Source organism: Lepisma saccharinum, chromosome 4 (assembly GCF_977018435.1).
Source record: "Lepisma saccharinum chromosome 4, izLepSacc3.1, whole genome shotgun sequence".
Taxonomy (NCBI): domain Eukaryota; kingdom Metazoa; phylum Arthropoda; class Insecta; order Zygentoma; family Lepismatidae; genus Lepisma; species Lepisma saccharinum.
In genome coordinates, this window is record NC_139232.1 from 105,671,668 (window position 1) to 105,741,930 (window position 70,263).

Here is a 70,263-nt window from a genome sequence, read left to right on the forward strand (position 1 = left end):
GGAGCTCGCGCTCTTTTGGATTCTGACACTCATCGACGCTACATGGATAATTAGTCCGATACTTTACAACACATTACACTGCTGAACTACGACGATGGAACACGGAGTTACCGCTGCCTAGCATGCTACAAGGCGCAAGGGATCGCTTGGCTTGGTGAACTGAGGGTCGCTGGATAGAACCTTGGAACTGTCACGATTCGGTCTGCGAGAAGCATTAGGACAAGACATCACACACATCTACCAGGTATGAACAAGCGTGAATAACCTTACACCAACTTTCCATATCTCTACCCTCCTAACGGAGCAGGTTCAGCCATCAGATATTATTAAGCTCTACCTAAATGTTTAAATGAAACTTCCCTGTGACCTCAGAGCCCAGGTAAAACGGGCATACAACATGGTGGAGGTGCTTCAGGCCCTTTTTTTGCAATTAAGTACCCTCCTGTACGAATTGCTTTACATTAAATTATTCTCTCCCACCCCTCCCTCCCACTTTGGGAGCATTTTTAAAGTAAATTTTTAGTAATTCCAACCCATACTCCCACAGTACGCTTAAGATGCGTCAGACCCAGTGACAATTTTGTGTATTACCCTATGGAAAACAACCCCTCTTTTTCTTTTATGCCGAGTCCCCCCTTTCAACAAAAATCTAGTCTTTCTGCATAATTTTCATTTAGTACGTATTCAAGCATCATTCACACAGGAATGAGAACACTTGCTTATACTTATTTGACCAGTGATATATTAATGACGTAAATAACTGTATACCCATACTTTCATTTGTTCTTTGGTCAGCACGACGAACCTTCGTTTATGAATATGTCACAAATAGCGTTGCACGAACACCTAGATTCCTCCCTCGACCAAATCATAGAGTTAGCAACTGCAATCACTGCAAATCCAATAAATTCACGACCTTTATCCCCAATTCCCTCCCCTCCACTAACACGGTTAAGGTCTGCTAATAGAAATTACCCTCAATTTGTCCTTGGACTAGCAACACCCGACAGAAACCGACCCCAACCCTTGGCAAGTACCCCGGCCCCTGTTTCAACTCCCTCTAACACTGTTAATAGTTCTGGTAACGTAGCTGTACAAATTTCCACCACTAACATGGCCACCCCAATCCCAACTGCGTTGTACCCGGCACCATTTAGCGGAAATGACCCTAAGCACATTGACTCATTTTTCCTCAAGTTTCAAAATCTAGCACACGCCGCAGGATGGTCGGAAGCTAAGCGTAAAGAGATGTTACCTTTATTTTTGACGGACACCGCTTTAACTTATTTTCATGACATACAGAAACGACCCAATTTTGTAGACTTGACATACACCCATATCAAAGACGAGCTAAGTACGTTATTCAAGGGATCATACCTGTCAACAGATCCTGTACAGATAATACTCCAAAGAAAACAAACGATAACCGAACCCATCCATACCTATGTTATTGCTAAGAAGGCATTGGTCCAGCAATACTTCCCGAACGCCACTGAAGAACAAACTCTCTCTTACATCATCACGGGACTGCGAGCCAAATACATTGGCTGTTTAACCAACAAGCATTTTGCCAGAACAGAAGAATTAATTGCCCACCTACAGAATTTCGAACGCCAGCAGTCATTAATTAATTCACGTATGTTGGAGGAGAAATTGGAAATAGATCAGGCAATCGCTCAGGCGAGCTTGCCCCAGACATTCACCCCGTCACCACTTCACAGCTGTTCGCATGCACAGGTCTACTCCCCCCTCCCAAGTAATCCATTGAACCCGACCCAACAGTTTGTACCATACAACCAGTGTCCATCTCCTTTTCTCCCACCATCGACACATCAAGTCCAAAGTCTACAGTCCAATCCCGCTCCCGTAAATAATTCCCACACAGTGTATCAAGGAATGTTTGCTGTACCGAGTTCTGATAGTGCCCGCTCCGCGCCGACACCAACCGTAGCCACAGAGAAACACGCTCCAAATGCCGCCTCTGGTGACGAAATAAACAAACTTTCGTCACAAATCTCGACCTTGGCTTTGCATTCAACCGAAGAGATGAACGCGAGTTCTCTTTTCAATCTTTGCTCAAATGTACTGGAATTTGCGAAAACGGCTAATCAAAACGCACATAACAGAGGTTTCAACAAGGGGAATACTAACTCTTCCTACAGAAATAATAATAATCATAGAGCTAATCACAGAGGTAACTTTCGATCGAACTCTCGAGGCCAGTTCAGAGGTCATGGTAACAAGAGGTTTCAACGTCGAGATCAGGGTAATCGCGACGATGCAAATACCTCAGCCTGTAAGTTCTGTGGTCGTTATAATCACGAGAGCGACAACTGCTTTTACAAACCACAACGAGAGAGTAGTTTAAACTAAAATCGTCTTCGACTTGCAGGAACGAAATCGAAGATAATACCAGATTAGATAAAGTTCCTATCATTGAAAGAAATGGCCTATACTTTATTAATAGTAGCATACAAGGAAAACAGGTAGATTTACTTATTGACGTGGGTTCCCAAATCTCAATTTATCCTTCCCACCTTCTCCCTACTGAAAGAAAAACATACAAGGTACAATCCACAATCCAAGGTGTGTCCGGATCGAAACTGAGTGTGTCTGAAATTGTAGTTCTTCCTATCATAATTGGAAAGCGTAAATATTCGCACCCATTTAGAATAGTAGATTCAACTAACGTCCCTCCCCTTTTAGGAAATGACTTTTTACGAACGCAGAGGTGCGAAATGTCATTAAAAGACAATACAATAACTCTTTATCATTTAGGACGTACTCCTAATTATAGTATTTTAAGATCAAAGTACAAGACTCACCAGCTGTCCCATGACATATTCACTCAAATTGAGAATGTAAATGTGTATGAGGGAAAAGCTACCCTTTCAAACACAGTTCAGTTAAGTCCACGAACAGAAACTTATATCAATTTGAACATTACCACTACGACACCTAACACCCCTAAGCCTGTACTTTTTACCCCATCTGCTTCCCTTATGGCCCAGCATCCAGTAGTCCTTCCCAATGATACAGTAAACACTCAGTCACCTGTAATTCCCAAAGACAAACCTATAGAAAAGACTAATCATGACAAGAAAGATGATGATGATGATGACGACTTATTCTTTCATCAAGTATTTCATGCACAAGCAGCAGATTTTGATATTAGTTCAGAACAACGTAAAGACCCCTATTTCAGAGATATTATTGACTTATTAGAAAACAAAGACAAACCTAGTAATCCTAAACTAGAAAAGCTTTCGTATTCTTATGTACTCAAAAATGGAGTCTTATACAGACTAATAAAATCAAAACTGGTAATAGGGATAGACTTTGTATTCCTCATGCATTAAGAAATCAAGTTTTCGATCTTATTCATGCACACAAAATGAACGGAAGTCACCATGGTGCTCAAAAGACATATAATTTAATGCTTATGCGCTACCTTTTCCCTAATATGAAGAAATTTGTGTACGATAAGGTTAGACATTGCATCCCTTGTCAGATTTCAAAGAAACCACAAGGTTCTAAACCGCATACGCTGCAAACATTTCAACCAGCCCAAATTCCTTTCCAACGAATTCATATTGACGTATGTGGTCCTTTAGTCTCTTCAAAAACGCACAAATACAAATATTTCCTATCGGTAGTTGATAGTTGTACAAGGTACGTAATTACAGCTCCTTTGGCTAATCACGATGCACAAAACATAGCAACAGCTTTAGTTGAGAAAGTCTTTTTAGTTCATGGCATCCCGGAAACGATCTATTTAGATCGTTCAACACCCAATTCAAGTTTACTCTTACGAGAGTTAGCTAATATTACAGGCGTACAACTAAAATATGTAGATACTTGTGCCCATTTCACGAATGGATTAGTTGAAAGTTCATTTAGTTACTTGAAGAAAGTTATGAGAGTTTTTGTGTTAGAAAAGAAGGATTCATGGTGTGACTATTTAGCTAGCGCAGCGTTCAGCCACAACGTTACAATCCATTCTGGATCCCTCCAAAGCCCGTATTTTACTTTGTTTGGCTACAACCCAAGGATCTTAGCTGACGCAGTCCTTCCTTCGAACCCCGACAATGTTTCCTAGACGAACGCACAGAGACTTGAACTACTGACATCCATACGAAAGACCGCACATGACAACCTGCATAAGCGTTACGAACAGCAGAAAAAGTACGCAGACAGCACTTCTAGGCAAATACAGTACTCACCAGGACAACATGTATGGATTCTAGATGCCACTCCAACTCCAGGCGTGTCAAAAGCCTTTGCGTCCTCTTATAAGTATAAAGGAACTATTCTTCGCAAAGTTAATGAGAATTCATACGAAGTTTCTTACATCGACGGCAGAAACAAGGAGAAATCTGACACTATTACTATTTCTAGACTCAAAGCCCGCTACGACTAGTGCCATGATAACCCCACTAACATTCATTAACACGCCACTCCGTTGTCACTCGCTTTAGCCTCTTTAGCCCTCTCGTTGCGTACATTGCACATGCTAGCATCCTATGATCCAGCATTTTCTCACGCTCATCGACTCCCCACCCCCCTCTTTCCACTTCCCGTGCACGCACTGCATTTTTGCGTTAGAACGAACTCATTTTATTTTTAATACAACATGGTTATTTTTATTTTTAACAAGATCAGGATTATAGAATGCTATCTTAATCGTCGGAACATTTATAATACATTTCTTGCCTAATAATTAATTTTTACAGATATTTTAATGTTATTTTATAATTTGCGATTCAACGCATAGTAATAGTCAGAACATATCACTTAGCTGATTTGACTACTAAGTACTTAGTGTGTTTATGATTCTAATTAGCAAATATTTTTTTTCCCCATTTGCTGGTACATATACGCTCAAATGAAGAAAAAAAGTACAAAGAAATAAAGAACGAATGAACTAAGATAGAACAAGATCAACGATTTAAAGAACAAATGAACTGCGTAGAACTTGCTTGAACTTTTGGCTTTTTGGCCATAGCAATTTTTTTTTATTTACGCTCAGGTGTAACGCGAACTGCTTCTTTGAAAGCTGCAATGCACTAAATATGTTAATAAAGCATATAATAAATATAGGCAAATGTTCCCACTCTCTCCTTTAATTTTATAGTTCAAATATTGATAGCATACAACATGGTATAGCTCATATCCCATGCAATTAAAACCTACTCTATTTTTCAATGAACTATTACACAAATCTATTACTTACTCTTTTTCACTTCTTTTTCAATTTTTTTTATTAGCAGCGAATCGAAGGCGCTTAAACCTTTGTCCACAATACACGTAAAATTCTTGCAATTGATTTTATATACGACATTTACACGTATTACAGAAGGAAATGTCTCGTAATCACTGAGTTCGTTCTATTATCGCTGAATTCTCCTTTCTTTTCTCATTTCATTCCGGCTAGGCCGATTATTCCACCTATTCCCCCCCATTCCCCCCCGGCGAACTTTCCTTACAACATGGAATTATTCCACCTACTCCCCCCCCCCCCCGTTGCCCCGGCGAACTTTTCTTCAGGTAAACCTGTTAATCATAAACAGGCCCCCTTCAAAACACTACATCATATAAGTAATAACGCACCTTCGCCGTCATTCAAATTAGATATTACCTCCCCTCCCCCCCAAAATAATTCACCAGTTTTAACTGAAAGTCCCTTTTCAATCGATTTTATAACCCGTCATCACTTATTGTAACTCTGCTCCACTACCTTTTGCTTTTTCCTAATTTTTCCCTTTTTTTTGCGCTTGTTTCATTCTCATCGCCACGGATGTTACCGGACCCATGACGACCACCGGCTTGTACCATCGAGCGACAGACCTAGGCTCATCGCAGAGACCGACGACGATCTTGTGGAGTTCCAGCACCAACAAGGACCCGTTCCCGTCTGGACCCCATGGCTGATTTTTCCATCTTCCACGCCGCGACCCAGATGTGGAGCGCTATACCCAGGACGTTTGTTGATCCAAAGCGCCATCACAAACTTGCCTTCCAGACTGCCCATGTTTACTGACGACACATGATATTTATTGTTATTTTTCATCGGCTCAAAGTGTTCCGGTGCTCAGCTACTTCAACTACCGTAAGGCACACGCAATTAGTACACATGCATGTCTTTTACAGTGCAAAAGTTTGTGCCCATGGGTGCTACCCATATTGGATTAGAGATACGTCTCTTTCTTTTGTGTTTTTTTTTCGTCAGCTGCACAGAACGTCCAGCCTATGGCGACATGCAGTTTACAGCGTTGCCATAATAATATACCTCAAGGCTCCGACCAGCATCGTGTATGTTCTGCCGAGTGTACTTTGAACTCAGCAAACAGTAAATACAACCGCGTGCGGTTCCAGCGTTTCTTCACACTGTGCTGACATGTGTTGTTTTTTTTTTTATTATCGTGTTGTCATAATTCATGCAAAACTAGTTCAGTGTCACACTTATGTAATTATTTGTATCCATGCCTCAAGACTTAGTTATTGTGCTCGTACTTTTTGAGTTTATATGAGGCTATGACCTACAATTTTCATTTTTTTTTCTCTACGTGTTTTTATATTTTTCTCAACGGTGTTTGATGCCACGTTATTTTTGATAATATGACTATTCTGGTGATTTCAATTATTTTTTTACGGTGATGTGATTCTTCTAGTGATTGGTTTACTGTATTGGTTTTCTACGAGTTTGATATGTTAATAAATCATAATTTTTAAATATAACCTACTCCGCACGAGGTAGTCGACCATCACAGAGTGGTTCGATTATTTCAACAAGGGGAATGTAGAGATATGGAGACTATTAAACCGAGAAAACCTCGTCATGTTAATATTCACACTTGTTTATTTCCTGAACTTGTCCGACCAGCGAGTGATCCCAAGAATGCGCTAACTTGTAACTTCCGTAAAACCAGGAACTGGAAAGGCAAACGCGTGGATCTAAACAGGATCTACCGCGTTCGAAAGGTTTAACAAACCTTTCGACGCCTGAGATGATAAAAGCAAGCTCCTACCCGGAGCTCGCGCTCTTTTGGATTCTGACACTCATCGACGCTACATGGATAATTAGTCCGATACTTTACAACACATTACACTGCTGAACTACGACGATGGAACACGGAGTTACCGCTGCCTAGCATGCTACAAGGCGCAAGGGATCGCTTGGCTTGGTGAACTGAGGGTCGCTGGATAGAACCTTGGAACTGTCACGATTCGGTCTGCGAGAAGCATTAGGACAAGACATCACACACATCTACCAGGTATGAACAAGCGTGAATAACCTTACACCAACTTTCCATATCTCTACCCTCCTAACGGAGCAGGTTCAGCCATCAGATATTATTAAGCTCTACCTAAATGTTTAAATGAAACTTCCCTGTGACCTCAGAGCCCACGTAAAACGGGCTTACAACAATATATATATATATATATATATATATATATATATATATATATATATATATTATACACACACACACACCCACACGCAGTGTTCCAAGGTAACGTGCAGCAACGATAAGATCCTCTCAAAAACCTTTTCTTACTTCTCCCCCTTTCCTCTCGAGGTAGGGGTTCCTGAGTTGGTAACATTCTACTTCAAACATTCCACATGAAAATATAAGTTCCTGAATTGTGAATTTGGTCACAGTTCCTGAGTTGGGACATCACCTCACCCCCCCCCCCCCCTGGCGTGCATATTCGTTGGTCTCTGTCGGACAGTAACAGTACTTGTGGTAAATCTAAGGATCATTTGGTGATAGAAAAAATTGTACTGAAGTGCAAATTGTTTATTCAACATATAAAACTAAACTTTATTTATACAAAAGTACTACACAAATACTGCTTACGTGGCACATAACCTATAATTATATCATGTACCAATTGAGAGCATGTACTCCTAGAATTATAACAGTAGTTAGTATTGTACTTTCTCATTGAAAAATTAAACAAGAAACGATGAAAAAGTTCATCGGTGGATAAGAACTTTGAATACAAATGGCGCACGTTGGTTGTAACATCACAATTGTTACAACTAAAGAATACTAAGAAAAACCTGAAAGCAAAAACTTTTATAAGTCCTCGTCTTCGAATTTCTGGTTAATTTCATCCAAAACTTCTTTAATTTCAGAGGCGATGACTTGTGTCCTCGGAACATGTACCTTTAGTCTCTCAAGTTGGGTCTCAACTAAGTCTTCAGCCACACCAAAATTTCCTTTATGGTCCTCGTATAGTTTGTTCGCCTGCAAGCAAATCAACGGCTGGTTAGTGATTGTGTGCACTATCCTCAGGGTAGACCCTGACATTTTGTAAGGAGGTCCTCAGTGACATAATTTTCACTCGTTTTACAGGTGGAGTAACATCACATAAAGGGCTTTGATTTTCTGGATATTACTAGCATTGCAAGTAAGTTAACAAATATCCTTGATTTTATGTTCAGTTGTCATAGGAAATATTTAGCTGAAGAAGAAAATGCATTGAAACATTAAGCTAATCGGGATACTGAGGATGAATTATTTCCATGCTCTTCTTGAAATTGCAATTATTTTTATTTTTATTCCATGCTCATTTACGGATATGCTGTACGTATGGGCTTATGTGAAATTCTTTGTTTTTACTTTACTTCTGTATTCATTCTCTCTTGTTTATTGTATTTCTATGTATGTTATTAACTATGTACGCAATGACAAGGCTAGATGGTGTAATATCCTATGACTGAACTTTGTCAGCTAAACGAAGGGGAAGGTGCATGCAAGGACTCGAACTTGAGAGCTACGGCTCACCATGCAACACTGACATCTCTCTGCCCTTTGGAATGAAAATGTATTCTTCCATTCTCTCTTCTCTTTACATCTTTATTAGGTCCACCTTTTCCTGTATATTTCTACCTTTATTTCCTTAGATCCTACTTATCTACTCTACTTTTGCTAATTTCTTTTGACTTGATTTCTCTAACGTTGTCTGTCCATTTTTCTTTGCTCTCTCTCTCTCTCCCTCTCTCTCTCTCTCTCTCTCTCTCTCTCTCTCTCTGTGTGTGTGTGTGTGTGTGTCTCTTTCTCTATCTTGTGCATTTACTTTCTTCCTTCCTTTCTCTCTCTCTCTCTCTGTGTCTCTTCTCTATCTTTCTCGTCACTGCTCCTTTCTATATGTCTCTCTCTCTCTCTCTGGTCGTAGATTTCCCTTCTTTTGTCTTTCTCTATGTTCTTCATTCTCATTTCTCTCTATCCCTTCTATTTCTCGCTTTTTCTTCCCCTTCATTTATTCCTATTCCCTACCCCCATTTTCTAACGCTCTTTATATGTCTTCTTTTCTTCACCTTAAAATACTACTGTCTTCAATATAGCTACCACATAACCTTCGCCCAGAAGCCTTCGCGCATCTTCCCCTCCATTCGTACAGCTCGGGCCATAAGGAAAGCTGTTCCACTCGACCTATTTCCTCCACTTACTACTACGATGCACCTGCTGTTCTGCACAGGTTCAATCGTCAACTTGGGTTCTCAATATAATAACAAGTGAACATGACGCCATTATAACCAGCTAAAGACCGCAACCTTCCAAATTTCTAGCCACAACACACACCCTCTTGAAAAGTTCTCTGCTGATGAAAATTAAATTATTCCGATATTCCTGCTGGCGAAAGAAAGCATCCTGAAATGATATGCAACCATGCCAAAGAGTAAAACAAATGGGTTTGACTACCTGTAAGATATAAGTACACAGGAACAGCTTAAGGATCTCACTGTACTGTTAATGCTTCGAAAGGGTTTATGATAATCAAGAAATAAGGAGAATGCATCTTTAGATTAAAAGAATAAAACGGTTCATACCTTGTCCAGATATTCCTGTGTCCTGATGCGCCCAAAAGATTTTGAAACTCTCCTTCTCCAAATATCAGGATCGTCGGCATACCTGGCCAAAAAAATCACATTATATACATATATAGACGCAGATAAACATGAGGTAACATATTAGAATGATTTTCTTTAATGAAATATTAGTACGAATAGTAATTAAGGAGGTTCATGTAGGGTTCATCTCATAACTTTCAACTACATTCAATGCCGTAAAAAGAGTTTCCAGAAGCTTCTAGTAGGCTATGTAGTTCAAATATTAATTTCCCTTAACGACATATATCACATCCAGTACCTTTCACTTTAAAGCGAGTTAAATAAGTCACACTTTGTGCTTCCAGTTGGTTGGTTGAGTTAACAATGAGGCTTATTTACACCTGTCACAATTTACAAAGAACAGAATATTTGACAATTACTACGACTAGAAACAAACAGGAGTTCCTGAAACATAATTCTCGTCACCGAAATGAACCAACTAACCGAATATATAACAAATACAGATACGCGAGTACAAAAATCTCCACATTATTGATAAAACCAGAGGCTGTAGATTGCCACTCAACACATACATCATCGATTAATACAGAAGATTGTACTGGCTGGGGATTAATGCAAAGGGCGATATAAGAAAGACGTCTGGGTAATCAGTAATAGAGGGAGAGTCAGAGAGAGGAATAGTTGGACAGCAGAGACAGAGACAGAAGAGAGAGAGAGAGAGAGAGAGAGAGAGAGAGAAGAGGAGTGGGAAGAGGAGAGGAGGGATGGAGAAGAAATAGAGAAGAAATCAAATTCAGACTGAATTGTCAAAGGGAGAGAGAGAGATGGAGAGAGGGAGAGGGCGATGAGCCAGGAAGAATGGAAAATGTTTTAACATCCAACACACACTTTTACTCACAAGGAATGCATTTCAGTACACATTAAACCTTTACTCACAGGTCTTTCCATTGATCATAATGTTCCGCAAGATGGTCCAGAAGATTGTTCCAACCATAAGAGTTGCTCATCAATTTATTAAACACCATATCAGCCTGCTGCTTGGTTATTCCCTCCTTCCCCTCCAATATATGGTCCAGGACCCTGCAAGAATTAAAACACATAGCGAATTAGTTATCTATCCTCTCCACGACAATTCTTAGGAATGACATCCAATATACCACAAGTATGAATGAAGGAATCTGTCACCAAGTAACGACTTTCTTCACATTTCTTCCTTGGATATTTTATTCTTGAATGAATTAATCTTATTTTTATAGCAATTTTAATATTCTTTTACTTTATTTAAAAATTATGTGAAAAATGGCTACCCTTGGAGACATGATGAAGATAACATTTTACACCCTATGTAATGTAAGGAGCACTTTAAAAGTTTAAGTCTCAATGCTCATTGGTTTTGGAGTTATGGTAGAAAATTGCCAGACATTTTCGTAGGGGTTTTCAGATCGTGATATAAAGTAGAAAATTGCAAGCAAATAAAAAAATCCTTTTTTATTACTAATAATAAACCGTTAATGATTTATTTCAAAATTAACATTATTATAACCTTCTGGAGAGACAAGAAGTAGGTGATTATCCATTACACATTTTTTTAAAAATGCTGTTACCTTCCATGTAGCTATTATATTTTGTTGTTAAACCTTTATACGTGTATCCCTCGTTCTAGAAAAATCTTTGAAATTTAAGTTTCTCACATAAAAATCTTATGTTTGGAGTTCACTAAATTGTAGACGGATTAAATGGTGGAATATGAAAACATGGTAGACATAATTTTCGAAGTAATTATTTTAAATTTCTGTTATGCTTTTGAGTAGAGATATAAGATTCCTTCAAACTTATACTTGGTTCGAGGCCTATTATTTTTATGAATGTAAGCACAGTGGTAAACCTATTTTGACGATGTTTTTGTCGATTTTATAGTATTGCAACTCTGTGATTTTTCATCTCATACCTGGAATGAGTGTCATAATTTCTTTCGAGTTAAATTACGTAACATTACGTAACATTGTGATGACTCATATTAAGCGCTCTTTTATTGAATTTTTAAAAGGGTAAATTATTGCATCATGTTATGCAACAAGTTATTACACAACATTGTGATAGCTCGTATGGTTAAACTATTGCGAAATCTTGCACAACAAGTTATTACGCAACATTGCGATGGCTCGTGAGGGTAAACTATTGCGCAATGTTTCGCAACAAGTTATTACGCAATATTTTGATGACCCGTATGTAACGTGTTGTTTTCTGATTGGTTTGTTATGACGTAATGCGATGATGTGGTGTCTTCTGATTGGCTTACTCTTTCAGATGTTTTCAACGTGGTCCGCGCTTAGGTTACTTAAAGGATTTTTGCATTACAGATCAGTCAGTATCGTGAGAGTGGTTGAAGAGTACGGATGTGTTGTTGCAGTGTTCCTCATATTTTTTTTGTTAAAAGTTAAGTATTTAATTTATTTTAAAGCTACATACTATTTTATTATTTTAAGTTTGAAAGTGTATCAAGTGATTTTCATAGCAATCTCGATCAGATTGAGTTTTCATGTGATCAGATGTTACTTGTTCTCTCCGGAAATTCTGTATAAATAACATAGCTGAAAATTTTATCGTAATAGCTACAATTATTTTATTTTGAAGGTGGTTCAAGTCGTTTTTCACACAGATTGAATTTTGACTTGATTGTGCGTTTGGTATTTTTCCCCGAGAAATATTATATATAATTACCAGAGCTGGAAAAAATATTATAATTATAACTATTATCTTTTAAGTTACATTGTATCAATTATCGTAAGTTTAAAGGTATTTTTTCCTAGCAAATAGAATCTAATTGAATTTTGAGTTGATTGTACGTCTTATTGTTATTTACTTAATTTTTTCAATTTGTGTTTTTTTCTAGAAAAGTATATTAAAAAACAAATGTCATCTACCAATTTCATCGAATGTGTTATTTGTGGGAAATTAATCTCCAAAACTAATATTAGCAAGCATAGGGAAAGATGTAGCGAAACAGGTTCGAAAATAAATCGTTTGTTGCCTACTAAGCCTTGTACTCAATGCGGAAAAATAATTAGCAATGCTAATTTAAGTAAACACATGAAAATTTGCAAGGCATCAACCGGACATGGAACATTGAAAAGAAAAATTGATCATGCTGAAGCTGAAGCTTCTACTTCCAAACAAATTAAGATGTCTAATGACCAAAAGCCGATTAGATCTGTATTCAACAACCAACTCTTGGATTTTCTTTTTTCTTCGAAACCAGGCTGTGATATTACTAGTTTTTGAGTGAAATTAAAACATCTATCATAAGTATTTTGAAAATAAAGTGGAAAACAACTCCATAAAAGTATATGTTGATCTAATCTGTAAATATGAGAAAACCAATGGTATAAGAAATATGTTCTTTTCTCACAAAACGAAAAACCAAGTTCTTCATTTGGCAGCCATTAATAATTTGAATGTTTTTTATTCTAATCTTACTAGTGAATTGATTAGGAAACATGATGAATTCGAGGCTAAGGGATTAGGTTGGTCTTTCTGTGGAAGTCCTCACAGATTAATCGCTTATGTAAACAAATTTACATCTTTTTCTGCTTCGAGCTACGTTCCACTTCCGGTAGAAATTCAACATAAGACAGCCGTGTTGAACATTCATAACACTGACAATAAGTGTTTTATCCGGTGTGTTTTGGCGGCGCTTCAGCCGATTCATTGTTCAAATAATCCATATCGGGTTAGTCATTACACACAATATGTAGACGAAATTGAATATGCTATGACAGCCATCGAATACCCTGTTGCTATTTCTAACATAACAAAGTTTGAAAACAGGGCACGAGATGGAGAAGGAAAACGATTAGCTATAAATGTTTATTCATATACTTCAGTTAAGCATTTTGTGTACCCTGTTAGGATAACTAATATTGTTGATGACGAAGCGGTGGAAATCAATCTGATTTTTCTCGGTGCTGATGATGATGTTCATCATTATACGCTAATTCGTCCACTCTCCCGCTTGGTCAGAAGCCAAACAACCAATCTTCATGCACACATCGAAATTTGTCCAAGGTGTTTAACCATATTCGACGATCGTGACCAACGTAATTAACAACATTTCCAAGATTAACAAATTGCCAAACAAAAACTTGCTGAACATAAAGTCTACTGTGGAGTCAACAGACCGGCTCGCATGTTGATGCCCAAAGCAAATGAATTCGAAGAATTTAAAATTTACAAGGCCTTGTTGGAACATCCGGCCATTATCATCGCAGACTTTGAGGCTTTTCTCAAACCATTGTCCTTATTGCGATCCGGATCCCGAATTTTCTTCCAAATAGTTTTGGATATGTTGTTGTTTGGCGGGATAGAATAGATAAACCATATATATTTCGCGGACCGAATGTTATTGAACTCTTTTTTAAAAATATGGTGTAGGATGTTAAGAAAATTGGCAGCCTCTTATGCCAATCGAAACCAATTATCCAGTGATGAACTTCAATCTTACAATAACATTGAAACGTGTCCGGTGTGTGATCAACATTTCACGGATGAGAATCGGAAAGTATTTCACCACAATCATTTCACCGGAAACTACATCAGTGGAATCTGTAACATCTGCAACCTCAAAATCCAGAAGCCTAAATTCGTACCAATATTTTTTCACAATGGATCCAATTACGACTTCCATTTTTAATTAGGAATCTTGGATACGATACGTAAATAATAAATATTCTTGCTCAAAACGAAGAACGTTATATTTCTATAAGTAAGAAAGTTAAGATTCCAGGAACGAATGAAATCATAGAGATGATGTTTCTAGATTATTTTAGATTCCTATCGGCAAGTCTCGATGCTTTAGCGAGTAAATTTATCGACGAACAATTTAAAATTACAAAAGCTAGTTTTCCCAACATACAAGTAGAACTGATTAAACGTAAAGGCGAATATATAACCGAGGAATCTAAATTTGACGATGACACTCTCCCACCTCAAAAAGAATTCTTCAGTCAACTGAAAAAAAAACGGAATTACGAATGAAGAATACGAACATGCGAAATTAATATGGAAGGAATTGAGATGCAATACTCTCGGGGATTATCACGATGCATATCTCAAATTAGACGTAACAATACATGCTGATGTTTTTCAGGTATTCAGAAAAACAGCAATAAATATTTATAAATTAGATCCAACATATTTCTAGTCTTCCTGGTTTGGCGTGGTCTGCTATGTTGCTCCAGACAAAAATCAAGTTGCAATTGATATCGGACGTGGACATGTTTCTTTTTTATAGAAAGGAGGATACGGGGGGGATGGTGCAATGCTCGCGGAGACACGCAAAGGCAAACAATATTCACATGTCTGAGAATCAATACGATGCAAATTGACCTTCGAATTACATATTTTACGGTGACGTAAAAAATCTCTACGGATTCGCAATGATACAAAAACGTCCCTACGGAGGATTCGAGTGGATAGGTCCCATTTCGATTGATATTAATCGTTTCGACGATCGTGAATTTGGTCTATTCATTGAGGTGGACATTGAATTTCCAAATAATTTGTATGATACTTTTTCCGATTTACCTCCGGCTCCCGAAATTAAATGTCCTCCTGATTCTAATCAAAGCAAGCTTTCGTTAACTCTGGAGAGAAAAGAGAGATATGTCATCCACTACAAGAATCTCCGGTTTTTGATTGGGAAGGGTGTTCAAATTTTAAATGTGAGAAGAATTCTCAAGTTCAAACACTCTCCATGGTTAAAATCTTATATTGAGACCAACACGAGACACAGAACAGCTGCCATTTCAGAATTAGATAAAGATTTCTATAAACTAATGAATAATGCCGTTTATGGAAAAACGATGGAGAACGTCAGAAAGCATGTAGACATAAAATTAGTTTCAGATAACAATAAATGTAGAAAATTGGTATCTGATCCTAGATTAAAATGGCGAAAAATTTACAACGAGAATTTGACACTTTTTAATCTAGATATAAAATTGATAAAATTCAGAAAACCTATTTACGTTGGTCCAACAGTTCTCGACTTGTCGAAACTGCACATGTTCGAATTTCATTATAATATTATGAAACGCTTCTATAATGATAAGCTGTCAATTTTGTACATAGACACCGATAGTTTTATTTATGACATACAAACACCTAACCTCTACGAAGATCTTAAACATTCTTCCATGCTTGGGTATTTCGACACTTCTTCCTATCCTCAACCCAACAGATTTGGAATTCCTTCCCGCAACAAGAAGGTTCTCGGGAAATTGAAAGATGAATGTAACGGTGATATTAGTGTTAAGTTCGCTGGTTTGCGTTCGACAATGTATACATTTAGAACAGAGAGCAGCATCACGAAGAAAGCAAAAGGAGCGTACAAAAAGACCGTGGAAAACAAACTATCATTCCAGGATTATATTGATTGCCTTTATTCACAGTCGAGGATACTTCGAGAGGATAATAGAATGCAAAGCTCAAACTATGAGATTACAACAAATAAAATAAAAAAGTAGCCCTAGATCCACACGATGACAAGAGGTGTATCCTCGAGTGCGGAATCCATACTTTGCCTTGGGGGCACTTTAGTTTAAAGTTAATAATAATTGCACTCAACACATGTGAAAAAAAATAAACCTAACATCAAACCAAAATTTTGAAAATAAAAAAAAATCTACACGTAGTTTAATTTTTTATATATTATTCTCTCCTATTAAAATTTTTCTATCACACTTTCATTTTTTACATCATAAATATATGATTTCTCCACAATTAAAATTGCACTGCATATTGTATTTTCAGGTAGAGTTTCATGAAATTCACATACTAATTTAATATTAGTTCGATCATTTATAACTACCAATTTTCTTTTTGATGCATTGATTAAAAACATTGGTCTGTGAACTATGAACTCATCTGGATTATAATACATAGCTATGTTACCTTCAGTTACTCTTTTAAAAGCACTATAAGCTTCATATAATTTTAAATAATCTTCTTCTGTAATATTTAAATTGTAATTTTCACGAGGAAATACGTCATTTCTGCCATTCTTCAGATACACATCTTTAATTTTACAATTATCAAACTGGCTGCTATCCTTTTCCTGATTGTCATCTCTCCCTGTTTGAAACAGTACAGCTACAAACTCTGGCATGTAATATTGCAAAGATTGGAACTGATTAGTAAGGTCAAATTCAAACAATTTACCCTCCACAGGCTCCTGAATGCATTGGTATGTATAAAACATTATCGGAATTTGGGGATTTTTCAAAATGTTGGCTTTGTATTTGAGAGCATAATTCGATTCATATTCAACTATAGGCATTTGTAACTCCATAGACTGGATCACACATTTCGCAGCTTCGGGTAAACTAACCTCATTAGCTGTTCCATCTGCATTCAAAGTTTTGTATCTCATGATGGCATTATGATCATTGGGTGCTCTGCGAAATATGACACTCAAACCACCTTTCCACATAATTTCTTTATAATCAGAGAAAAATCCAAATAGCAATCTCATGGGGAACAGTACTGTGTGACTTTTTGCTTGAATTTTTGTTCCAGCTTCGAACCCACCAACTTTATAATATGCACTCTCTGATTTGGACAGTTTCAATGATCTCACTGTAGTGGATGTAATTCCAGGGCAATCAATCCTGTCAATCACTGTACCATGGTTTCTGACTTCAATTTGAAAAAATAAGAATGGAACAAAATTATCTATAAGTTTTATATTAGCCCCGGATGGGGGATATTCTTTATCATTACTTTGTTTTACAATATCAAATTTTATACAGATCAGATCTATGTGGAAGAATGAATCCGTCCCCCACCGTGATGTCATACTGTATCTCTTTATTGGGCTGATTCAAATTTGCAAATGTCCACCTGTTTTGAGGGAAGGACTGTAATTCATAACTCTCTATATTTTCCATTTGGTACTTATTTATATATTTTAAAAACATTAATTTCTATTATTGCAGTGCTATTTGCACCAGCAAAATCGATGATCTCATTTTTCTCATTTGTAATTGTTATCTCTATGTAATTAACTTTATCAATAGAAACAGGGAAATAGACTGGTGGTATTGGGGAATAGAAGATGGATTCCATAAATTCTGAATTTGCTTTAAATTTAGCAATAATACCTGTTTCTTTGTGGCTACCAATCGAATTTTCTTCTGCTTTGATAATCATACCTTTGGCAATGTTACAGTGGATATTCAATGTCTCAATAGCTAAGAATTTTGGTATAAATTTACCTATGTGCCTAACACCTGGTTCTAATTTGCTATTGTTCTCAAATCCTAAAAGTTCTCCCATGGTAGATAAGTCCATTGTTTCATTGGTAGTTACAATCTCTACTCTGTGTGTTACAGAATTTTGAGAAAGCAAGCCAGTGTTTGGAAGTTCAAATTGTAAAGTAGATAAGTCATACTGTCCAGGAGGATTAATTATTTTTTCATTACCTGCTAATATAGTATTGTTGTAGGTAGTTACATTCGGAATCAGATACATACTGTAGAATGCTCTTAGAGCTATGGATTTTGGATAGATAATATCATCGTGAAGATGTAGTTTCAAAACCGAAGTCTCGCTGGAGAGATGAAAATTTCCCATATTTAATATATAATACAGTTTTTGAAAATATTTTAATTTGATGTTTGGTATTTTATTTAAAATTCTGAGCATCGTAATGCAAACATGGCCACATATAATTTGATAGAAATCTTGAATACGATCGTCGTTGTAATAAATTTTAACATGTTTCAAGTAACGAATTAATTCTGTAGGGGGTACCCCTTCGAAAGAATCGAAAATAAAAGTACTGTAATTTTGTTTATAATAGCATATCCAGTGAGTCCCAACGTTTTCGGACTTGTCCAAATGCACTACGCCACATTCTCAAGAGTGAGGACTGCCTTTAGAGAGAGAATCAGACATGAAACCCCCCTGAAGTGTTTAATTTTAAATATTTTAATTAAAGATTCAATGTCTTGGTTGGTAAGAGCTTCTTCTTTTTTTAATTTTCTGAGTGCTCTAGACTTCATACCTTTGCCTATTTTTTTCTCCATGGCAAGATTATGACGTTTTTGTTCTTCTAGTTCCGCCTTATTTTTTTCGAATCAATTATAGTTTTGGCAATAGCAGCACTACCCCCCAGCCAAGCTCCCAACTGCCCCCAATGCAGCCAGGATAGCTGGAATGCTGAATATAAATCCTCGACTGTGTGTTTTCTTTCTTGTATTTTGCAACCGTTTTAATTGTGGCGAACTGAGTAATAATTTCGTTCCATTTCCTTTGGCTATACATTGCCTCTTCTCTTCTTGTTGTTTTTTAGTTAAAATCGAATTAAGTTCTAAATTTTTAAGATCATGATATGGTACTTGGTATACAACTCCTTTTGGTTTCATGTTGTTTTATTATTATTATTATTATTATTATTATTATTATTATTATTATTATTATTATTCAGGGTATTTATATTACAAACCCCACCCTAATTTTTGTTTTGTATTCATAGCAATAGTTGTACCCAACGCTGTTATTTTTTCACCCAATGAGGCATCTCTGCTTGTTAATCTTCCAAAAGCTGCCTCTTCCAGTTTTTGATCAGCCACATAACGATCATTCAGATCTTTGTGTGTGTTGTATGCAATTTCATGTTCTTTACAAGCTACATCCAGAGGATTAATACCCCTGTCCCCTCCTTCTATTCCTTTCTCAAATTTTGTACCTGGTTACCAATATCGTGGTCCTGGTACGTGTAACTGGAACGGAAGTTTATTAATAATATCATTTACTATAACTCGACCCTCTGATATATTCCAGAATTTAGGAGGTACAGTATTGATAATATTAATTAAGTATCCTATACCTTTAGGATCGTTTAGAATAAAATTAGCTAATTTGTCACTAATCATGTTTACAATACCAATTTTCTCATTACGGAAATTATTGTTCCCAGCATATTCCTCCCATGCTATAACCAGCAACCTATCTATAAGTTTTTTCACATCGTTTACCCATATAAATTCCTTAGGTAAAGTATTATATTGTCTTATACCACTACCGGTTTTTAGTTGATTCCAGATAGATTTAATGAGATTTTTGTATTTATCCCCGCTGCTCGATTTCACATGCTTTTGACTGGCATCGTTATTTTGGTACAAAGCATCACAGAGTGTCAAAATTTCAGAGTAACTTTGATAATCATCTTCTGTAAAAATTTTTGGTTCTTTTTTGGTAATGAGCTCCCATAGCCCTACGGTACCAGGATATCTGGACCAGCTGTTTCTCCCACCCAAAATAATTTTTATGTTGTCCCCTTCGAATGTTACTTTAGATTTGCCAATTTTCCATACTACGCCTTCATTAGCCTCCATAGTTTGATACAATCCAAACACTTCATCTTTTCCGAACTTTCCTGTACTCAGGTAATCCCTTGCCAGGGGACCCAACTCCATTTTCTCTGATTCTTCTATAGCTGCTTTAGCAGGTGGTTCCTTAAGTACCAGGGGTGTGTGTATACTAGATAATGGCGTAGGAGGAAAATCTGCATAATTTTTAGGAGTAAGGGGTACCAATTCATTGATGACATTTTTATTTTGTTCTGTCACACCCTTAATCTCTTTACCGAGACCACTGATTGCATCGATAATAGGTTGGTCTTGACGCTTGTGTTGTTCGTAAAAACCTCGATTCTCTGATTTCCAACTTTGAAACGTTTGGACAAGTACTCTCGTAATTTCGAATTATCTTCTATTTTATGTTTTGTCATATTTAGTTTTTTTATTAATGGTTATTTTATATCGTTTCAACGTTTAAAAAGTCGTTGATTTTATTTTTGAATTTACCATTGATAGGTTTCCGAGTCATGACGATGATGACAAATCCAAAATCGTCGCTGTTCCAACAAGATGAACAGAATTTTGAAAATTGGTTGTAATTTAAGTCTCCTCCCACATAATCATCGTATACATGTTTCAAATTAGTATGATCTTGACGAAACAAACAGATTAAGTTTGTATTATCTCGTAGTAATTGTTTGGGAATTTTGGAATAAGTTTGAGCTAAATAAAAGCAGTATATTTCTTTGTGACGACCCTGTGTAAAAAAAATTCTAATTTCATTCTGATTTTCCAGAATAACATAATCGAATACCGCAACAGATTTTTTCAAACATTGGTCGAGAGGTTTTATTGTTGATGCAAATGTAGCTATGCCCAGTCCATCGTACAGCTTCATGAGTTGTTGGTATTTCGGTTGTTCTAAACTCTTTGAGAATACATACAAGTGTCTATTTTTCCAATCTAGCCAATTGGGGACAAGCAAGAAATTATCAACCAGCAATTTTTTTTTTACACAACGTGATGGGCCTGCAATGAGGCATCTTATGTTATCAGGTAACAACTCTCCATTTTTTTATTAGTTTCCACTACATCTGGTAAACGCTGTACCACATTCCATGTTGGTGTCAAAGAATCACCTGGTTTGCTTCTATCCAACTTTCGTCGGGCAGACCTAACCATTTCACATACAATTTATTATTTTTCTTCTTCAATATTTTCTCGATTAGATATGTATCTCGATATTTTGTTTTACTAAGTTCCTCTTCATGAAATCTCCCTTTCAATATTTTGTTATGATTATCGTTTATGATGTATTTCTATTCCCTGGTAAAACTTGAACCACTGAGAATAACTCCGTACTCCAATTTTTAGTGAATCCTTTTTCGAATAACTGTTTATATTTACTGACCCTTACCTCATCCCCTATTTTAAATTTTGGCTTTTTGGTAGTATATTTATATTTTTTACAATAAACAGTAGAAATTAATCGTTGCTCATCAGATTTGGTTACCTCAGCAGGTTTCATGTGAATAGTACTGTGTACTGTATTGTTATAATTATGAACTAGCTCGGGTAAAATTTGCACCCACTTATAATTGCCTTGTAGAGTAAATTGTCTCCACATGCGATTTTTTAATGTTCTGTTGAATCGTTCCACTATACTAGCTTTCAGATCACTGTATGTACAATAATGTTTAATATTATGTTGTTGCATTAACTTAGTACATGTAGAGTTGTAAAATTCTTTCCCTCTATCTGTCTGTAAATATTTTGGTATCCTTCCCTCACTAAATATCAACTTAAAAGCCTTGGTAACACAAGTACCAGTCTTGGATTTTAGGGGAACAGCCCACGCATATTTGCTAAAGGTATCAATAACTGTAAGCATATATTTGTAACCATGATTTATCTTATCCAATTTTTTTAAAGTCCCCCTTGGGGGGGGGGATCTCAATAAGATCAGCCTGAAACAAATCATTCACACCTTTCGTTACCACACTCAGTCGTTTGTAGTTACGGCGAGCTGGTCTGTGTAATTCATTAACTATATCTTGTTTTGACATCGGATTCTATAAGAAAATATGGCATAAAATGGATTATCCTCGGGGTATAATTGTTTCACTTCAAATAATAGTTTGTCATTATCTTGCACAGGAAAAACAGATAATTCTTGATCCTCATGTATTTTATATTTTTTTCCAGATTCGTCCCAATATGCAACAGGTATCTGTAGTGCTCTGTAGATGCCATCTTTTCTCTGTAAGGTGAAATTTTGTACTTCCACATGCTTTCCCTTTTTCACATAGCTAAATTTTAAAAATTTAATTTCGCCATCAAGGAAAAATTCATAAGACTGACTGTAAGAGTACATTTTGTAAACATTTCCTGCATTATCATAAGTCCAGTGCCCTCGTACATTTGGTACACTCTCAAGCCTAACTATCTCAACAGTGAAAAATTGACGTAATTCGAGATCGTCTAATCTGTTTAATACCGTTTCTTGATATTCGTTTATGGTGCGTACCACTTCATCGTAGATGGGTTTGATTTTCACATCGACATACAATTGTTTAAATTGTTCTTTGAGATCGTGAAGTTCTTATGTGAAACCTGATAAAGCATATTCCTGACTTGTTTCGAGGATAGCAATTTGTTCTCTAATGTTGGAAGTAATCTCCAGTAAACTTTCTACAAGTTTCAATTTAGTCCTCTGGTTTGTAAGATCGAATACCTGCCTTCTGATTTCTACAAACAATGCATTTAATTCATTCACAATCTGATTGGTAGGCAAAGTAGCAATAGTATCTTGAATTATGGCAATTTCCGCTTGAATATTCTTAATGTCCTCAGACTTCAATATTCTATTTACTGTTCTCTTTACAGATCTCATCTCCTGGGAAGTAGGTAAATTGGATACTGTGTTTTGAAGTGAGGTTAAAGCTTGCTTAACTACATCTAATTCTGTAGCAGATGCTACACTGGTTAAGGCATTTTTAAGTTACTGTATGTCATCTTGCGTAGGGGTAGACTGTTGCAGTATTTGCAATTTGTTCGGTATGTCGTCTAGGAGAGGGTGAAAATGAGATAGTTCAGATTCAGTGTTGAGATTTTCTAATTTTGTGATCTGTCGTTGAATTACATTTAAAGATTCTGTTATGCTTGGCAACTTAAATTCCAGAGTTTCCTGTACATTCGCCAATTCGTTTCTCATGGTTGTCAACGTATCTTCAAAATGAGCTGTGGTACCCTGTATCTTTCCAAAATCTTCGTAAGTTTCTAATTGCAATTTGATGCTCGCTACACTGCGAGCGATGGCATTTAATCCGGAAGATGAAGGTAAATAATTGATAAAGTCTTCTAATATTTGTAGTTTGGAGTGAACTTCTGTTATGGCTGCATGTAATTGGTCTGTTTGCAGTTCGGATTTAATATATTCCAGTGATGGAATTTCAAAAGATAAAAATTGGTCCCGTAATTAAAGAATTCTTGCATTAAGCAGTTCATATTGCTCTTGAGTCTTGATAGTTTCAAATATGGAAAGAAGTTCGCTACGAATAGTATTCGCTTGGTTATTTAGTTCTTGCTTTACATGTTCCGAGGTAATTGTTTGAATTTGACGAATTTTCTCAAGATCATTTTTTAATTTAGCTTAATTCTCTTTTAAATTTTCAACATTATCGAGAGACGGTAAATTGTATATTTTTGAAGTAAAGACTTGAGTTCCCCATCAATTTTTACTATGGGATTAATTAATTCAGACTGTAGATTGGTAATTTCAGCATGTAAGCTTACATTCAAAGAATTTTGTAATATTAATAAATCTGATTTAAGTTTCTCTGGACGTGCATCTAAACTAGCAATCTCGCTGTAATTATCTGGAATCTCCTGTCGCCTTCTATTACCAAATATATACATGTTTTTTTTGTTTTTAGGTATTTTATATATTAATAAGAGGATAGATTATTCTTATTTCGATAAACAAAAGAATCAATTTATCATACTCTCCAATTATCTCAGCATACAAAAATTCACCAGCTTCCACATCATAAGACGTATCAGGAAGTAATGTACTATGTTCAATTCTATACAAATTTCGACCTATATGCAAAACTGCCGCATTGGGTGGTGAAATGTTTATTTGAATTTTCCCACTAACAGGTAACTTACTTGATGATAAGTTATTATTAAATACAAATAAGTGCTTTCCAGTATACTCGTCAACATGAGACCAAATACTGTTGAAGTGAACAAGAAGTAACCCTTTCAATTGATGATAAATTTCTCTAAATACATCCATGTTTACTGGAATTCTCTCTACAGGCTGATTATGTTGTTGCTTCTTAAACCCAAAAATATTCATGACGTTTTATTTTATATTAGCTATTTTTTTATTATATATAAAATATATATTTGTACTAAGTATTAAAAAAATTAATAGATACATCAAAACTCAAACTGATCGAAATTACTATGAAAAAAATCACTTGATACACTTTTAAACTTAAAATAATAAAATAGTATGTAGCTTTAAAATAAATTAAATACTTAACTTTTAACAAAAAAAAAATATGAGGAGAACTCCAACAACACATACATACTCGTCAACCACTCTCACGATACTGACTGATCTGTAATGTGAAAACCCTTTAAGTAACATAAGCGCGGACCGCGTTCAAAACATCTGAAACAGTAAGCCAATCAGAAGACACCACATCATCGCATTACGTCATAACCAACCAATCAGAAAACAACACGTTAGATACGGATCATCATAATATTGCGTAATAACTTGTTGCGAAACATTGCGCAATAGTTTACTCTTATGAGCCATCGCAATGTTGCGTAATAACTTGTTGCATAACATAATGCAATAATTTACCCTTATAAAAATTACAATAATAGAGCGCTTAATATGAGTCATCACAATGTTACGTAATGTTACGTAATTTAACTCGAAAGAAATTATGACACTCGTACCAAGTATGAGATGAAAAATCACAGAGTTGCAATACTATAAAATCGACAAAAACATCGTCAAAATAGGTTTACCACTGTGCTTAAATTAATAAAAATAATAGGCCTCGTACCAAGTATGAGTTTGATGGAATCTTATATCTCTACTCTTTTGGAACACGAATTAAATAAACTATATTTCCGTTGTAGAGTAACATGATTAAATAATAATATGTTGGCTTCTTTGCTAATTCGGAATGAATTTTCCAGGGAGGTTGATTTCTTTTTCAACGACGTCTTTTCAATGTCACCCTATTTTTTGGTGGTTAATGACGAAACATTGGACAACGCATACCACTAGGTTTCACCTCTTTAATTCAAATATTTACCTCAAAGCCTGCTTGCCCTGAACTCGATCTAAAACGAGTTAAGCAGAGCGAAAGAAAATGACTTCGCCACTCGATTAGTGAATTCCATTACTTACTTTTGAACCTTGTAAGTGTCCCTAGCACAGCCGGCAATCACTCCAATGAAGTAGTTTCTGTCCTTAGGGTCAAAAGAGGTCGGTAGGTTGAGATATCTCTCGAACAGGAAGTCCCATTCCTCTCTTGATCCTAATTTTGCAACATAGCACAGGTCACGTAGTTGCATGCTAGAAAAAAGAAAGAACAACTGTAACACAACATGGGTGCGTGTTTATGTATGTTTCATGGTTCAATTCAAAACGTGAACAGTCTGTTCCGGTTTCCCTCAATGACTTATCAGCAGACGACAGTGATTTATGACACACCCCATATTTTACAAGAATTTCTGTTTCCCTTAATTTAAGCTGAAATGGTTTCTGTTGTACACGATGATCAACGCAAACAACAACGAATTTGGAACGTATATCCTTATGAGGTGAAGTAAAAGATTTACTGTTCATGGAACAATGGCAAAGTCACGGTACATACTGAAGGTATCAATCTCTATGTGAAATTATAGTTTTATTATTATTATTATTATTATTATTATTATTATTATTATTATATTGTGTTTGTAGTTAGACACTTTGGGTATTCATTTAATTTTGTGCATCTGTTACAGCTATATATGTGCCACGGACGTAGCGTACTGCTCTATATGCAGGTTAGTATATGTGTCACATTACATTCACAAGAGTTAGGTGGCAGAGCAGCCTACAGGCTGAACTTTGCCAACTTATTATTGTGATTATTATTACTTCTTCCGTAAAGAAAATGGTATGTACAAGGCTGAAAACTAAATATGATTCTTACTCTTCTTTTCATGTAGCTGTTTCCCAGGATGACTATGATGTACTATTCGATGAAAATATCTGGCCTAATGGGTTATTAGTAACAAGGTTTTATGGCGAATTGAAAAATGGCAATATAGTTGCCAACAAAGACAAAAGTGTATCTGATACAAATAGTAACAGTAAGTCTGGAGAAAACTCAACTTCAAAAAACTAAGTGGTTCTTTCCTTAGTAATAATATGATTAAATGTTTTTAGCAGAATGTTAGAGGAATTAACACCAAATTTGAAACATTAGTAAGCAATATAAATATTGAAAATTATGACATAATTTTTCTTACAGAAAGTTGGTGTAAACAAGATAGAGATTATTTTATAGATTTAGATCCAATGTACAGGGTGATAAGAAAAGATAGAAATCTGGATTTAAACAAACAGAAATCTGGTGGTGGTGGTTGTCTTTTATTTATTAAAAACAAGGTTCAGTTTAAGATCTTGGAATCACCTTTTACAGAATTGGATGTAATTTGGGTAAAATTAATGTCAAATAATTCTGATCCAACCATAATAGGATTGCATTACTTGCCACCTGATTTAAACTGTGACTTGGTTGCAAACTACTTTGATTGGGTAGTTCAAGAGATGTTAATGAAACACAATAAAATAATTTTAGTTGGAGATTTTAATGCTGGTGGAATTGACTGGGCTACTGGAAATTTGTATTGCTCTAATTAATATGTTAAAAGAAAGGCTGAAAAAATTGTTGAAATCGCAACACTTTCAAATCTAATTCAGCACAATGTATCGTATGACCCTTCACTGCCTTTTAATGTTTTAAACTTACAAATAAGTGTGTATATTACAGTACTTATTCCCAATTAAGGAAAGATGTTAAAAAGGAATATTCTAATGTAAAGGAACATTACTACTCCTCCTTAGAAAACAATGTTAATGGTGACAAGAATGTTTTTTGGTTTCACTTTAATAGAAAGAAGAGAGAAAATGCTATCACTGAAATTATTTATGATAATGATGTACTGTTCAATGAATATGATATTGCTAATGCTTTTAGTGAGCTTTTTCACAAATCTTTCTCAAAAAGAAGTCATGTAAATTTTAAAAATATTAATCTTCATTCATACACCAACTTAATTGATGTACCTGTTATCTTGGAAAAGGATGTAAGTGATACAATTAACAAACTAAAAGGCAGGTCTTCAATAGGTCCTGATGGCATACCTAATTTTATTTTGAAAGCAAACAAAGATGTTTTTGTACCATTGTTAACTAAAATTTACAACATGTCACTTACTTCTGGAATATTTCCAGATATCTGGAAAAATGTGTTTATTGTACCTGTAACTAAAAACAAAGATGGAAAAGCCAATGATCTTAATAACTATAGACCAATTACTATATTAAATTCCATGGCAAAGGTTTTTGAACACATAATTGCTGACTATTTGTCTTTTTCTTTTAAACAATATATTGATGGAAATCAGCATGGATTTTTTAGAAAAAGGTCTACTATCACAAATTTATTGGTTTTAATAGACTCTCTTAAATCTAACATTAGGAAGAAATCCCAGACCGATAATTTATTTATTGACTTGGCTAAAGCCTTTGATATAGTCAGCCATCAGCTATTAATTTACAAACTCGACCAAATGGGATTATCACCACGATTTCTGAAATGGTTTTCCAACTTTTTAGTAAATAGAAGTTTCTCTGTTACGATTGGTGAAACAACTTCTTCTAAAAAAGAAATACTTTGTGGAGTACCTCAAGGGTCGCCACTTGGCCCAATTCTGTTCGCTATTTTCATCAATGATGTTACTGTATGTTTTAAATGTAGCACATGTTTACTATATGCAGATGATATAAAAATCTTTAAGAGTATTTTAACAAATAATGATGTCGCTCAAGTTCAGGCTGATCTCGATAGAATGACATATTGGTCAAGATTAATGAAATGGAAATTAACTTGAGAAAGTGTAAAGTTTTAAGATGTACTAAGAAAGTTCATTATATAGTCTCCAACTATTTTATTTATGAAAATAAAATACAAGTGTGCGACAGTCATAAAGACTTAGGAATAGTAATAGACTACTCTCTCATATTTGATGAGCACATTTCAGAAATTTCCAAAAGAGCAAAGAGAATGCTTGGTTATATATTTTTCTCATGGAAAGTTTTTAAAAAGGAAGATACCTTAATATTCCTGTATAAAACGATAGTTCGTCCTATTCTTGAATATGCAAATGAATTATGGTTTCTGACTGCAACCAGTCACCTTCAAAAATTTAAATCAGTTCAAAAACTTTTTATCAGGTTATTATGCACAAAGTTTAAAAAAAATTACTATCACCAACATTACTCTGAATGGTTATTACAGTTGAATATGTTTTCCTTAGAAGAAAGAAGAAAAATGAAAAGGATAAATTTTGTAGAGAAGATATTAAATTTCCAAGTTGACAGTGAATACCTTTTGAATAATATAGCTTATAAAATTCCCAGATATTCCCATAGGTATATCTCAATTCTCACATGCCTAAACAAGGCAAGAGGTTTAGTAGCTGATCTTGTTGAAACCTACAATTTGAATTTATGTTGATGTATAAAATTGTAGGATCCACTGTTTTATTTTATAATTATGTATTCAATTTTTTAATTTTGTATAACATAGTGGTTGTTTAATCGTTATCATCACTTCAATAAATATGATCATTATTATTATTAGAACAACACACAGTTAATTGCACAATATTATATAACAATAAACAATTATTAGTATCAGAGATTTAATAGATCTCATTGAAAACTGAAACTTGAAGTGTAAATATGCTAACTTATTATGTTATGTTATTCTACAGCTTATATATTTTATTCGTGTAACTTTGTACTTTTGTATTTGACTTAGTGCTGTATTAGGTTTCATACTGTGCTGAACACTTAAAATAAACGATTATTATTATTATTATTATTAACATATGCATATAAACAAAAGACGAAGTGGATAATGGTTATACAGAAGGTAATCTATTTACAAAACCATACAAAGCGCTAACATAATAAGAAATAACTTCAGGTTAGGTTAGGTTTAGTCATATTAGTCAATTTTAGGCACTAGCCTTAGTCCTATACATAAACAATTATATGTGTGAGAATGTACCATTAGATAAGTTACCTGAATATTTTAGGAATAGGCTTAATTTCTTCTCAGCTGGCTGTTCCTATTTCAATTATTGTTGACTGCTGTTCATGCAGCCATCATTGATACATAGCAAATTTCCCAGATTTTAAATATTTTCAACCAAGAATTCTTGCTTTTCCAAAAATGACGGACAGGTTTCAAATTAGATAATCTTGTGCTGGTAAGCCATAATGCGAAGAGGATGAACCACATGAACACAACAGTTGTACAGTCACGGACACTTCTGGGTTATAATGATCACATTGAAAGTCAATGGAGCTGTAACAACCCGGAAGTGTCCGTGACTGTACATGCACTACAAACAAACAATAATCTAACAACAACGCACATTATATTCAGCACTGCAGTTACTATTAGAAAACGTCATAGAAATACTCACGGTACTTCATTGTCGGGGTTCTCCAAATCCATCCACTTCTTCACTTCCTGCCTGTACTTGGCTACCTGCTCGCTAGCTCCGAAAGAACTCCTTAATCTTCGTACGTTTCTCCTCGCCTCCTTTCTTGATGGGGAATCCCCTTCCTGGTCCTCTTCTCCCAGCTCCTGATAGGCTGGGTTTGACAGGTAAATGAGATAATTCTGCAAAGCGTAGCCATATAAGAACATAGATACATAATGTATGTATAATTCTAAAACATATCTTACATTTGCTATCAAGACAATTTTAATTTCGACCGCCTCCGTGACGGAGTGGTTAACACACCGTGCTACGACGACAGAAGTCCCGGGTTCGAATTCCGGCCTTGATATGGATATTCCTTGTAAGTGTCCCTTCATCAACTTCATCATATAATCACTCATTATCATCTTCGCGATTAGCCAAAAGTGACCGAAAGTGAAGTAAAATAAACCCAATCAATGAATCAATCAACAATTTTAATTTCACTCATTGAAGTTATTTTTCACTTTTCTGTTGTTAGCGCGACGGTGAGGATGAATGATGATAAAGTAAATGGTGTGACAGGACAGCCACTGCTATTTAGCCCTTCCGTGTATATGCAGTGCTTTAGTTCGTACGTTCTTGATTGAAAGGGGTACACAAACCACATAAAAATATCATTATAGATACATAATACATACGTATATATTGATATATATTGTATATATTTTACATTATACGAGGGTCACTATTTATATTTTGAGCCTTGGCAATACTGATTGAAGTTAGGCGCGATTTGACGTTTGCACGGAATCGTCTGGCATTATTGACCATAACGTACTTCAAATGTATTGTCAATAGCTTCATTTGTGTTGTTTATGTTGCCTTGGAGATTGCGCGACAATAATAAAATGGAATTAACTCGTGACCATTTTCGTGCGATGATTTTTTACGATTTTCGACGTGGATTATCAAGACAAGAGTGCATAGATCAACTTACTTCCACATTTGGCGATGAAGCCCCATCCTTTGCCACTGTGAAACGCTGGTATAACGAATTTAATCGTGGCCGCCATTCGCTCACCGACGAGATTCGCGAAGGTCGTCCAAAATCAGTTGTTGTTCAAGAAAACATTGATGCTGTGCAAAACCTAATACTGCAAGATCGTCATGTGACATACTGTTAGATTGAGGTATTAGTTCCACCAGCATATATAAAATATTACATGATCATTTAGCTGTGAGAAAGGTATGTTCTCGTTGGATCCCACACAATTTGACAAAAACTCAAAAAGACGCTCGCGTCAATTGGTGAAAACAAATGCTCAATAAATAAAATCGTGGTGTTTCAAAAGACGTATAGAAGATTGTAACAGGTGACGAATCATGGATATATGCATATGAGCGTGAACGTAAACAGCAGTCGACTGTATGAGTGTTTCAAGATGAACCCAATCCAACAAAAGTTGTTCGCGCTCGAAGCACATCGAAACAAATGGTCGCCTGTTTTTTTCGGGAAAACTGGTCATGTGGCAACTGTGCCTTTAGAGGAACGTAGAACGGTCAACTCTGAATGGTACACAACAATTTGTTTGCCAGAGGTCTTCGGTCAAATACAAAAAACAAACAAACGCCGTCGGATCATTCTTCATCAAGACAATGCCAGCTGTCACACATCTCGTCTAACAACCGACTTTATGAACAGTCAAAAAATCGAATTGATGTGTCATCCGCCGTACAGTCCTGATTTGGCACCCAATGGCTTCTTCTTTTCCCGAATGTCAAGAATAAATTGCGTGTGCAACGATTTTCGTCGGCGGAAGACGCCGTTGATGCGTTCAAAAACCATATTATGGAGGTGTCTCAAGAAGATTAGAAAAATTGCTTTGACCAATGGTTCGAACGAATGCAAAAGTGTATTGACCATAAAGGAGAATACTTCGGAAAACAATAAAACAGTTTTCAATGCCAAATTCCTGTTTTTCCATTGTAAGGCTCAAAATATAAATAGTGACCCTCGTATATATTATTAATTACTAAATAAAATGTACCCAGTGTAAATATTTGCAAGTGAGATCTGCTAAATTTGAGAGGAACAATGTACCCCTAATCCGTTCACATTCGACGCCACTGAACAGGATTTATATTCCACTAAAGCAAGAAAACCATTAAAAATATTACTTGTTTCATTATCATTCTCTTAGACTAATAGCAGTAAAAATATAGCATTTTCCAAAACACTGTTATAAGTTTCAATAAAGAAATATCAATTTGCTGTGTATTAAATTTGGAAGACAGCTAGAAGGTAACTATTGAATGACAAATCTTGGCCAATTGTCAGCTATTAATATTATTTTTAAAATTTACACTTTTGGTAATGGCTTTTGGTTTCTCAAGAGCAACAAATTAATAATTGCATTATTGCTACTTAATTTAAATACACATTTTCAATTATCTCCCTGCAAATACGAAACTGAATATTAAAATAATACAACGACGCTACTTTATTTAAATATTTAAATTCAAATACATTTTAGAGAGAGAGAGAGAGAGAATAACTGGAGTCAGATAGGGATAGAAACAGCCATAGAGGGAAGCAAGAAAATGAAATTAAAATTTTAAGTAGGTAGAAAAATGTCTAAAGCTATATACGTAAGCACACATGAATGGACACAAGTCCATTGCAAATTGAGCAAAATCTTCAATCATTACGAAGTTTAGGAAAGAGTTGTGCTTCATACTTCACATTCGCCAATTATTTAACTATAACAATACCTTGTAATGCTTCCAAGCGTCTGTACCGTCAATGGATCTGCCCAAGTGGTCTGCCACTACGAACGCCATATACCATGGCTCGTAGGTGTCCAAGTCCCTCCTAAGGAAAAGCTGCAGTCGAAGGTGGTAGACATAGGAGAGGTCACGTGACTTGCCCAGGTAAGCAGTGTTGTGGATCAGCTGGGCACGAGTCAGGGTGGGGATGTTCTTGAAGTTGTCGCTGTTCAAATACCGGGTGATCAGGTCCCAGTTGTCTGTGTCGTAGTTAACGAAGTAAAAGCCTGGAAGAATACAACAATGCTGTGAAAACTGAATACATAAGTTGAAAGATCCTTCATACAATTCTCTAGTATAAAAACACTCATGATTTATTTTTCTTGTTGTACATATTCGTTGCATGGTAGAATTATTTCTCTTGTAGTCTACGGTTGTTTCAAGCATCAAAACACAGTTTACTGAACTAAAAATAAATATCTGATGAAAAGAGAGAGTGTTCTGAAACGTCACAACAAAATACTGTGTTTTTATGCTTGTATCAACCGTAAACTGCAAGACAAATAAAAAAAAACTTACGTTAAAACTAAACAAACTGTGTAACGCCCTGTAAGAAGTACATCAGACGGGTCGATAAGTTTTGATTGTTTTATATACAGTATGTTGTGTGTTAACAAAAGTTGCCCAGTGGAATTTTGGCAGAGGTCCAATAGATGCATTCGGTGTGGAAAGGGGCTTATCTGTGTCTGTGAACCTAATAACCGAAGACTGATTTTGGGGAGAACAAGTTTAAATAATGGATGTTTTAATTGTGATTTCAGGTATAAATTTTGTCATATTTATTAAATATAATATTGCATTAGGTGTGTTAAGAAATAACGTATTTATGAACCAAGAAGAACAAAGACTGATTGAATGATTTGTTATTTTACTTTGCTTTGCTACCACTTTTAGCTAATTACGAAGATGAGGTTGAACGGGATTAGATGAAATTGTTGGAGAGACAATCACAAACACACTAGGACAGCACAAGCTCCAAAGAGGAGAATACTGACCGTGAGTTCAGACGTTAGAGTTTCGATAGTCTGTAAAATGCAGTCCAGGATAACAAAATGAAAGAGAAACTATTTTTGAAACTTGCCATGGTTTGCACACTCTCAGCGATATCTATGAAGAGTTTCGTAGGTGAAGCCTCCCAATAATATCCCAATTGGTACAATAGCTTCTGAATTCTATTTCTATAGCACAATGGTAATAAACAAATACACAGAGTAGTTATATGACCACACGGCGATATAACTCACCTACATACTCAGGATTAGCAAGGATAAAGTTATTGCTGTCTGGAAGCCCTGTCTGGATCTCCTGTTCTTTCTCCCGAAGGAAGACTTTGGCTCTTCTGTCGTCAAATTGAAGCTGGTCTTGAGTTGTGAAGGGCACGGGAATAGTCCACAAGATGTTCTCAACTTCTACCTTGTACTCAAACTCAATGTAGACTTTCTGGAACGAGAAACGTACGTCGGTATCTGAGTTTATTCCATTCACTTTCTTTGAGTTGGGTCCACATCTTTAAATATGCACATCTGAAAAATGTTCATTATGTCTGCAATCGAATCTCGGGTATTCCGACAACCAAACGAACACTTCCAACCTGTCATCATATTTGTCACAGTCAAGAACAACTGTTAAGAACTATAGTAAACTGAGAATTCGCAACAAATATGTTAACAGAAAATATTGTTTCTATTTGTGCAGAAGTTCTCAAATATATTTCAAATATCTTGCAAAATTTGTAATACGAATAACCTTAAACACTACAATTTAATATTATATATACACAAACATTGTGTGTATGTGATTATACACACAAACACACACACACACACACACATTTCGCATGTGTCTGTAACTGTGTCTATGCATTCTAATTCCCTAATCTATACGTTGTAAGCAAAGTAATGTCCATAGCTTATAATTAAAATATGGAAGCTTATTTTACCTGGCTCAACGTTGCTGTGTTGTTGTCGTAGTTTCTGTTGATGGTGACAAGAGGAAATCTGGGGTAGTCGCTCCATGTGGTTGCCATGTCAGCCAATGATATCTCCTGCGGTAATGTTCCTTCCTCGTGACAAATGTCATCGTAAGTTTGCCAGAAATACTCCTTGGTGTAGGTCGAGAAATTCCTGGTGAAGAGAATTGCTATTATAACTTTTGTAGTAAAGTTCATATTCGATCCCCAGTATGCGTACGACAGGAAAAGAAAAGGTGAGAAATCCGTATTTAAAAAAGAACGTGGAATACCATGAAAAGTGGTTCTACTCAATAAGCAACAAAAAGAATTGCGAATGCTATAATGTGCATATTTCATCAACAAAATGCATTAGCATCTGTAGCCTATATGCTTTACAGACAAATTTAGCTAAACCTTGCATCATTTTTCGAGCGTCACACACGTTTTCAGAAATGCTTCTCGTCCGTTTAGACGTGGAAACTTGTCATGTCAAGCTTGCTGTCATTTTGACACGTGGTAACCAGTTGGCTTGATTCAAGCCAGATGCAAGGTTACATCTTGCCAAATGCTTTCAGCAAGCTTCTTCACTTTACCTGAAAAGCTTGAAGCAAGCTTACAGTGTTATCTAGGATAATACTAACAAACGAAATACGTCATTAACGACATACAACCGGCTTTAAACTAGAGAAACAGAATATATACACACATTGGAAGAGACTGGAATAAGTAGATGACGAGGAATACAATGATATATATATATATAATGAAAATACATATGCAAGAAAACAATCTGTATACTTACTTCTCTATGATCAACCTCCTAAGCGTCTTCTGGTGGTTAACTGGAGAAAGGGTTTCGTTGAACATAGACAATATCACTCGTTCTGAAAAGTAAGGAGGAACATTTCAGATAGATATTCTTTTTTAATGCTACACAGACACACACAGGACTAAATATAAAAGCAGTGACACGGCAATCAAATTTTAATCACGCACTATTTTGTGATAACCGATTCTTAGATTCAGAATTCTGAGCACGGTATGATTTCAGATCATGTTGTCCCTGAACTGTCATAGTGGGATCATATCTGACCTTAAGCAGCAGCAGTCCTGAAATATTCTGATCAAACCTCGTATACTTGTTTCTCCTGAGAACTGACTATACATCAGTGAATTGTACGTATGTATTGTGTCAACATTCCCTAATAATGTTCAATTATCACAAAATAAATAATTTTAAAGAAATTACAATCATTAAAACTGTTGAAGAGTAGCCCGGGAGCGACCAGCCAACCGAGTGTCGCAACGAAACAATGTCGTGAAAACTTGTCAATTGTTGCTTCAAAACCGTCACCTTTCGCTAAGACCGCTAACAGACGAGGATATCATAAGCAAGAACACAGGGAGACAGATTGTAGTTCAAGATTTGAGAAAACGGCAGGTTTATTCGCGCTGTGATCCACACTTTTTTCTCCAGTGCTAAAATATTGATTGACTGATTGAGTTTGTGTTTTAAGTCCACTTTATGCACAGTAAGGCTAATCGGGACTGGACCTACAGTTTAAAGTGGGATCCGAACCACTATGTGCCTCCACCGGGTATCGAACCCGGGACTCCTTGATTACAAGGCGACGACGCTACAACAGCGCCATTGGCGAGGCCCTCCGAAGAGACTGTGGACCAGGGTTGTTAAAGATAATGGAATCCATAAAGTCTCAAGGGTTCTATTAGGTTCCGTAAGAGGACCGGAACCTCTTTCCTCATACAATTTAAATTCAGTCCCAGCTGCGTATTGTTTCATTTCAATGCGGAAATTGGACACTTTTTAACATGATCCGGAGAAAAGGTGCCTGGACCGCATTTAAATTCATCCAAAAAAACAGTTCCCGAACAGTATTTAAATTAATTCGGAATAAAGGTTCCTGGACCGAATTAAGATACTTTACAGATAATAAGGCTATTTACCATCCAGAACCCGTTTATGCTTGCTGAGTTTCTCTCCTGGACCGGAATTGAATTTATTTAAAATTCCTGGGCCCTGCTGTGGACCTTGTCCCAACGAAGCCGAAAGAAATCAGCAAAAAGGTGCAAGTCGGAAACTTCACCTGCCACAAACAAATGTCTGGAGGATACTCCATAGACCGCGGCTCAAGAAACTCAGTGTGATTTACTAAAAATCATCAAATTACATTACAAAAACTCTCAGATGTTTTCTACTCATGTACCTTAAGTTTGCAATGAACAGAAACCAAGGAGTTACTAATGAATAGCCCTGTATATATATATAAACATGCTTTCATACCATGTTGTGCTATCCACTTTGGTTTCCGCGATATGTCTCCGTAAGCAAAGAACAATGCGTACACGTCCATCATTTCCTTGTGCATGCTGGGAACTGCCTACATAGAAGAATGTCAAGTTAGCACACTAGAACTTGATAATAGAAGATTCACAGAAAATGCAAAATGCATGTTAATAATTTTAACGTGAATAGGAATTGTAGCTTTACTGGCTACGTGATTCCAACAAGTGTTCTCGGGTTACCAGCCATGTTAAATCGGCGTTAAATTACAACGTTTCGAGCACATACATTGTTCTCATCATCAGGGAGTGTAAGAAATGGAGAACAATGTAGGATTAAGTACACGACTATGATGGGACGGAGTTTGGACGTTGCCTTCCTATTGGCTCGCTTTGGATCTCGGTGTTCTTATTGGCACATGACACAACACAATACAGAGCGAGTCAATAGGAAGGAAACGTCCAAACTCCGCCCCATCATAGTCGTGTGTTTAACCATACAATGGTCTCCATTTATACATTCCCTGATGATGAGAGCAATGTATGTGCTCGAAACGTTGGAAGATAATGCCGATTTAACCTGGCTGGTGACCCGAGAACACTTGTGTGAATTATAAACGTGTCATGACAGTTAGTTGCACAGTCGTGGAAAGAATTACTTCCGCTTAAGACTACTGGTATTAAGGCTCTATGGGGGAAGATTTTTTTTCATGACTATACATATGGTCCTAGTCATATCTTAGTAGCTATGTTCATTGCAATAGAGACCCAAATTAATCGCCCACCCCAATGAACTTTGCTACATCCGCCACTGAGGCGCCTTACGTTGCACTATTGAACTTTATCCGAAGCAGACAATGGAAATTCCTTCTTCACGACACTAACTTTATAGATTGAGAAAATAATTACAACATCCACTTACCGCGTATTGAGCTTCGACGGCATGCAATAAGGCTAATCCATCTTGGAGCTTCACGTCGTCCCACCAATCAGAAGTCACCAGTCCTCCTAGCCATTGGCCTGCTAGAACTTTTGCAAGGAACAACTTTTCATAACCTTCTAGAAGTTTTCCAATGTACAAATCCTTAGAACTCTTATATTCAATGTTCCTGTCGACAGAGACAACGTATTCATTCACAGTGCAATATATCACAATACACAAGTTTAAATAGTTCGAAAACAGTAGATGTTTTTTCCCAAAGACGTTTAGAAATGATGGTACCAAGATAAGACTTCACAGTCTCGTTTCGTGACTGATGAAGCCAATCTCGTTCTTGTCTCTAGGTTCGAAACAATAGTTACAAAAACACACTTGTGATCAGGGTGGATAAAAATCGTACTTTTTATTTAAAAATCATTATTGATGATTCATTTAATTAAATTCATTTTTTTAAATTTAAGTTTAAAATTACTTGTATGGTTTATGGCACCATACATATATATTCCTTTTCTGGAATGTCTGGAGTAAAGACGCGCAGAGGCGAAAGCTTGAGGGCGGGACAAGACTAGGTGGGGAAGGGTGCAGAATACAGAATTCCCCTAGTAGGCTTGCGAGCTGCCATGTTTACTACAGAACTACTTGAGCAGTCGAGTGGCCCCTTCTCGCGCGACCCCTCCTCTCCGCGCGTTCATTGAGCAAGGCACATACCCGCAACGTGCGCTCAGAACGCGTTCGCGTTCTCTTACACCAGACATTCCGGAAAAGTAATATAGCTACGTATATGTTTTCATAGAAAGGCCGTTTCTAGTAAATGGCCCCGCAAAGAGAAATTGAACAATTTGATTAGAGCAAATAAAAAAATATATGTAAATATGAATTTTTCTGTTTCTGATACTATATGTAGGAACCAACTGTGGAATCGTTTGTTGAGTGTGTTAATGAAACTTTAATACATAATTTCACTAACTTTTCCTCCAGTGAAAATAAAACATTTTGGATTTACTATATAATTGTAACTTAAAATATTGTTTTATAGTCTTTGAAGTTAAATTTTGCAATTTTTTTTAATGATAGCAAATTATCAGCTGCCATATTTTTCTTAGGGTTTAATGATAATGACAGTATTTACGGTTTAACATGATAAGTGTTTTGTATATTTTTCTACATAAAATGTTTGCCAGTTTGCCCTACAAAAATAATTGAATTTTAAATCAAGAGAAATTTAAGTGTTTGCAGTTTACATCTTACATTTCCTCTCGTATGAGCTTAACCCTATCAGTAGAAATATTTAGATTCCTTTCTTTTCCTTTCTTAGAGTCTGATAAACACCACTAAATGATTATGAGTTTAATGTACTTTCTCCAAAAGTGATTCTGATATCTACAAAATCCTTATGTACATTAGTCTATAAATTATTTATTTAATGTGATTTAAATCAGTGATTTCTTTTTAAAAAATCACCTGATTTAAATTGCGATTTATATCAATCTGATTTAAGTGAATCCACCTGGATTGTGATTAAAAATTTACTACTTAGGTATTTGGACATTAAAGAACAGTCATATAACACATTAAGAATGAGGAATCAGCCATCGCCTTTGGCATGTCTAAGAGCTACTTACTCTACCAAGAAAGGAAAAACCCTTTGGAGCTGTTCTGGAATTTTCACAATCATGCAGCACACTCCACGAAGAAATCGCTCTTGCAATTACTATAAGCAAAATCCAACGTCCTATAAATAAGCAGGTACATATCTAATAATTCTATGAATGTTAGTGATAATTGTTCTTCATTAGCATGCAATGTTAATAGGATATTCTCCAACGTCTAGTGCTTTAAACTAAACTTATTCCAACAAGCTCTCCTCTCGTCTTCAGGTGATTTTTTTTTTGCCAGTGGTTGGAATTGAACCTCTCTTGATACCTAGTGTTAGAATAAATATAGTTTAAAGCACTAGCCAATGGAAAAAGTCTAATTAACATTGCATGCTAAGGTAAATATCTGTTCCGTGTGTCTGAAGAAATCGCATACTAAAGTATCTTGTTTTAGAAATATCCCACGATATAGGCCACAATAGTCTCTTACACATAGCCACTTTCTCTTTCTCTTTTCTCCTCTGCTTCTCTTTTGGCTCTTATCGTTCTCTCTCTCCCCCTCTCCTTCCTCCTCAGATTTTCTCTTCCTTTACATTTTTCAGCTTCTTTTCATCTATCTCCTTGTCTCATCTTTCTCTTCTCTTTCTCTCCTCCCACATCTCACTGTGAGAGCGTGTGTCTTCCCATCTTTCTTTCTTAACCTACTTCTCTCTCTTTCTCGTCTTGTCTCGTTTTAACAGAGGCCCTTCTTCTTGTTCTCTGTCTCGTATTGTCTCGTTTGTCTTGAAAAGATCCTACCTGCTTCGGTACCATCCTTATATAATCGGTTTTTCAAATGTTAAATGTGGCACGCTGTTTTGGTACGACGTTCCTTGTTCGATTCCCACCATGGGTGTTGTCTGTGAGTGTCCCTGCATCAATTCATCATATCATCACGCATCTTCATCTTTCCAATTAGCCAAACGTAGCTGAGAAAATAAAATAAGCCAAATTAATCAATATGTACAAAACCAACTAGAATGTAGGATTGAAATTAGAAGAAAATAGTTTTGTTTGTAATCGTTATGAAGTTAAATGTTTCAAACAGATCTCCTAGTATTCAGAGTCGTCGTTATAGTGCAAATAATAGTTACATTTAACATACTCTTGGCAATATAAAATCAGGTGCACTCAATTTGTAATTTTTTCATATCTCATCCTATACACATTACATGTCAACGATTTTACAGTTATGTAAAGCACACTCACTTCATGCTAGGCATTCCCCAACAGTCAAACGTCCAGTCAGACGTCCAATAACGCGATTCAGGAAGGAATAACACGTCCACTTTGCCCAATGGATGCGGAGTATCGAAGTAGTTCTCGTAGTACTTGACGAGGTCCACCACGTACTCCGAAAGATACTCCTTGGTGTCGAGGGCTCCTTTGGGGGTCCACAGGGCGACGTTGGTCACTCCAGCCAACCTCTCTCTCTTCTCGAACTCCGTGAGGGCGATTCCAGCCATGTAGGTGGACATCGGAGGCGTCTTCTGGAAGGAGTCCACCATCCAGCCTTCATGATCGGGGCTAGTTGGAGAAAACGAGGGAAAAAGTTACTCGATAAGATTTTATTACTTATACATTTCGTTGTAAAAGTGGCACATTAGGTAACCGCAGAAAAAAAAAATTGTGTAATAATCAGCAAGTCTTGTCCTTGAAGTGTTCTATGTAGAAGTCCGTGTGATCTTGTGTTCACAGATGCTCTTCTAAGATAGAAATGCTTAAATGGAGGCCGAGAGAGGAAAAACAAAATTTAAAGACGTAAGACAGAAAATGCATTGGTAAGAGAAAGAAGATAAAGAAAAAGCGATAAACAAAGAGAAAGACGATAATTAAAAGGAGAGAGAGAGAAGATAAACAAAAGTAAAGTTAGAGAGGGAAAGAGAAAGAGAGAGAAGCAAATGAAGAGACAAAAGAAACAAAATAATGAATAGAAAATATAAGAAATGGAAGAGGTAAAGAGACAAAGAAATAAAAGCCGTAAACTAGCGAGTCACAAAAGGAGAACGAGATATAGGAGAACTAAAGATGTTAGAGAGAGAGGTGGGAGAAATATGACAAGAAAGTGGAGAGAAAAAATAATGGAAGAAATATTTACAAGAGAGAGAGAGAGAGAGAGAGAGAGTAAGTAAGAAGAGTGGATTCTACGACTGGGTTTCTAAAAAGAAAAAAATCACAAATGAGTAGATCGGCGTACACAAACTATTCGGATATCTTCAGATCCACTATGTGTTCCCCCCTTTCCCATTTTCCCCCGAGAAAGTCAGTGCAAATGTTCCGTTCTTTAGTAATGTGGATCAAATTGTAACAATATAAAACTTCTTTTGGTGCAATATTTTTGCAATGTAAGTATATGTTTTCAACAATAATTTAAAATATATCAAATTCTCATATACATACTACTCTGGGACAATAATTAAAGCAGGAAGTTTATTGCTGTTGGTTTGATTAATCCACATTAATCGGGACTGGACCTACAGTTCAAAGTGGGATCCCAACAACTGTGTGAATCCACCGGATCCCGATTTTCTGTTATTGATTTGCTTTATTTTACTTTGCTTTTTGTGCCACTTTTGGCTAATTTGCGAAGATGGGGATGAGTGATGATATGACGAAATTGATGAATGGACACTCACAAATATCCATGCCCAGGCCGGGATACGAACCCGAAAACTCTGGCGTGTTAGCGCGATGTGCTAACCACTCGGCCACGGGGATGACCCACCGGGTATCGAAAACGCGAGAAAGTTTATTGCGGTAGCCACAGAAAAATGCAATGTCTCCCTTTCCTAGGAAAGATCAAAGCACATGTACAAACATCCTGTAGGCCCATCCCACTTCAGTTCCTACATTTCTTATATCCTATAGAAAACACAAATTGCTTCAATTGGTCTTTTGTAGACGTGATTGATACAAAGAATTTATTTTAAAAAAATCAACTTACAGAGCTTGGGAAGAGGCGAGAGGTGTGCTGGAGAGGGCAGTGACGGTATCTTTCCTTCCGATGGAGATTTCAAACTCTGCTTTCAACTGGGGCTCATCAAAGCAGGGGAAAACAGTTCTGGCGAATGTCGGTCTGAAGTCGGATATCAGGAGAACCCTGTGAAGAGAATCAAGGGACCTTTGTAACACAGAACTTGCAATTAGAATTAATGTATCCATGACTATGCTATGAATGGCAATAAAAAAATGTGCATACATTTGCATATATAATTTTCTGTCAAATAGCACATCTTCCAAATAAGTTAAAAACTAAGAAAAGTTAATCAATTAAGAATTGGAACTCTGAAATTGAAAATTAATAGTGGGTATATTGTTTCCAATTGATTGACTGATACTATAAGGATGAAGTATGAAATGTGAATACTCACTTCATATCCCCGCTTTCATTATCCACATAATCCTTTCTATACCATCCTCGAGATATTGATATTTTCCCGCTGAATTTGATACTGATTTGGTAGTCCTTCCCTTCCTCCAATTCTCCGTCAAGATTGACGACTAAGAACTGTTCTCCAGTCTGGAACTCCACGCCGGAAACAGTGACTGGAGTCTCTCCGTCCTTCACCTGGACATTCTCCGCTGGAATCTCCAGATCCACGGCATGAAGAGTGATGTTGTTGGAGGCGGACAAACACTTGACCGTGATTACCACCTCTCCAAAGAAAGCGTCTTCTTCCGGTAAGGGTCTTATGTAGAGCTTGTAGTGCGAGGGAGACAGGTTTACTGGCAAACGAATGTCCTTCTTCGGGTTCTCAGTTCCACCGTTGATGGATCTCTTCAATCTGTGCAGAGGTTCCGCCTCCTCGACCAACGATCCCTGTGACTGTAGGGCAATTGCAAGTAGTAATAAGGGCAAGAAGACCTTGCTAGCCCACGACATGTGTCTGGTCTTCATCCTCTATCTTCGGCGAAAGACTTTAGTGCAAAGCGTTCTTGGAGACAATCTTCTCCAGCGATTGTTAACAATCTGCAAGGAATCATAAATAAGAACTAAAACATTCCAGCTACATGGTTGTATGACGCATGTTTGCATTGACTGAAACGCAACAATCATCTGACGCCTACATATTCCGGTCACACACAGGAAGAATGGACAACCGACAATGCACAGGTTACAAACTGCCCAAGGTCGCAGAAATGCTTTATTCAAGGTGCATAAATAATCGCTTTATTAACGTTATTACTACTAGTTCCTTTCGGTTGATAATGTTTAAACATTGCATGAATATTGATTGTGTCGATGGTACGCGACACCTGTTCCACGTCACGAAGTCGGCTGAAATTTGATAATTAATATATTTGTGTAGCTCAATCTACAACACTTCTCCTGCTAAGCATGAATTAATATCGAGAGGCGCTATGCATGTGCCTGAAGATTTTGATGTACCCGGGAATTCAGACAAAGTACGAAACTTCATACCAAATTTATATTCCTTTCTTGTCTTGCAAGTTGTAATTGACGGTTTCTGAATTGAAGATTTAGATCAAGCTCGCATCTAACTTTTAATTGGAAGTTTCCAAATTGAAGATTTAGATAAACCTCGGAATTGAGTTTAATTTGGCAGTTTCCCGATTAAAGATTTAGATAAAGTTCGCATCTAAGTTTTAAGTGGCAGTTTCCAGATTGAAGATTTAGATAAAGTTCGCATCTAAGTTTTAATTGAAGGTTTTTCGATTGAATATTTTGATAAAGTTTGCATTTGAGTTTTAATTAATGATTGAAAATTTAGTTAAACCCAAGTCTCGGTTTATAGTTACTTTCTGCATTACGCTAGTATCTAACACTTTTAGGATTTAGTTCAAGATCTTTGTATCTATGAATGTTGAATTCACCTGTACCTACCCGGAGTTTTTCCTCACTATGGTCAGCTTGTTGGTCATTCAAACTTCAGCAATGAGACTAGCTGCCAGCGACTCATAAGTGACTCGACCCCAACCCCATGACCATCCATCCGACACATCAGCGCCATATTCTGAAGCAGTCATATAGAGGTCAACAATTGTTATGCTGTTGAATACAATTTTTTTTCATTACATGTGGATAACATTACCAAAGAGTTATCGTCTCACAAACAGGAAATGCACAAAGGGGATTTTCTTCCGTCGCTGATGATATCCAGTCACGATAACACTGTTCTAGAAAGGTTTTTTTCTCCTCATGTGAAAATAAGTTTTTCTGATGGAATTTCGTATGGGAAATTCATATCCGTAATTAGAATTTCGCTATCAGGAATGCTTTATAGTTATATGGAAAAAAATAGACTCATTTTACTCAGATTCACCGTTCGTGATAAATGCATGGAAATGTCAGATGAGCAGCTGGCAACATCTGCTTCTTGTATAAGACGTTGGCAGTTCTTTTACTAAGCTACATGAAGTACCTGCAAGGTATTGTCAAAATACTAAGCATTGTGTTTGAAGCTTTTGTTTAAGTTGAAATACTTTGTCTGTCGAAATCAACCAGGTAGCTTCTGCTACATCTGTGGAGACTTGGCCTTTGGATGGCAGAAATAGAGGATTCGATCTATCATGAAGAAGTACTACAAACATTACCTTGGAATCGACCAATATAATCTCCACCCCAGCACAAACGTTACTCAATTTAGGCAAACGTGCGTATTTTGAAACTGAGCACCTACTGACTGATCGCAACGACGTTAGTGGTTTAATGAACGTTCATACGTTCTTCTGATGTCACAAAGAAACCTCTGAGATATTAGAAGCTACCTAACTAACTCTCTAGCTTCATAAAATAAAAGGCTTATGGCTGCAGCAACACAAGCCTTCCATCTGTCCCTATCCTAGGCAGGATCTATCCAATATTTTCCATCCTTACCATCCTCACGACTACAATTTACGTCCTTTCTTGTGTCTCATGGAAATATGGAAAATTCTAAAGGCCGCAGCTGACGGCAGTGATGAGGAATCAGTTTGAAAGAAGGAAAGGGGCCAATTCAGTGCAAGGTGTAAAATGTGCCACAAAGTATCTTTAAGCCGGATCTTAGATCGGAAGTTTATGTAGATCTTTAATACAGAAAAAAACACTTCAAACTTACACCCCATATTTATCTAAATCTTCAATACATAAACTGTCAATTTAAACTTAGATGTGAGCCTTTTCTAAATCTTCAATCCAGAAAGTGTAGAGTCAAACAAAAATCTGGAATATTTCGGGTATATTGAAGTCCTGAAACCATATTCATGGATCTGAATGCGAAGAAATTCATACATTCGGATGTCATGCCGAAAATAATGGATTCAAAAACTCTTGGCGAAATTTAGAATTTGAGAGTAGTTTTTGACCCCGCCAGTGGCTGTCGCTATTTAATATTCGCAATTTATTTGCACGGGTGTTAATTAATTTGCACGTACTTATAACGCATTCGCACGTACTTAGAACTAATTTGCACGTACTTAGAACTAATTTTCGCGTACTTAGAACTAATTAGCATGTACTTAGAATACTTTACATTTATGTATTTACTTTTTTATAACTTTTATGAATATATAATTATTTATTTTATGAAAAAATATGTATATAGAAGGTAATTAGAGGTACTAAACGCTATGCATATGATTTTATATTCATTACTGCAAAGTATGTAATGTATAAAATGTTAATATTAATGTTTATAATATTGAAAATAAGAGTTTACGGTTTATGAACCGCTATGAAAGGTGTTAATGGTACGAAAGAAGACTGTCCCGGTACTCGAACCCGCGATATGTAACTGTAATAAATGGTTAGGCCTATAGTGTACAATATATGTAATAATGTATGTTATTATTGTATTAAAGGCGGTGGTTTGAAACACGAGACGGTGAACTCCGCGCTGAGGGTAGACGAGAAAGGAATTTGGGGGATGTGCGGTCAAGGTCAAATGACGTCAGAACGCCAGAACAAAGAAAGAAGCCGATTGACCAATCAGAAATGTTTTTTTTTTCAAGGTTAATTAGAACGCAAGAACAGGGGAAAGGTATGCAACGCCGTAGGGCAGGGGAGGGATTGATCCAGACAACAAAGGATGTCTGGGAATGCGAAGCAATGTGCAATATTTTGAAACTGTGCGTCGCTTGCATGCTAGAACATGTTTCTGTCTAAGTAGGCCAAGGTTTTCTAGAACACTAGAACAAAGGATGATGGGAAGGAGTTCAAGGTGAACTAGACCGTAAGAACAAAGAAAGCGTCGGTTTATATTTCAACCAATCAGAAAACGCGTCGGTTTTATTTCAACCAATCAGAGAACGCGTCAGTTTTCTTTATGAAGTATAAAAAAGCACGTAAAAGCGAGAAGATGTTATTTTGAGAAGAATTTCTGAATCATTGTGTCAGAAAAGATATCAACTTGTGATTATTGTCTGAGATTTGAAGACAAAGAACGCAAAAGAAGCTATAATTAAGGTAAGTGAATTGTTATATATATGTATGGTGCTTTTAAATATAATGTAAATGCAAATATGGAACCGAAGCAAGAAACAAATATGTGTAATATGAACAAGTACTACAACTATTTTTTCTATTTTTTACAGGTGATTCTATTTTCTGTGTACGTGTAACTGGAAGAAACTGTTAGTGAAAGATGGCATCTACAAGCTCAACTAACGAGGCTAACCACACTGCGGTGAGTACTTCGGACGAAATTATAAGTAATTTTAATTCTGGAAAGTATACTTCCCCACTAGAACTCGTTAATGCATATTATGATATGTGTGACAGAGTTGTGTTCCATGACGATATCCCTTCTTGTGATCCGACTTTTTTCTGCGAGACAGTGCAAACAGCAATGAGCCAATTAGGGGTGGGGGCAAGTCAATTTTCTATTGTGGATGAAAGAGAAAGATATTTTAGGCAGTTTGGAATGCTAGGGCGGGAGGTATCCATTGAAATCCTAATCAGGTTGTGGGCGACCCTGAATATTTGGTTGGGTCTATGTTCCAATTTTTGATGAAAAAGATATTCTTTGATGTGTCACCGGACAGTCAGGTTGGTTTCATTATTTTCGGCAATGAAACCAATAAGGATATTTATATCCCTTGGCGCAGCCTTTCGGCATTAAATCCTAAAATTATTCAACACTATGTAACCAAAGTGCTGAACAGCAATGAATCCTTCTTTGTGGATAACACCATCAAATGCATGGCGCATATTGTCGAACCCAAGCGCGGTAGAGGGAAGAAAAAGTACCCCCTTTACAGAAAATATGCCCCTTTACTATCAATAAACAATCCTAACCAGAGACAGACTGCTTTTACTATTATGACTAATGATGACAATTTATGCTTGCCACGCGCTATTGTATTTTCCCAAGTCAAAATTGACAAGAATACTAAGAAAGTCGACTCGTTTCGTAGATACGATAATAAACTGAAAGAAGCGGCTATGCGGTTATGCCATGAAGCACGCGTTGATCCAACCAATGGATGCACTGTAGAGGACATTGTTAAATTTCAGAACCAATTGGGACCAGAGTACCAAATTGTTGTGTTTTCAATGAAAGAGGCACGAAGGGAGTATGAAGTTATTAGGTCAACACCGTTCGCCCCTAAACAGATTAATTTACTGCATCACGATCAACATTTTGATATAGTCAACTCTGTCCCTACACTTATTGTGAAAAAGTATTACTGTCCCAAATGCCAAGTCGGGTTCGCTCACAAGTATCAACATACTGAATGCACTAGATATTGTTCGTTGTGTGAATACAGTCATGATGGCAATGAAGCCACTAACACTATCCCCAGAAAATGCACTGCATGTAATAGGAAGTTTCTGTCCCCGAAATGCTATGAAAATCATTTGCGCACAGAAGGGCGGAAATCCAGTATTTGTCAAACTATACACCAATGTAACGTATGTTACAAAGTAGTGAACAAGAGATTGCGCAAAACACCACACAAATGGGATGAATTCATTATTTTGTAAAAGCTGTAATGCTTTTGTAGAACCAACCAGCACACAAATGCTATATTCAGCCTGTTAAGCCCGAACCAAGTGCAAAGTTTCTCTATATTTTCTATGATTTTGAGTGTATGCTGGTAGAAGGAGAAAATGACCAGAAACACGAAGTTAATCTGGCTGTTGCTAAGCAAGCCTGTCATGTGTGTAAAGACTCGGATGCAGATTTCTGCGAGACGTGCGGTCCCCGTGTCCATATTTTCCCCAATATTCAAGAATTTATGCAATATATACAAACTCCGAGGGAAGGGTTTGATAAAATTGTGTGTATTTCACATAATGCAGGGCGATATGATTCACATTTTGTTTTAAATTACCTGATTACTAAAGAGAATATTACCCCCTCCGTAATTATGCAGAGTAGGAAAATAATAGAGATGTCTATTACCAAGAAAATAGTGTTCACGGACTCGTTGAATTTCATGCTCATGAAATTGAAAGATTTGCCTGCACGTCTGGGACTAGCGGAAGATTTGCAGAAAGGCGATTTTCCGTATTTGTTTTCGACCCCTGCAAATCAGAATTATGTAGGTTCATTCCCTGATATTCAATATTATGATATAGATTCCAAGTCCCCCAAAGAAAGAGAAGAGATGCTAAAATGGCATAAGGAAACTGTCCAAGCAGGGAAAATTTTTTATTTTCAAAAAGAGTTGCGCGAATACTGTATTAAAGATGTGGAAATTCTTGCTGCTGCATGTATTAAATTCTCTAATCTGATCGAAGATCTGACTGGAATACAGTGCTTTGTTCGCTGCGCGACTCTTGCGTCGTTAGCGTCTTTGATATTTAGAAGTAAATATCTTAAAGAAAACACTCTTATTAAAGTTCCGCCATTTGGATTTCGTGAACAAGACCAACAGTCTCTAATTGCCTTAAAGTGGTTAAAGTGGGTGGAAAATACTGAAAAGATCACTCTAAGACACGCAGGGAATCTGGGGGAGGCTAAAATAGGACGTTATAAGTTAGATGGGCTCCATGAAGAAAGCAAAACTGTTTATAGTTTCCAAGGTTGCTACTACCATGCTTGCCGGATTTGTCTTCCTGAAAACAGAGATAAGCCTCTTAACGAGACTGGCGAGACCCTAGACCATAGATACAAACGTACTGTTACCCGTAAAGAAATATTAGAGCAAATGGGGTACAAGGTTGTAGAAAAATGGGAATGTGAATTCAATGAGGAAATTAAAAAAGATCCAGAATTACGCAAATTTATTGCCGAGAATTGTTATTCCCTGAATAACCCACTTTTCAGAGCAAGTTATGAAAAACAACAGAATGAAAATACGAGCATGAAACTGCTAGATGTAGTTTCCCTTTACCTGCAATAATAAAGCAAAGAAAAATGCCTACAGGGAAACCAGTGATTTACACGTCAGAGTTTCCCACCTTGGATAATGTGTTTGGGGTTGTAAAATGTGATATTCTCCCCCCTAAAGATTTATATTTACCGGGCATGTCGTGCAATAACAAATTAATGTTTGCTTTATGCAGAACTTGTTCACAAAGCGAGAATCAAGAACAATGTACACACGCAGATAAAGAAAGATATTTACATGGCACCTGGGTATCGGAAGAACTGAAACTGGCTGTAAAAAAAGGGTACAAAATACTCAAAATATATGAAATTTGGGATTTTCCTTCGGCTGACCAGAATGATAATGTGTTCAAAGACTATGTACACACATTTCTTAGACTGAAACAACAGTCTTCAGGATATCCTTCCGGCTGCAGTTCAGAACATGACAAAGACAAGTATATTCAAGATTATTTCGATCATAAGGGAATTCAACTTGTAAAAGATGAAATTGCACCTAACCCTGGACTTCGTTTTATTTCCAAAATTCTGCTAAATTCAATCTACGGAAAATTCGCCCAAAATACTTTAAAAACTAAGTCTATTTTGTAAATACAGAACTGAAATTCCATGATATAGTGTTTAATCCACAGTATGAAATCAGTAATGTTGTCCCTATTTCCGAATCTTGTTTATTAGTGAATTATATTGATCTGGAAAGCAAAAATGAACCGTTAGTACTCTCAAATGTACTTGTCTCTGCATTTACTACTGCTTATGGAAGAATGCACTTATATTCTTTTATGGACAAAGTCAAGAAAAGTATTCACTACGTGGATACGGACTCTGTGTTTTATGTAGAAAAAGAACATGAAAAACTTATTCCTACAGGCTCATTTCTTGGTGAAATGACGGATGAGATTAAAGAGCCCTACCAAATTACATGCTTTTTGGGTGGTGGTCCCAAAAACTATGCATATAAGATGGTGAACAAACATTATGCTCAGGATGAGAAACATGTTATTAAAGTAAGGGGCATTACCATGAATTACAGAACTCGACTCCAGATTAATTTTGATTATTTTAAGCAACTGGTCAAAGGGGAAATTGAAAAGCGAGTTGTTGAGAACCCCCGTAAAATTAAATGAAAAGCCAATTTTGAAATTGTTTCTGAATCTGAGCAGAAAACACACCAAGCAGTCCACACAAAACGTAGAAAAATTGAAAATTTTGAGACGGTTCCATATGGTATCTAAATAAAAAACGAGTGTTTTGTTTTATTTTTTTATTGTCTTTTAAAGGCCTAAGACCCTCTGTAAAAGTTGTATTTGCATTGATATCCACGGGCACTCCCCGTTTCTTTTTTAATCTTCTACAATAGCCACATTTTCCCTCTCTTCGCCTCCGGCGCGACGGGGGAGGGGCCACCGGTAGAAGGCGGTGTTCCGCCCTCAAATGATACATGAGGGCCTTTTTGCCCCTGAATCCCGTTCTCCAACAAATGTTGCATTCTTGTTTTATTTCATCCTGAAAAGAAAAGATAAAATTAATTTGTGGTTTATAGTTAGGTTTAAAACTTATGATAATATATAAATGTGCCATTGTGTGTCTGTGCTTCAAGCAGAGAACGTGTGTTGTTCAACATGGAACTGCGTTTTACACACCCTTTTGCAATGATGGTTTGTGGGCCGTCACAAAGTGGAAAAACCACTTTTGTGGATAAGCTTCTATTTTATAAACATAAAATGTTTACACAAGTTCCAAAAACAGTAATATGGGCGTATGGTGCGGTTCCTCCCAGATTAAAATTAAGCCAAAATACAAATATTCAGTTCATTGAAGGAATCCCTGATGTAGCAAATATGGATATTGAAACTCCTGGATTAATTGTCATTGATGATCTAATGAATGAAAGCAGCAAAGATTCCGCTGTTGCAGATATATTTACGAAATATTCTCATCACAAAAATATAAGTGTTATTTTTATAGCACAAAATTTATTTCACAAAGGTGCTAAAATGAGAGACATAAGCCTCAACTCACACTATCTTGTGATATTCAAAAATCCATGTGACAAACACCAAATATACCATTTAGCACGACAATTCAAACCTGACAATAGTAAAAGTGTTTTGGAAGCTTTTCAAGATGCAACTGAAACACCACACAGTTATTTAATGTTCGATTTAACACAAAATATACCTGAAATTTTACGTATGAGGGCGCATATTTTCCCCGATGAACAACTGACTATTTATGCCACTGGAAAGCATGTAAACAAACCATTTCTTGTGCGAACGTCATAATGACATCACAACTAAAATAACATGCTCCAGCACTTAAATTATTGTGTAAATTAAAACCTATTCAACGGAAACGCCTTTTGCTACGAGCATCACCAGGACTAGTTCGTGTACTAGGACAATGTGCAGCCAATAGAGTACGCGGTAATATTCCACTTTCAGGGGTACAAAAAATCAAGCTTCAAAAGTATAAGGCCAGTTTGCGTAAACTAGCGGAGAAGGGCACTTCGCTCAAATAGAAAAAGAAAATATTAATTTAAAAAGGCGCCGGCTTTTTACCATTTTTAATCGGTCCGATTATATCAGCGTTAGGTAGTGCATTGTTTTCACAATGAGCGTGAGAAAAATGATTCTTGTTCCGGAGGACTTTGCCACTAATATGCATGCCTCCGTTGAGAAAGCTCAGAGACACGAATCAAGATTAGATTCTAATATTCGTACAATATTAGCACGTGAAGATATAGGGGAAAGTGAAAAATGGAAACTTTACCAACAGGCACTTAGACCATTTGTTAATTTTACTAAGCCTATTCCCACACGCCTACCAGTGATCGAAGAAGAAAATAAGCTGCCACAAATAAGTGAACCAATCCAACAAGACGACCCCCCTCCTAGTGTTACTCTCAGGGAAGAAGTTCTTGCTTCAGTACCGAAAACTGTTCAGAAAAAACAGAACTTTTACTTAAAAGACTATTCTCTTCTCAATATATAAATTGGGACGCATATGGAACAGTGTACATAAATGGAAAAAGAATTCAGGGTTCAAATATCATCGATCTGATTAATGATTCTGTTCGCCCCCGTAAAAAAAGTCGAGATCCAGTCGGGAGAGATCAGTTCCAATCTATTCTTCATTCTCTAAACGTACCCAAAGAATATATAGTTACACGCACGCCTCCACCCCCTTCAAAAAATAGGATAGCTGAGTTTATATGGGAAGATATATAAAGTATGGATCTTAAAACATTGTATTATACACATGAACTACCGACTTCATTTTCCAATACTGAAAAATTATCCAAACATTCTACGCAATCACGAAAGAATATTTCTCAGTGGCTATCAAAACAAGATGCATATACTTTACATGTTCCAGTTAGAAAAAAATTCCCACGTAAACACTACGAAACCACTTTTCCCCTGGAACTTATGCAAATGGATTTGGCAGATATGCAGAATATCGCCAAGTACAATGACGGTATGCGCTATATACTTTTTGCAACTGACGTGTTTTCAAGGCAAGCGTTCTGTATACCAGTGAAAAGCAAGTCGGGTGAAATTATGGCAAAAGCAATCACTAAAATTATAAATATGTTAGAATATCCTCCTGTTTACTGCCAGACAGATCAAGGAAAAGAGTTTTATAACGCTCAAGTGAAAAAAGTGTTTGACAAGTACAATATTATTCATCATAGCGTTTATTCAGAACTAAAGGCAGCAGTAGTGGAACGATTTATTCGTACTTTAAATCAAAATTGTATAAACACTTCTCAGCCAATAATACGTATCGTTATGTAGATATTCTCCCCCTTGTAGTAAAATCATATAATCACTCGTATCACCGTTCTATAAAAATGGCTCCTCTTGAGGTGAGCGAAAATAATGCGCTGCAGGTCTGGTCTCAGTCTAGAAACAATACAAGTCAAAAAACCAATAATATCAAGTTTAAATTTAATATTGGTAACTATGTAAGGATAAGTAAAGCCAAAATGAAATTCGAGAAAGGATATCTACCTAGTTGGACAGAGGAAATTTTTATAATTAGCGATCGTATGATCCCCCTACATATCGTATAAAAGACTGGAGTAACGATCCTGTCAAGGGCATTTTCTATGAACCAGAATTACAAAAAATTACACTTGATCCAGACAAGCCATTTACTATCGAGAAAATTCTAAAACGAAAGGGAGACTTTGTTCTAGTAAAATGGAAAAACTACCCCCTCGCATGTGCAAGTTATGTACATAAAACAGATATTACGCGTGTTTAGGTTAGTTGCCATTATGCCGCTGGACGAATTCTATGTTACATTACCTTCCAATGTAAACTTGAACTTGTTTCCTGATAATAAAATAGCACATTACCGTACTAAGCTGAGTGAACCAATAGAATTAAATGAACAATGGGTGGTGGCGGCCACAGAGCTTCATTTAACTTGGAGTTTTTACAATATTGTTTCCGATACAAATAGCATTTCATATCAATTTAAACCGAAAAAAGAAGGACCAGATTTTTATAGTGAAAGTATAGTTCCTAAAGGTTACTACTCCAATATTCCATTATTATTAAACAATATTCCCCCTTCAAAAAGAAAACTGCTTGCTCAACATGTCCGATTTGGCTATACTTTGTCCACGCATAGTACGTATACACAAACAACACTAGAGGAAGATGAAATTATGAAAGTGTATATATCTCCACAATTAGCTCCAGTGTTTGGTTTTTCGTTGGATACTCCTCAGTCAGAAATATCTATACATTCGGTTATTGGTCCAGGTACGGCAAGATCAAGTTATATTTATCCTTGTAATTTAGATTATCATATACCCCGTGAAATCAACATATGCACAGATATTGTCAAATATCAAGCAAATATAGGTCCCGTAATACGAACGGTTAGTGTGGCTGATTATGAATATGGAGCAATAAAAAGTTATATATTTGATCCCAGGCAGTATCTAAAAGTCGAGAAGCGTTACTTTGAAACAATTGAAATTATATTAAAAACAGAGCATGGAACTTTGCTTCCATTTGAGTTTGGAGCGTCAAGCGTTACATTACATTTTTAAAAAGTGGAATAATGATTTCTGAAGGCAGTGATAATGATTACTATGTAACTTTGGTTTCAAATGCATCCAAAAATATTTTTCCGACTAATACACCTTCTCATTTTTTAACTAAACTTTCTAATGCTGTTAAGCTCGAGTCTGGAGGCTGGTTAGTGGGTCTGTCTGAAATTTATTTCACAAACAGTCTGTTTAATATTCAAAAAGGACAAAATGAAATTATGTGGACTTTTTATAGCCAAGAGTCGGATCAGTCAAGTAAACAGAGTGGTAAATGTTTACATTTTCTTCGGTCCCTTATGGCCGGTCACAATCTATAATATTTAACCCCGTTCGTTATATGCCTGTATCGAAATATTTATTTGATACAATAGAAATAGTTTTAAGAGACAACACAGGTCGTAAACTCTCATTTGCCTTCGGAGATCTGAGTGTTAAACTACATTTCAAGCGACAATGAGATACGATAGACGTCAGTTATATCGAGATTATTATCTCAACCAGGCGGGAACAGGTTTACCTTATTTTCCCGGTCCTCCGTATCAGAAAGGCCACGGAGCCCTCGGTTCAATATTTAAAAGCTTGTTTCGTTTTGCAGCCCCTTTATTAAAACAGGGAGCTAGAGCAATTGGAGAGCAAGCTTTACATTCGGGAATGGAGTTTGTTGGGGATGTTCTACAAAACAGGCCTCTCAAACAATCTTTCAGAGATCGTGTAAATCAGGCGGGACAAGCTCTTCGTGAAAAAGGTGAGAGAAAAAATTATCAGATTCTTTCAGGAAAGGGGAGACAGAAACGAAAGGCTAAAACTATAAAATTCGAACCACCATTTATTACCTGCCAGTCACGCAAAAAGAGGCGAAGGGTACACAGAGATATATTCGCTAATTAACTACCATGTCGTTAGTAAACTGTAACTCATCGGAATGCACAAATACAGAATTGGATTTGTTTTCTCTGCCATTAACTCAAACTAGCATTGAAAATTCTTGTTTAGTGGAGTATCGTCCCATTTCATCTTTAACTAGTAACAGTCCAGTCGAGTTTGCCATTACTGGAGACAGTGGGGAATACATTGATCCAGCACACATTTATCTGTACCTAAAATGTAAAATAACTAAACCAGATGGTACGGCCTTAGCTGCCGATAACCTGGTTGCCCCCGGAAACAATTTTCTACATACAGCATTCAGTTAGGTCGACGTTTCATTAAATGACAAATTGATTTCGTCCTCTGCAGGGTGTTACGCTTACAGAGCATACATTGAAACATTACTCAACTATTCTAATGACTCAAAAAAATCTCATCTCACTGCTTCTCTCTGGTATCGCGATACGCCTGGAAAATTAGAAAATCTAACTGAAAATAAAGGAATTGAAAAGCGAATGAGTCTTGCTGCGCAAAGTCGGTCATTCGACATGTATGGTTGACTGTATTCTGATTTTATGTGCCAACCTCGTCTTCTCTTGAACAATTTGTCCATGAGAATTAAATTACATAGATCAAACGATGCATTTTCATTGATGGCCGCCGAGAATACTTCTTATCGTGTAGAAATACAGGACATTTCTGTTTATGTAAAAATAGTTACTGTATCTCCAGATATAGGTCTTGCTCATGCAAACGCTCTTGAAACTACTACAGCTAAATACCCAATTACACGCGTGGAAGTAAAACCAATAACTATCCCTCAAAATATTACTTCTTATAATCTAGATAATATATTTTTAGGCACTGTTCCTAAACGTGTAATATTAGGTTTTGTTGAAAATTCAGCTTTCAATGGTCAAATACATAAAAACCCCTTTAATTTCCATCATTTCGGATTGAATAAAATTCAACTCCAAGTTGGAACTAGAACCATTCCAAACCAACCTCTCTGCCCAAGCTTCACAGACAAAAATTTTATCCAAGCATATTACAATTTATTCTCTGGAACGGGAATACATTACCAGGATACAGGAAATAGTCTCTCCCGAGAAGATTTTGATAATGGATTTGCTTTGTATCCCTTTATTCTTTCACCCACAATGGAAATTGACTCTACTTGGGACATATTACGCGATGGGAGTGTAAGTGCTAAACTGTCATTCTCTGCTCCGTTGCCTACGGCGGTCACGTGCATTATTTATGGAGAATTCGACTCTTTACTGCAGATAGATAAATACAGAGGTATTTTCCCAGATAATACAAAATAATAATCAGTTGAGTACCAGCCTGGAAGGAGTACGGATCACAATATGAGTACTGTCGTTGATTTTCAAGGATTCCGAGACAATTCTGGCAACTTTATTCCTAAAGAACTAGCTATTGTCGATGCAGACTCAGATAGTATGCAATCATGGATATTTCTACCACCTTACGAATGGGATACTTTAGATATTGGAGCAAAAAACGAAAATATGTGGCAAACACAAAACAAGCATTCTCTCGAATGGTCTATAGGTGAACTTTGCTATTTGAAATTGTTTTCTGTACTTTCCCAGTACACCGAAAACGCCTCAGTTATATATTCTTTTGGAGCTGACAAATGCAAGTTTTTGATTAAAGTACTTCACCGCACTGTGGTTAACCTCGAGGACCTAGGATGCCCTAAAGCGTCGCTGTTAGCCTTCCCTGCACAAAATTGCTGTCGCAATTATCACAGATTAAGGACAATCAAATGTGCTCTTAGAGACGCACATTTATACGCATCTTATCTCCGTAGCTTCATGCTTCAACAGCATATTATAGGAGAAGCCACAAGGACTTAACCTAAACAGAACACCTCAACATCGGACAGTGGATATTCATCTTTAGCTTCGTTTTACAACGACGCAGCAAATGTGTATTACTTATCCGAGCAAGGTTGCTGTTCCAAGGATAGTGCATTTTCGGATAGTGAACAATGAATAACATTGAAATTGAAAAAACTGTCCAATCAGACAAATGTCTGCCTTTTATTTTTTGCGGTGTGTTTGCTAATAATACATTGCCAAAAATGTGCAATTGTCTGCTGCATTGATTATTAACACCGACAATGAATCTGGACCAGGGATACACTGGACAAGTTTGTTTATAAACAGTGATAAGGATGTCCTGTACTTTGATAGTTTTGGTCAGCCTCCTAGTGCAAATGTACTAAAATTTATAAAAAAGAACTGTATTTCATGGTGCATCAGTGAAACGGTGGTTCAAAACCCAAACTCATCCATGTGTGGAATTTATTGTATTATGTTTTTACATTATATGTGCCGTGAGTTACCCCTAACCTATTTTCTGTCATTGTTTGGAACAAACTTAAAAAGAAATGACAGAATTGTATGGACAAAATTCTCAAGTGCCTTTAATTAATTTACATTGTGCCTGCAGTGAATACTGCATCGAAGACCAGTGTCTTATTTTCACTATTGCACAAGCAATAGTAGAAAATTATCCAAACCCTACATGTTCTGAATGTGAACTTGGCGAACCAAAAGAAGAACTCCACAAATGTCTAAATCTCGAGTGCATAGAAAAAGAGAAAATGGAACAGTTGATCAAAACTTAAAAGGGTGTTATCTGCTTCTACTTCCAGCAGGCTCATAAAAGAATATTTATACGTGACAGAAAGGCGTTCGATGCAAAAATGGACAGTGTAGATATCGAACTAGCTATGAAACTGTATACTAAAAATCTGCATAGTAAATTTTTCTACAATAATCATCATATTGCATATACATGCAATGATTTGTGGGCTCCAAACAAATCAAAAACAGAACAAAAAGGTGTAATGTATATAAATGAATTTATCACCTGTAATAATAATAAAGTGTACTTTTCTGGGGCGCCAGTACAGACATTACGCAGAAGGGAATTGTACGGTAATCCCGTATGTCACTGTTTGTTTAAATATAATGAAAAGCCAACAAAAAAGTTTCACTTTTGTGGGCAGGGATATATCTATATACCCGAATGTACATGTGCCTTGGATTCGCACCGGTTTCACATAAATGATTTTTCTTTGGAGAACGAGTTCTGGGAAGCTATTTGTTCCACAAAGTAACAACTTAAAAGCTTTGTACTTTGAGTAGTTATAATGTATAAATATAACAGCGTAGTGTTAAAGCTGTTTACTCTCTATGTACAATCTTGCTTAAAAAAATAAAAAGCGTTGTGTGAACGCTATGTATTACAACATATGTACAACCTGACTTATAAAAAACTATAAAGCGTTGTATTAACGCTATGTATTCTGTATGTGTATAAAACATTAATTATGTGTAACCTTTTGCAAACTTACTTTGACTCTGTATTCATTTTGTAGTAGATTAGTTTTAGAACAATAAACTTGTATGTAGTAGACTTGCGTGTTTTATTTCTTTTAAAAAAATAAAAATAAAAGGTTTATAGTTATATGTAGAGTAAAAAAAAGCTAATATTGTTGGTGCAAGCGGTCCTAGGATCGATCCTTGTTACGGATCTTGCACAAATCTCAAATACATTAATCGCGACTGTTACTACAGTTCACTTTTATTCCGTCTCGCCACGCTAAACACTTTGCCGCTAAAACAAAAAAAAACACAACCGAGATAGAACTTGACTAGCTAGTTTGTATTTCATATAAAACACTAGTCAAATTCCATTCTCGTATAACACTTCTACTTAGATAAAAAAATGCAATACTTACAACATGCATCTGCATAATTCTTCTTCTCTTTCTCAGTCGATCACACGCACCAGCAAACACAGTAGAAAAATAACAAAAATGTGCGGACAAATTCGGATTCCCAAGTTTAAATAGCCCAAAAAATCGGGCCAAAGGTTCAAGGCCTTTTCCACCCACCCCTATTTTCCACACTGGAAAATAACAATTCATTTAAATTCACGCTGCCTCGTTAACTCTAGACATCCAAATTTAAAACCCACAGCCTCTCTTTCCATTAGATAAATTTCTTACATCCACCCGCCTTGAATTATATCACCTTCAGCTCATGTCCTTTTAACTTAAAATCCTTTCTTTCGTCCAAATTCTCTACCTGCCTTGGCGATTACTATTTTACTGTCCGTATCCCCCCCCCCCCCCACACACACACACACAGACGGACTTTTCCGCTTACCGGGAGACTTTTAAAATTATCATTTTACAATCTCTTGTCTTTTTTCAAGGGACACAATCACCCCGTGATATATTTTCTTTTCTACCTAAAATCAAAGCGATTCGTATCTCTAACCAATTTATTTTCCCCAAAATGACTTGTCGTGTATTTCACCCGTCACAACAATCCCTCTCGCCAGAAACCCTTTCGCCTTGACCTACATTAACAGAGGCTTCATTCTTGATAACTGTGCGGAATATTAATTCAATCTCTCTGTCTACCCTCACCGCAGAGTTGAGATTCGGACACAGTATTCTGTCTAGCGTCTGAGACCACCGTCTTTCATAACATAATGAAATTATTACATACATTGTATACACTATAGGCCTAACCATTTATTACCGTTGCATATCGCGGGTTCGAGTACCGGGACCGTCTTCTTTCGTAATTGGACCTGTACCTACACCCATTACCACCGTTCATAGCGGTTCATGAACCGTAAACTCTTATTTTCAATATTATAAACATTAATATTAACATTTTATATATTACATACTTTGCAGTAATGAATATAAAATCATATGCATAGCGTTTAGTACCTCTAATTACCTTCTATATACATATTTTTTCATAAAATAAATAATTATATATTCATAAAAGTTATAAATAAGCAAATACATAAATGTAAAGTATTCTAAGTACATGCTAATTAGTTCTAAGTACGTGCAAATTAGTTCTAAGTACGTGCGAATGCGTTCTAAGTACGTGCAAATTAATTCACACCCGTGAAAATAAATTGCGAATATTAAATAGCGACAGCCACTGGCGGGGTCAACAACTACTTTTGAGATCAGCCACCATTAGCAGAACTCGCTAAACTTCGGATTTGATAGAGCTGCTCTAAACACCATTTTTATGATTTGCTCTGGAAAGTTTATCTCAACCTACTTCAAGTTAACCGGACCTGGTGAATATTTTATTCCTTCAAAAGGGTTGCTAGGTGCCTGGGGCTACCAGAGTCAGTGGCTTGCTGTAGAATAAGCCTGCCTCTGGAGTGGTTAATAATAATAACTATACTGATATATTTGGCATGGCGGTATTACAGTGCTATGACACCAGGCTTTCGGGGTTCGAGTATGGGTGTTCCTTGTGAACGTCTATTTATCAATTGCATCATATCATCATTCATCCTCATCTTTGCGATTAGCCAAAAGTTGCAGAAAAACGGACATACCGGTCGAACTAATATAATATTTGGTATTTTATTCGAGAGTGTTTGTTTCTGTTTAAAGCCAATGTTATGCATAGAAAGGCTAAATGGGACTGGACCTACAGTGTAAACTTGGATTCGAACCACTGTGTGCCCTCACCTGGTATCCAATCCGGGACCTAAAGACTACAAGGCAAAAACGTTATTGGATTTCACCAAATTTCATATTTGTCATTCTTGCAGTGTATGAGATAGCAGGCGGCACTAATATACAGACAGACGGTATTGTAACATGCAAGCAATTTATTTAGACATTTCAGTCCATAAAATATAACGAAGTTTCACTACAAGATAGAATTTATTTGGTGATATGTAGAATGTCCATACCAGAAAGTCCGTACATAATCACCATAATCTTCATAAAAAATAACCATGTTCTATATTATGAATGAAATTCCTTTAAATAGTGTTGCAATTTGTGTCCAAGACAATATATGCAGCCTTTGAACAGACAAGAATCACCCGGTAGGATGTATGCTTGTAATCAAGGGGTCCCAGGGTTAGATCCCTCGCAGTGCACGTAATGGTTCGGGTTTCACTTGAAACTGTACGTTTAGTTCAGATTATCCTACCTGTTCATAAAGTAGATTCAACTTTGAGGGACTAAGCATTTTTTTTTTAATAAAAAGAGTCAACAGTTTAAACTGTAGGTCCAGTCCCGGTTAACTATCTGTGAAATTGGATTTACTGATTCAAACAAACAAACTTTCCTCGTGGTTTCAACGTTCTTTGTTCCAAATTCCTGTAACTAAACCTGATTACATTCCGCCATGGCACTTCAGGCTGACTCATTGTTGCCAGCCTAATGTCCAATGAATCACGAATATTTGGTCTGCGATCTTTTACCCGCCGCGCACTCTTCCCCACTAAACTCTAGTATGCAAATCAACCGCATGCAAACGAAATTCTGATCTAATATGTACAGTCTCTTTAGTGCATGTTTCTGTACATAGTTTTACTATTGATTTATGACCGATTCAAGACTTCCCAACTCAGGAACTATGGAAATTCCAATGAATAGTCCCATCTCAGGAACTGGTCTTTACCAGTTATATATTTTAGTGAAATGCCTTCCCACCTCAGGAAGTCTCTTATTAATTGTGTCGGGGGAGGAGGAGGAGTTGCCGTTTGAAATAGTTGACATTACACACACTTGTGTAACTGCTAACCTAACCTACAAGTAAACGATCTGCAATATACTCAAAATATATTCGAGGAATGAAGAAACTCCAAGTAAAGCAAAGAACCTTTCCTAATAATGGATGGATATATGTATATATATATGTGCAGATGGGGGACAGAATAATACGAACACCTGTGAAATTAGGGAAAATCTTTAATAATATGTTGTTGGACCACCATGTGACTGAAGTACACTTTGTATGCGACGTGGGATGGACGCAGAGACGTCATGCACAATGTTTAAGGGAATATGGAGCCATTCTTCGTCCAGGACAGTCTCCAATTCCGAAAGTATGGCTGGAGGCGGACTTCGAGCACGCAGTTTGGACTCCAAATATTCCCACAAATGTTCTACAGGGTGGCTCAAAAAGTAATTTAACACCCTCGGTACAAGGCCACTGCAGCGTGCAACATGGAAATGGTGATGACCAATCATTGGCAGGCCAAGGGGGAACCACATTGACGCCACCCGCACGGTCGGCGGCCATCTTGAATTCAACTTCAGAATTTTAAATGGGAAGGGGGTGATATGATAAATCAAATCAAACTAGAATTTCACGAGAAATGCAATGGTGAAGGTTTTTTTTATGTATCTTTAACCAGTTAAAAGTTATGACTGAATTCTTGTACCAATTTGCTCCTTTTCGAGATTTTACAAAAATGCCTTAAAATTTGTTTAGCTCATAGGTAACGCATCGAGATCAAAGTGAAATCTAGGGAGAGAAGTTCGCACACGATTTTAATCGGATACATCCATGAAGAGCTGTGCATTATGAATGGTTGTCGCGAACAATTACAGTGTGACGCTTCCATTAAATGAAAAGTCCTTCACAGTGACAAGGCTAATGTTTATGTTCATAAGGAAATTCATAAACAGAATATTCTATGCTTTTTATCTGATAACCCATTTTCGACAGATCAAAGCTGAATGGTTAGTGCTGGTAAGTTAATGGTGTGGCGTGCTGTGTGGAACACTATTGGTTAGTCAATTTTCCATCAACGGAACCTTAAATGCTTAGGGCTACTTGGATTTGATAAATAAACAGGTTTATTCATGCTTGCTTATGGAAGAAGGTACTTTTCACAGAGTTTTTTTTTCAATAGGGAGGAACAGCAGAACACTATGGGAACGTTGTGAAGCAGTTTCTGTCCAAAGTTAGTTATCAGATGACGAGGGTCGCATATTCTGTTTATGAACTTCCTTATGAACATAAACATTAGACTTGTCACTGTGAAGGATTTTTAATTCAATGGAAGCATCACACTGTAAATTGTTCGCAACAACCATTCATAATGCGCAGCTCTTCATCGATGTATCCGATTAAAATCGTGTGCAATGGCATGCGAACTTCTCTCCCTAGATTTCACTTTGATCTCGATGCGTTCGTTACCTATGCGCTAAACAAATTTTAAGGCATTTTTGTAAAACCTCGAAAAGGAGCAAATTGGTAAAAGAATTCAGTAATAACTTTTTACTGGTTAATGATACGTCGAAAGAACCTTCACCATTCCATTTCTCGTGAAATTCTAGCCTGATTTGATATATCATATTACCCTCTTCCCATTTAAAATTCTGAAGTTGAATTCAAGATTGCGGACATCAAGATGGAAGCCTACCGCGCGGGTGGCGTCAATGTGGTTCCCCCTTGGCCTGATAACGATTTGTCATCACCATATCCATGTTGCGCGCTGCAGTGGCCTTGTAACAGGGGTGTTAAGTGACTTTTTGAGCCACCCTGTATAATGTACAAGTCAGGAGATTGTGGGGGGCCATTCAAGATGTCCTACTTCATCGTCATGTTCTTCGAACCATGTTTGGACAGACCCAGCAGTGTAGATAGGAGCGTTGTCGTCTTGAAAAAGCTGCCGCTCCCCAGGAAATAAAGTCTGGACAAAAGGAAGGAGATGATTCCCCAGAATGCTCCGATAGTGAATGGCGTTGATCTTCGCATGCAGAAAAACAAGTGGTCTCACACCGTGCCAAGATATCGCACCCATCAATAATGAAGCTGTGATGGCGAGTATGTGATAAGTGAGTAAGGTGTGTGCTCCGATGAAATTCTATTTTAATACTACAACAGGCAACTGAAGACTATATATTGCTGAGACTTGTTATGTAAGTATACTAAGTTTATTGACATTTACTTAAAAGTCAATATAAGTGCATATTCAATGAGTTATGAACGTAAAACTTGATCTTTTCGTTAAACTGTTTTGATAAACAAACATTCACTTGTTATCAGTGTTGCCAATTCATCTGCATCGGAGTTCACAGACTATCACCTTCTTGTGCTTTAGTGGGTGCTCAGTTGCTGTCCATATAGACATTTACTGTGCTGTGTGTTTGTGTGTTTGTTCTAACGTAAAGAATGAGCAATTGTGGTGAGTGTAATAAACCAGTTTCTCGGAATGATGTTAACGCCAAAATAGTATGTACTGACTGTTCCAAGCTATGGCATATTAAATGTGTGAACATTAATGAAACCGATCTGGAGTTTTATAAATCTGAAAATCGACCATGGAGGTGTAAATCATGCAACTCTAAAAAAAGACGATCTATGCATTCTGAAGAACCTTTAGTAGAAGGTGTTCCCTCTTTGCAAAACATTTTTGATTCCGTGAAAGAGTTAAAGGAAGAACTTATTAATGTTAAAAAAACAACGAAGGAGACGGAAATTGAACTTGGTAAATCATTAGAACTGTTACATGTAAAAATGGATGATAATTCTAATCTAATAAAATCCCAGTCGGACAAAATCAATGCCTGCCTCGCCCACATCGAAGAACTGAAAAAGGAGAATACCGAGTTGAAACAAGAATTAAAAAACACTAAAGTTCAACTTGATGAATTGGAGTAATATAGCAGAAGGAATGCATTGGAAATTATTGGTATTCCAGGAAAATCTAACGAAAATGTTTATCAAACTGTTATGGATGTTGGTAGGGCCCTTGATTTGGAAATTAAAGAGGAAATGATAGATGTATGTCATAGGCTTAAGAATTCTAGCAATCATAATTCTCCGGGTATAATTGTAAAGTTTGTAAGAAGAGTGGATAAGGATAAAATGATTGAAAAACGCAAGGTAAAAAGAAATTTAAATACAAATCATCTGGGGTTTACGAATAATCAGCCAATATATATTAATCATAGCCTTACTCCATATAGGAAAACCATTTTCGGACAAGCTAGGAAATTACAAAGAGAAAAAAACTATGCCTATCTTTGGATTGATAGTTCTGGCTCTATTCGTTTAAGAAAGACCCCAAATGACAGGCAAGTTTTTGTAATAAAAACTGAAACAGATATACAAAATATTATGTAATCATGGTGAGTTGAGTCACGGATTATAATGAATCACATAATGAATTGAATTTATACTATCAAAATGTAAGAGGTATTAATACTAAGCTTAATGATGTATATCTGAGTATTCTAAATGAAAACTATGATGTAATTGTTTTTACAGAAACTTGGCTTTCCAATGTTATTAACAACTGTGAATTTATTGATACTCGCTATGCTGTATTTAGGCAAGATCGGTTATATAGAAGAGGTGGTGGCGCATTAATTGCAGTAAAGAGTACTTTGAGGACCAAGAACATTGAAATAACTATAGAAAATATTCAGATTGTTTGTGTTAAGATAATAACTAGTGTTTCTTCCATTATAGTGGTTACAGTTTATTTCCCACCTAATACTAAATTACAAATTTACAATATGTTTTTTGCCAGAATGGAAGAGCTATGTAATATACATTCTTGTGGTCTGATTATTGTAGGAGATTTTAATATTCCAGAAATTGTAGATTCTAATTACGACTTAGAAAATGGTTGTCCTCTTTCCTTAACATTATTTAGATTTTTAAGTTTACTGGAATTACAAAGCATAAATAATGTAAAAAATAACAACGGAAAAACGTTGGATTTGGTACTGACCAACTTGTCTAACAATGTCGTGGTTAATCATAACTCCTTCCCTCTTCTAAGCCCTGATGCTCATCATCCTCCCTTATTACTTCAAGTCCACCGCTTTTATGACAAAACTATTCATAATGTTAAGTCACGTTCTATTTATACATATGATTACCGTAATGCCGATTTTTTCAATATATATAGAAATCTTAATCAAACTGATTGGAATCCTTTAACATTATTTAAGAATCCCAACGTAGCATTGGACTACTTTTATGAAATTTTAGATAAAATTATTCGTAATAATGTACCCATAAGGAAGCGTAATAAGAGAAAATCTTACCCGCCTTGGTTTACACTGGATATTATAAGATTACTTAAATATAAAGAATATTATAGACATAGACGTAAATTGTCAGAATATAACCAGAAGAAATTTGTTGAATTACGCAGAAAATCAAAATCTATGATAACTAAAGCTTACAAGATTTACATAAAGAATTCTGAAGAATCCATAAAAAATAATCCTAGGTCTTTTTGGAGTTATATTAAGGGTAAAAAGAAATCAACTAATAATCAGTGTAGTTTAACCTATAATGGAGTATTACTTGACAATAACAAAGATATAGCTAATGGTTTTGCGCAATTCTTTAAGAGCGTTTTTAATGATTCTATTCCAACTTACTCAATTCCTAGTGAAGTACCTATGATAGTAAATCAACCATTAGTATTAGATAGTATTACTGAATCTGAATGTGAAACTTCTATTAGAAAACTGAAATCGAAGAAAGCTAGTGGTCCAGATAGTATACCAGTTTACATATTTAAAGGATGTACTGATTGCTTATTGTTTCCTCTATGCACCATATTTAATTTGATTATAACCACCCAAATTTTCCCCGATAGGTGGAAAATAAGTAAAGTAACTCCTATACCAAAATCTGGTAACGCCAATGAAATCATCAATTATAGGCCTATATCTTTAATTTCAACACCAGCAAAAATTTTTGAACACATTTTATATAATAGAATTTGTTATCATGTTAAACCGTATATAACTCACCATCAGCATGGTTTTATATCCAAAAGATCAACCTTAACTAATCTTATCTCATTTACCCAATTTTTGGCAGACTCATTTAACAATGGTTACTCTGTTGATACTATTTATACAGATTTTGCTAAAGCTTTTGATAAGTTAGATCATGATATATTAATATATAAGTTAGCAAATTTCGGTTTTTCGTTTCCACTGTTATTTAAAAAATAGGAAATTTTATGTCACCTACAATTTTGAATCATCCCCTTTATATTGTGTTACATCTGGTGTTCCGCAAGGCTCAAACTTGGGTCCCTTACTTTTTATAATATTTATTAATGATTTATCCTCTGTTATAAAAAATTCTAATTATCTGCTTTATGCTGATGACCTAAAAATATTTAAATCCATTACAAATATAAGTGATTTAGCGCAATTACAGAAAGATATAAACAACTGCTTTCAGTGGAGTGTCACCAATAAGTTAGATTTTAATATAAGTAAATGCAGAACTATTACGTTTAGCAGACATAACTTATCTTATACTCATAACTATACTATGAATGGAATAGTTTTAAATAGAGTTAAACTTATAAAGGATTTGGGACTTTTACTCGACTCAAGGCTTACTTACAGAGAGCACGTACAAACATTAGTATCGGATGCATTTAGAATTTTAGGCTTTATATTTAGAACTACCAGAGAAATTAATAATATTCAAGCTATTGCTTCAATATACAATTCGATATTAAGAAGTAAGTTAGAGTATGTTAGTGTCATCTGGGATCCTTATTTTCAATGCTACCGTGATTTAATTGAAAATGTTCAGAATAAGTTCGTAAGATATTTATATTACAAAAAATTTAAAAGATCTTCATATTTAGAAAGAATATCTTATAATACTATTTTATCTGAATTTGGGTTCTCTTCATTACAAACAAGAAGAGAACTAGCCAAACATATTTTACTTTATAAATTTATAAATAACTTAATTGATGCTCAAGATTGTCTTCAGTTGATAGGATTCACAATTAAACCTAGAACGCTTCGTTCTTATTTGCCATTTTCTTTCGTTAATTCTAAAAATATTGTACATCAGAATTCAGTAATGGTTCAAATATGTAAAGCTCATAATGTACTAATACAAAATAATGTTAATATTGATTTTGCTATGTCCTACAAGAAATATTTATCTGTCATTAAACAATTTTATTCTTAATTAGTATTTTGTTTAAAAAATTGTAATTCTATATTTCAAGTTATTTTATCAATGCTAAATATAATTTTATAATACAATATAATATAACACAAACTGAAAATAGGCATTAATATCATTTAATTATTTATGTATATGCAATTGGTTTATGTGTTTGTATATGTTAATATTTATGTTTATGTATATGTTAATATATGTTTATGTATATGGATATATGGATATTATGTATCATAGTTTATTTACTTGTAAGCCCCCGTTGTAAGTGGAGCAATAGCTCTGTTATGGGGAGTATGTATAAATAAATAAATAAATAAATAAATAATACCATTATGGACCAACCTCCATGCTTTACAGTCGGCAAGAGGTAGTCAGGATGAAACGCATCTCGGAACGTTCTCCACACATATACGTGCCCGGTGGTCTGAAACAACGTTAATGTCGATTCATCAGACCAGATGCCTTGTTACCACTGCTGTGGGAACTAACTTCTGTCAGCTCTGCACCATTGGCGTCGCTTGACAGCATTACGTGATGTCACCAACGGCATGCAAATTGCCACTGTGCAATGAATGTTTGCAGCATGGAGTTCCCTTTTGACAGTTTTGGTTGAAATGGGGTCCTGGAGATGCCTGTTCATTTCAGATGTTATCTCGGATAACGATTGCTTTTGCTTTCGGACCACTATGCGCTTCAACAACCTCCTATCCCGAGCAGAAAAATTTGTCTTTCGTCCACTGTTGTGCTTTGAAGACGCCAACTTACCTTGTGTTGTGTACGCTGTCATAGCTGCTGATACTGTGCTCCTTGCACACCCCACAAGGTTTGCGGTTTCCGTTACCGTGGCTTCAGCTGAACGTGCTCCAACAAAATACTCAAAAGGCATGGTAAAGCCAACTGCCCTAGGGGAGTAAACCCTAATTAAATCCACCCTGCGTTGGGTCAATCCCCCACGCAAGGATATTAACGGATTCAGATAAAAAACAGGAGCCTCGGAATGGACACAGTTCAACACAACAACAACCGAACTGGTACAGGAAATGAAGATACGTAAGACAGACGTAATGGGAATTAGTGAAGTAAGAAAGAAAGGAAATGGCATACGACGGCTTGAGGAGGGATATACCTTGAGATATTCAGGTGTTGAACAGGGAAAAAGAGCAAAAGAAGGGGTAGGAATTGTAACAAATCAGCAATATGAAGCAAAGGTCAGTGGCTGGGAACCAGTTAACTCAAGAATAATTGTAGATATAGAATATAAAATATCATATATCCAAGTATATGCACCAACAAAAGATGCCTCTGTGCTTGATAAGGAAGAATTTTATGTACAACTCCAGAGGACAGTAGATATAGAAGTAATGGAGGGACGGTATGTAATGATAGTGGGAGACTTAAATGCAAGAATAGGTAAAGGTAAGAAGGTAGCCCATGGCTACGGGGGAGAAAAGACATTGAATGAGAATGGCAAGAGATTACTGGAGTTTTGTGTAAAAGATCAGTTGCTTCTTGGAAACTCCTTCTTCCCAAATAAGGAGGCACATAAAATAACCTTCCAGGCTG

General features: G+C 36.3%; 2 protein-coding genes across 2 annotated transcripts in view; one reads left to right on the forward strand and one right to left on the reverse strand.

The window, feature by feature from the left end:
* Positions 1-7,787: 7,787 nt before the first annotated feature.
* Positions 7,788-44,596, reverse strand: LOC145986706 (aminopeptidase N-like). Its single transcript, XM_083121027.1, has 15 exons — positions 44,529-44,596; positions 43,054-43,652; positions 42,627-42,782; positions 40,892-41,209; positions 38,031-38,217; positions 37,110-37,206; positions 35,610-35,691; positions 34,796-34,979; positions 34,101-34,296; positions 32,803-33,083; positions 30,028-30,227; positions 25,664-25,831; positions 10,799-10,942; positions 9,842-9,923; positions 7,788-8,255 (listed from the first exon to the last, which is right to left on the reverse strand). Exons 2-15 carry the CDS (start codon positions 43,578-43,580, stop codon positions 8,085-8,087), a joined length of 2,793 nt encoding a protein of 930 aa, XP_082977153.1. The 5' UTR covers positions 43,581-43,652; positions 44,529-44,596; the 3' UTR covers positions 7,788-8,084.
* Positions 44,597-69,764: 25,168 nt separating this feature from the next.
* Positions 69,765-70,263, forward strand: part of LOC145987044 (protein CFDP2-like) — a 681-nt gene continuing 182 nt past the window's right edge. Inside the window, exon 1 of the mRNA XM_083121504.1 lies at positions 69,765-70,263. This exon is cut by the window's right edge and continues 182 nt beyond it. Within this exon, the coding sequence (XP_082977630.1) occupies positions 69,765-70,263 (499 nt within the window).

Coding starts and splice junctions, on each gene's coding strand:
- LOC145986706 (XM_083121027.1), bottom strand. CDS start 43,580: ATGAAGACCAGACACATGTCGTGGGCTAGCAAGGTCTTCTTGCCCTTA. Junction 37,207..38,030: donor CCGTCGAAGCTCAATACGCG/GTAAGTGGATGT, acceptor TCTTCTATGTAG/GCAGTTCCCAGCATGCACAA. Junction 34,980..35,609: donor AGGAGGTTGATCATAGAGAA/GTAAGTATACAG, acceptor TCTCTTCACCAG/GAATTTCTCGACCTACACCA.